A 71,101-nucleotide genomic window follows, 5' to 3' on the forward strand; every position below is an offset into this window, starting at 1 on the left:
AGCAGAAATGTTGTAGATTTAAAACGTGAGAGGACACTCATTTTCCCAGAAACTAAGTCTATTAATAAATTTTGGAAGGACAAAGGGAAATTGCCTTATTCTCATGAAGGCAAAGTTCTGTGCAGGCAGAACAAATCCCAGCTAGTGTAAGATGAAAACCACTGTATGCCAGAGACCAAAATCTCCATAGCTGATGCCTAATGTGGCGCGCATTCTTGGGAAATAGCGATCATCATTCTTGCTGTTTGCAGATTAAAAACCAAATGTAGACTTTGTCTCAATAAACATACAAGAAAATAATTCAACGGCTCAGCTTCAGTCACACAGTTCATGAAATCCTGCTAAAATGATGTAGCCGCCACCACAGGCTGGGTGTTAGTTGCACCAGGCAGTGCTATATTGTTTTTTGTAGCCGGTGTTAATTAAGGATCTCGTTTTCAGGCGCCGAGCTCCGCAGCGAATTTCCCGCGGCCGGGCAGAGGCAGCGGGTGCTGCTGTTTCCATGGGCAATGGAAATGCCCGAGGGCAGCGCTGGCGCCCGCTCCGCCGCCTTTCAGGGGAAGGGGCGGCCGGGGCCCGGCCAGGAGGCTGCAGAGCCGATCCTGCTGTTTTCTGCAGCGGGTCCTGCCCTGCTGCGCTCCCAGCGCCCAGCGGGGCCTGGGAGCCTCGGGAAGGGACCGAGGCCCGGGACAGCGGAGCCCCTGCAGCCTCCGCCCGCGCGGGGGCGCTGCCGCCGCTGCCGCCTCCGCCCCCTCTCTCCTCCCTCTCCATGTCCTCTGCCCTCCGCCTCTGCCCTCCGCTTCCGGCGTTGCCATGGGTGCGCAGCTTCCGCTTCCGCCTTCCTTGGGACGGGTTCTCCGGTGGAGGCGGCGATGGCGGCGGCCTCGTCCTCTTCCTCCTCCTCTTCCTCTTCTTCTTCCTCCTCCTCCTCCTCTTCCTCCTGCTCCTCCTCGGCGGCCGCCGCGGGTTGCCGGGAGGGCCCGGCGGTGGCGGCAGGGCCCGGCTGGAGCGACTCCCAGTTCCGCCGCTACTCGTTCGAGACGCGGCCCATCCCGCGGCTCAGCCACAGCGACCCCCGCGCCGAGGAGCTCATCGAGAACGAGGTGAGGGGGTCCCGGGCGCAGTCACCGCCTCATCCCGGCCCTGTCCGCCCTGGGCACCGCGCGGGCTCTGCTGTAGCCGCTGTCCCATTCCTCTCTGCTGTGGTGGACATTTTTCTTCGGTGCTACAGCGTTGAGTTGTGAAATTGGCAGCAAACGTTTGTTTTAAGCCCTTTGTTGTCGGGGTGGAAGTTGTGGGAACGTTGTGTAAACCCCTGGGCACATATTGATTGTTTTCTAAGTGCCAGCGACCACAGATGTAAAAGTTCCTTTACAGTGGTGGCTCTCGTACTGGTTTTGTACCAGCTCAGTCTCCTTTTGGTAGGTTCGGTAGTTGGGTTTTTTAAGGAAAGTCTGCAAGAAGTTGTGTATGCACAGCTTGGGAACACAGTGCTGCCTTGGTTAGGTTGCTTACTGTTAGATGAGATAGGTGATGTACTTTGTCTTCCTTTTGTAGAGGTTCTTTTTTTGCTGTAGAAGAGATGGTCCGTTTTTGGATGGTGGTTATCTGCAGTCCTCTGAGAAAAGAGATGAGTTCTGTTTCTGGATTCAGAGGGGTCTTTTTGCTGGCACATACCCTTCACAGCTGAGGCTGGAAGTGACCAGCCAGAATCTACCTTGTCTCCTGGCTACGTGTCAGGACCAAGAAGGCCCAGAAGTGTTGCCAGCTAGTGTTTGTCTAACCTTGCTGATGGAGACCGGCTAAGTAGATAGTGCAATCTGTTGTCCCATTGCTACCAGGAGCTTACTGTAGCCCCAGGCCACCATTTTCTTAGAATTTCCTATCATGTCTTGCTTGGTTTTCTCCCCAGAACAAATATACGATTACTTCAAATGCCTTTTCCAATTCCCCATTTTGAAAGGGAGTTTTTGTGGGTGCAATAATGAATGTGTTGGTTCTTAAGTTCAAGAGGTCTTTGAATCAATAAACTTCCTGTTTCTCTCCAGGAGCCAGTGGTGCTGACAGATACAAATCTGGTTTATCCTGCTCTGAAATGGGACCTGGACTACCTCCAGGAAAACATTGGCAACGGGGACTTCTCAGTGTATAGTGCCAGCACACACAAGTTTTTGTACTATGATGAGAAAAAAATGGCCAATTTTAAGAACTTCAAACCCAAGTCAAGTAGGGAAGAAATGAAGTTTGCCGAGTTTGTGGACAGACTCAAAGAAATACAACAAAAAGGGAGTGCTGAGAGGTAAGTGATAAGTGGATTGTGGAGGTTTCTCTGTTTCTTCAGACCTAAGTAGGAGCTAAGTTTCTCTTCAGTGGGTGTTGATGATTAAAGTGTCATGAACTTTTTGGAATTTTTATTTGTTTCTTCTTAATGACCCTGCTTTTCCTGCAGGGCTTCTAGTTGACAGCAGCCTTGTTACCTTATTAGAAAAGTCAAACCAAACAAACTGTTCACACTGGCTGTAGGAATTTATTTATTTTTCCCCCCTCTGTGTGAGGCAGGGTTTGTATAGAGAAAGAATTAAGCTTCGCTTTTTTTTGGCAGACTGTGGTATTGGTAGAGAAGCTTGTTGTCTGATGTAAAGGTATAGGCTATGGCATTCAGGCTTTCCCACAGAATCCCAAGGCAGCTGGAGCTAACCCTCTTTGGGAATATAGACCAGGTGGTGCACGTGCTGTGTACTGGGGATGATGGCCTGTGCCACTAACAGAGCTGTGGGTCACTGAGAGGAGCTTCAATTGGACATGGAATAGAACTGTCAGCAGCTTAACCCTTAGTGTTTTCAGTCACAGCCCTCTAAAAGGAATTACAGATGTTTAATTGTGTCTTAATTGGAAGCAACACTGCCCACTTGTCATCTGTGCCTTTCTCTTCTTTCTCAGCTTTGGGTGTGCTTTTTCCAAGAGAGAAGTCAGTCCTTGCTCTTGGAAATGCATTTTTTTCCAGCATTGCAGACAGCAGTCTGTAATACTGTGATTGTTGGTACAGAGGTTAGATTCCTCTGATCCTCTATGTCTAAATGTAAACATGGCTTTAAGTAACTTGATACTGAAATGTGCAGGCTCTCCTGAGCCCTCTTTTTCCCTCATGTAGTTCTGCTAGAAGAGGTAACTGATATTGCAGGTGAATTAGAGGGGTGGCATTCATCTAGGGATTTATTTGATATTTGATAATGGCCAGTCTGTTTAGAGTTTCCTCCTCCTGCCCTGCGAGAGGGTTGTTCTTCCTTAAAATTGTCTTTTTCCCTTGTCATTGTTCAAGTTGAACCAAGATCTGTTCTCTTGTGTACTGGGAAACCTTACAGCAAAGTGTGTGGACTTTTTGAAACTGTTTTCTTCCACAGGTATCGAGCTGTGTAGTGATAGAACAGAATCTCTAGGAAGTACTTCTCTGTTTTGAAATCTTTCTGAAGAGGCAGAGTATGTCTGTGCTCATGACAAAGTTTAATACTTGATTTCTGCTTTCTCTCTTGGACAATTCAGGCTATATCTACAGCAAACACTGAATGACACAGTTGGAAGGAAGATTGTAGTGGATTTCCTTGGCTTCAACTGGAACTGGATTAACAAGCAGCAAGGGAAACGTGGCTGGGGTCAACTGACTTCTAACTTGCTTCTTATTGGCATGGAAGGTAAATAGCTTCCTCAGACTGAAGGAGAAAGGGAGAAGATTGCATCAGCAGTTCTGTATTTCAGTTCCAGAACGTCTTTCAAATGGATTTTCCCCTAGATCTGTGTGTTCCTTTAGAGGAGGTAGTGTAAAGCTTTGCTGGGAGGAGACTGTTGTCACACCTTGACTTGGGAAACAAGGAAAAGAACAGTCTGTATTTTGCCAGGGATGTACTGTGAATGCCTGAATGTAATGTGCTCATGGAAATGCTCTGTGTGATGCTGGTGGGACTGTGTTTCTAGTAACTGCTAATGATATCCTGGGATCTGTTTTCTGTTTGCATGCTTCAGGCACTGTAGATTTAAACAGCTCGAAGCCTGCAGATTCAAAGTGCAGAAAGGTTTGCAACTTGAACAGTGTTAGACTTCTGGGCTTTTCTGAGTATGTCCAATGTCTGCCCAGGAGGAAATCTGATTATTTTGTGAAGCCTTTATTCTTATTTGAGCTAGTACACTGTGAGGAGGAATTTTCTTTTGACTAAGACCTGATTTTTTTTTCTTGAGAGCCTATAGGACAGTGGGAAACTTGAAGATGGGTAAATTCTAAAAGTATTTGGATAGAATAGAATTCCAAATTCATGTGGAGCCTGACTAAGAGGCAAGTGCCTTAGAAGACAGAGAAACCACTAGACTGTTGACAAGGAGAACATTCTTTTAGAAAGTAATCTCAATAACTGGGGAAGACATGTACACTGTCTGTGAAGTGGGAGAGCCAGTAATCAACATGGCCAGTATATCCAATTATAATTGTTCAGTTACACAACTTGGATGGTTTTTTCCTCTTTGCACCAAGTCCTACTCAACCTACAGTAGTTTGTCTTTGCCACTTGTTTTACTAGCTGAGAAAGCATAATATAAAATCAGTGGACCAACACTTCCTTACAGGCTATATAGTCACTAAAATCTTATTAACATGTTAGCACAAGAACCAAGGAATTGTCTTGAGCCAGCATGTGCTAGAAAAAAGAATCTCTTTAGAGCAGCATGTGATCGTATGATCTATTTAATGAAGTTATGGGGTTAACTGTTATCTTAATTCTTGCAGGCCAAGAGAGTGATATCTGAATTGGCAAACAGCCTGAAAAACACTTGTGAGGGGTACAAAACAACCCCCCTGCATTTAAAGATTTGATTAAATTTCAGATCTAGTGGCAACAGTCAAGCACTGTTAATCAGACTTGAGCGGGTGCTATTGGGAGCTCATTGACAGAGATTGTTTAGTTGTTTTCTTGAAAAACTTCTGGGACTTTTTTTCAAATCCAACCACTGAACTCCTTTTCTCTAGACTAATAATCTTTGACAGTCTGTTCCACAACTTGTCATTTAAGCAAAGTGTTTTATGAAAAAGCTTCCTATCAACATTCAGCATCTGCTGTTCATTGGAACAAGCTGGAATTCCTAACCTTGTAGAGCATAAGTTGCTGAGTATGGATTTAGAATGGAAATTAAGTGGAGTAGCAGCTCCTCAATAAAGGCTGATGATAGGGTGTTTGTAACATTCCTATTGTCATTTTCCTTGTTTAGTTTCTGAATATGTGGGAGTATATTTTCTGTCTTCAGCAAGGAATATAACTTGCATCTCTTTCATACCTGAGAGCGTCTTGATTTTCTCTTCTCTCTGTGTAGGGAATGTGACACCAGCTCATTATGACGAGCAACAGAACTTCTTTGCTCAGATTAAGGGTTACAAGAGGTGTATCCTGTTTCCTCCTGATCAGTTTGAATGCCTCTACCCTTATCCTGTGCACCATCCATGTGACAGACAGAGCCAGGTGAGAGTAGCAGATCTGTTCTCTGCTCCTTGCCAAAAATGGGCATTTGTAAAGATGCTAGGTGGGAGGAAGCTGCACTGGAGTTAAAGCTGCAAAACACTTGCTGAGCTTTTGCAAAACCTCTGCTCAGTTTTGTTAAGTGGGGAATGCATTGGTGGTTTTCTGTTTGTGTCTTGTTCTGACTTGCAAGTGCTAGGGCCATAAAAACCTCCTTACTGATAAACAGTGGGTCTGCAGTTCTACGTCCTCTGTTCTCTTTCACTGATCACTGGTCAAACACAGATTTGTTGACAGACAAATTGCAAGATTCCTACCTATATGGTACTTGGAGGGTACTGCAGGACCTCACAATAAAGTTAAGATACAACTGGAAATGTAAAAGTCATGTAAGGGGAGACCAGGATGATTTGACACTGAGAGCCAATAATGAGGATTGTCATTGCAGGAGATTCTTCTGAGTTTCTTATTGTTTTCTCCTATTAGGTGGACTTTGACAATCCTGACTATGAGAAGTTTCCAAACTTTCGGAATGTGGTTGGCTATGAGACGGTGGTGGGTCCTGGGGATGTGCTGTACATACCTATGTACTGGTAAGAAGGATGGCTGGACTGCACTGTGATAAAAAACAGAGGTTTAAAATGTTTTCTACTTAGTGTTGGGTTGGCTCTTAAGAGTATTTTGTTTTTACTTCTCCAGCAACTGTGATATTTTCTGTGATATCTTGGGCCAGCATGCTTCTAATTCCTATCTGTTGGATGGGAATAGTAATTCTCCCTGACACCACTTTAATTGTGCATGTACTTACTAACGTGTGAGAAAAGGATCTATATTTAAATAAGGAGAGCTTTCCAGAAGTTTTGAGGTCTTGATGCAGGAGGTATAGGGCCAGGCTTGTCTAGTGCTGTCTGAACTCATCATCCAAGGTATTTCACTATAAGCTACAGCAAAATAGTTTCTTTTCTTTTTTTTATGTGATTTCCATGCAGGTGGCACCACATTGAGTCTCTCCTGAATGGGGGGATTACCATCACTGTGAACTTCTGGTACAAGGTGAGTACAAGCACAGCTTGGTTCGCCCCATCTCAGATGATTTTTTCAGGTAGAGATGTATTGGCACACGTTGTCGATATGAGAACTTCATGGCACCAAGTCCTTTGCTTCTGGAAGCTACTTTTTCCTCTTCAGAGTTGTGTGTGTGAAGAACTGGGTGACTGGGTACAGTGGAATAAGCTGCCAATACAGGAAGCGTGCAAATGACCTCTTTTTGATATTTCAGGGTGCCCCAACCCCAAAGAGAATTGAGTATCCCTTAAAGGCTCATCAGAAAGTGGCAATAATGAGGAACATTGAGAAGATGCTGGGAGAAGCCTTAGGAAATCCACAAGAGGTATGGAAAGAACCATGTGGTCACTACTGTTGAAATCATTAAGGCATAATGCAAAACTTGAGATGACAGCTACTTGGCTCTCTAGGTGCCAGAGTGAGGGTGGGAAAGCAGGATTGCTCTTTGCTGATTCTTCCTGCAGTCTTCAGAAGGTCATTTGCTTACAAAACTGCAAGCTCTTAAAATTACAATTATGGAAAGGACCCCTACAAACAATGAAGTAGTTGTTCTTGTATGTGGGAAAAAAGTGTACTTTGACTTTGGGTACTTCAGGAAAGTGTTGTTCCCAAAAACTCCTTAGTCTTCTGTGCAGCAATGATACCCATTTACAAAAAAAATTGAAACTGTTTCACCTGTTGAATCCAAGTCTCTTAAATAACAGAAATTTCCTCTATTAAGTCCTGTGCTCTTTAACATGTCTCTTGCTTGTGTCTGAATTCTTTGCAGTCTTAACTATCTGGTATATAAAAAAAAATACACTGAGGTACTAAGTCTAAAAAGACAGAGGTACTAAGAGTATGCCTTTGAAGATCTGATCATCTGAAAGTGGAAATGCAGGTCAAGGATAGAAATGCTTTCATGGTCTGTAATCCTTACCACTGTGGAGAAACTCCTCTTTAGCCTTTCCCCTGAGATTTTTTTACTGCCATAGCATTCTGAACTTCCCTCCATGATTAGGCAGTCCTGAGATGTGGGAGTGGTCTTGACTGAAAAAAAAACCTGTAGCCCCCCCCTCTTAGTGACCCCAGGGACCAGAGAGGATTCAATGAGTGAGAATGTTCCTTCTCTCCCTGAAAAGAGCAACCCGTGATGACTATTGATTCTCTTTAATAGCATCTACTTAGAAATCACAAAGGTTAGGTGGGAAGTGAAAATGTTTCGGGCATGTTTCCACTCTGGTTGGAATGTTTTGGTGTCACCTGAAGTCAGGTGTTGACAGAGAACTGCAGTTTCGGTAGGGTATTTTAAGAATGTGTTCATGTGCGCCCCAGTGTTTTTCTAGAAAATACTTTGAAAGTGATTAGGTGTATCTTGGGCTCTGTGATGCAGAGGGAGCAGGCTCTGTGCTGCCATTTCTGTGTAAGTGTCCTGGCTAATGACTTGTTTTTGCTTTGAACAGGTGGGTCCCTTGTTGAATATGATGATTAAGGGCCGGTATGACTAATGCCTGGTGGCCATGGCTGATGTTGGAGCTGCTTTGTTCACAAGCAATGGAAGATACTGAGCGCTAGTATTGCACGCAGCACTTAACAGACTGATGGGTTTCCTGGCCTGTCCTGCCCCCACTACAATAAAGGGGCTACTGGAACTGCAAAACCATTAGTACCCTATTCATCCTCCACTCTCATCTAACTGAACCTCCCAAGAAAGAGCCTGCACTTACTGGAAGCTGGATTCATGCTCACTAACTTGTTTATTTTCTTCCCTCTGCCCTGTTTGCCACAAGGAGCATGGCTTCTGGCACTCGGATGTGTTACTTCAGGATTTTCAGGCATATGAAGAAGAGCTTGGAGGATAACCAGGAGCAATATTGTTTCCTCAGCCTCGTGAGGTTTGGACCTCTTGGCTGGGTTTGTGTGTTGGTGGCAGCAGTGGATATAAGGCGGGAAATGTTAGGTTTCACAGTCCTCTGTTGTTAGAGGACCTGTCCCTGCTCAACTCTGGCACCTTTTTGTATTAATGGAAATGAACATGTGAGATGGCATGTGTGTACTGAGCAACTGGACAAATGATTCAGTTCCTTCAACCTAAGACATCTATGCTTTGGATGTAGTACAGGGTAGAGATCAGAATGAATTTATCTAGTGTGTGAGCACCAAATCCTATGCTGTCCAAATAACATCTGTCTTGTATGAGTCTAGATAAATCTCCTTTCTGACAGCTTTTTCTGGGGAGTGAAGGCTTCTCTCCTGCTCTTTTGAAGCTGCAGTATGGTTCAAAGGGGATGTAGCATTATGAAGGGAGGTGCATAAATGCCAGGGCACTCTCCAAGTCATGAATGATTAAGCCACATTTTTAAATTAAATTTCCAAGGGATGCTGAGCTCAACTGTCACAACACAGTGTCAGATAGGTACAGAGCCTCACTTCTCCCCAGCAGGGTCCTGGCTCCTGAGACTAGCACAGGAAAGTGCCCTTTTTACTGAAACTGCAAGAACTCAAGTGTGTGTGGCTGCGCACAGGTGCGCACATTTGTGTGATTTTGTGTGGCTCCTGTCCATCAGTTAAATCCATGCCAGTGTGTGGTTCTCTTCCTTGTACAGTCATGTGAAAGAGTTCAGGGCGTTTTGTTTAAATGTGATTAAGTTTATCCTGATCCTTTTTGTGTTCCGGGACTTGACATGGCAGACTGGAAGTGACAAGACCAGAGCACAGGAACCAGATAAGCCTCTGTTTGAGTCCTCAGTAATCACTCTGAAAAGTAACTTTGCTTTCCTCCTTCTCTTCCATGCAGAAGCCTTAGGCTCATGTGGAAGCTGGCTTTTTATTCCCTGAGGTGTGCTGCACTGCTGTCCCTGGTTTGGGGAGCGGTGCAAAGATCTTGTACTTGTGATGTGGTTGTAATGGGTTCCAAAAGCTAGAGGTGGGAGAAGCTGTTTCATAGCCCATGTATCTCATCCCAGAAAGTGTAGAATTTGTTTTGTTGAGACTTCCCAGTGTTTCCCCTGTTGTGCTGGGCTTGTTCTGATGTGGGTTCTGATAAAAGTGTAACATGCTACTTGAGAAGTGCTCCATCTTTGGTATCAGGTCCCATCTTTTTCTGGGATAGTTCATGCACCACTTGCAGTGGGCTTGTCTTTCACAAAAGTGAAAGGCTTCTCAAACAGGAGGAAACAGGAGGTCCTGAGGCAAGTTTTCTGGCTGCTTTACTGGTCAGAATAAATGAAGTTTAATTGGCAGCTACAGGGTCCTTGTTGAAGAAATGTGTGTCACTGAGTAGTCTGACTGCCATGTTGCAGGCTCTCCAGAGCTGTGGTTAGATCCAGACGAAGGTCACTCAGCTGGATGCTTATCAATGCTCAGCCTTTGGACAACTGGGGAAGAAACTTCTGACTGGCCAAAAGCAAGGCCTTCCCAGGAATCTTGGGCACATGCCCTTTGTTGAAAGATGCTCAAATTAAATCCCATTCTGTGCTATTTATTCAGCACATGGTAGTCTTCAGTACTGCTTGTTAGACACCATCAACTCTTAAAGCTCAGGGTGGGAGTTCATATCCCATGTGGAGAGAGAATGGTACTTACAGAACTTTTAGGATCCTTTTTTTTCTTTTATTTGCCAAAGGTCTAACTTTTAAAGTGTCTGAACAGGTTTTGCTGCACTTGACTTTGTGAAAGCTCATTTACAATGCACTGATGGACTGACTCCCTCCCCCTTCCCTTTTCACCTTGTGCTTTCAATGCCCCTTGCCATGGTATTGGGAAGCTGTGTGTTCTCTGCTAGGGGTGTGTGTACAGGGGGTGGGGTGTGACAAACACATGGTACCTTCTGAAGTGTAGTTCTTAAATACAACCAATGTTGAACAACAGAATGGTGTGGCTTTTATTTTGTGAGTGGCTGTGTAGAAGGGCTCTATAAGGACGTGTGTCTAAATCTACCTTTCAGTCTGACAACTCCACTTGTGTTCTTCACTGGTGAAGGCTGTTGGTCTCCAGAACTGCCTTCAAAACAGCAATACCAATTGCATTATTATGAGTCTTCACAACTTTCACCATACTACTGCCAGAAGCCTGAAAGGAAAACTGGGAATAAGATAGTGTGCTTGTACCCTGTCAACAAGAAGTGTTGGTGGGCAGGGAAAAATTCCCTTCCCTGCTGACCTGAATGGTGTCACCATACTCTGACTGGATGATGGAGCAAACTACACAAGCAGGCCTGATGAACTCAATTAATTGTCCTGGAGATTTTGGGGGGAAGCTTGCTGTGTGTACCTGTGCTGTATGTTAGCAGCCTTGGGAGATGGAGTCCTCTCTACCTAGTAAACAGAAGTTATTTTACAGTAATATTAACTCCACAGCAATCTTGAAATGTAACCATTGGTGAAACACTGACTAATTCTGAACAAATGGCTAAGATGTAGTAAAATACGGAAGAGTCGAATAGTACGTGAAGGATGTTGGCATTGTGGGAGAGCGAGATGCCTCAGCCTGGGCCACTGCAAATGGCACTCTCCTCACACCCTTGGGGGACAGGGTGAATGTGAAGGGAGTAGGGAAGCCAAGTGCAGAAGTCTGACTCTGGGTGCTCACCCTTCCCTGCTCTGCCTGCTGGGATCATCATCTCTGAACACCCTTGCTTGTGCTCCACTGAACTTTGTGATCTACTATGTCTGATCCTTTCAGCCTCTTGGATAACGTACAAGGTGGCATCATAAAGCTCAGAAATGTTTTGGTTGTGCAAAGAGCAGAGGAAACTGAGATGAGAACCTTGTCATTTGAAAACTAGGTCAGAGGCCAAGATTTTTCACTTGTACTTATAGTCTTTTTCTTGTTTTATTTTATTAACTTAGGTTCCTTAATACCTTTCTTCTCCCTTTTTTTTCCTCCTCATTTCCCTGCTCCTTGAAAAGAGGGATTCTTATGAGGAGAAGTCTTAATCCTTGTAAACCATAGCTGCAGAATCTTTCCTGTGTAAGGAGAAGCACATGGATTTTTTAGCTGATCCACTTGTTCACCCCCTTGTTGACCAGGGTCATGCTCAGCTTAGGGATATTTGGAGTGATAAATCAGGTCCAAGGCGAAGCCAAGAGGTGAGGATCAGGCCTGGGCTGAGGAGGTATCAGACACAGCTGCAGTGCAGTCTGACTCAGCTGGGGGCAAGGGGTCACCCTTGGCATCAAAGCAGCTCTTGAGAGAGAGAGGGGCAGGCCTGGGCAGAGACTTCTTTTGTTTGCAACGGCTCTTATCAATGGCCAAGCTGACCTTGAACACAGCCAACTGTCCTTTAAAGCCCTAGAATGGGGATAGTGCTCTCAGGGTCTCAGCAATCTCCTGGCAGGCCTTTGTTAATGCATGGTCTCAGCCCTGGAAGCAGAGCAGCAATTGCAGCAGAGGTATTGCCTTTGCTCATGTGTTTCTACACTTAGAGAACTGCATTTCTGCCTCGTGTGTGTGAGAAGCTTCCTTGCACTCTTGCTTCTGGTCTTCATCTTCTGTTCCTGTTTCAGAACAGAAAGCAATCTCCCATCAATGTCCTCAGAAGCTCTGAAGCCACCATCTTCCCTGGGCACTTCTCTGCATTGCTGCTGCCTAGACTGAAAGGGAAAGATGCTCTTACTGTGACAAACACATGCAAAGTAAGTTCTAATTACTGCCTCGAAAAGTCAAATATTTGTTGCAAGCAGAGGACTAATTGTGGGGGGAGGGAGCGGAAGTCGAGGCTCTTGGAGTGAAAGTGGAACAGATGCCCGGACGCCTTGGGGAAACGCAGCTTTCCTCTACAAATCAGAGCTTTAAATTACAAGGCTTTTACCAACGAGAACAGTTGTGGGAAGTCGTCTGCTCTCATTTGCGTAATGGCTTCTGTCACTGGTGATTAGACACAGGATGAAGGAAAAGAAATTTGACAATTAGGAATGAGCGATCATTAATCAGAATCTTTGTTAGAAGGAGGGAAGGGGGGGAGAATATCCCACAAACAATGGAGGCAGCCACTAGAGCCACTGTGAAGTCCACAAGATGCATAACTAAGTGCTCCTGTTGCTCCACAGAGCCATCTCTGCCTAGGTACAGAGCAGCAAAGAGGGTTTTGTGAGGCTTGGAAAGCTTGGGGAGGAAGGCAGTGAGGCAGAATCCTTCCAGTCCTACTTAGTAAGGGAGAGAGCATATCTGGGAGACCAGTCCTTCCCCCACTGACACCTTGCACTTCCATCTCGGTGCCTGGCCACAAACTGACAGCAAAAACCACAGAAACAAGGTCTTAAATTTTCTGTCTCCTTTCTCCACATTTTGCATGCAGTTTGTGGTGTGGAAGAGAGCAGGCAGGGGCCTTGACTGGCATGCAGCAAGCTTAGGATAGGCACCATGAAAGCAGTTTCAGGCTCTTTTCCTGATAATGTCATTTTCTACAAGAGCGATGAAGAACCTGATGGACTGCATGACAGATAAAGAAAAGAAGGCAGTGGTGACTTCTCTGTGTCTGTCATTTGCTGTCTTGCCTCATCATCCACTCATGCACAATCCACTATATGCTTTTGTTTGGGTTTTGTTGGCTTTGATCAAATTATCATACATATGGAATCTATGTTACCTGGTTTTCCTACAGCTGTCATTCATGGTCTTGTCAGGTTAAACACTTTGGTGTAGTTTGCATGAAGAGGCATTGCCTCTGATTAAATCAGCAGTTCTAACCTGGGAGGAGGCATGACAGACCATTTGTAGGCATACAGTGTTGGTTGGTTCATCTGAACACTTAAGCTTACTGGATCCATTGATTTCAGTGGCAGTTCCTGTCTTTGCAAGGCTGGGTCATTTACTTGAGGTGAAGGTCTCCATCAGGGCAATTATTCTTTCTGCGACTGGAAATCAAAGCAGATACAAAGGTAAAACAGTGGGAGCTCACACCTGTGGCCCACTGGGCCCAGGACACTGCATTCCAGCAGGGAGGGACTGATAACAGACTGAGTGAGCCGAGCTACAACCCACAAAGAGGACTTTCCGAATTTGTCATCTCTTCCGAGCAGCAAGAGGTTTTGTTGTTTAGTATTGTTCATTTTTGTGCTGGTGAATGCTTTGCCTGCTAAATAAACAGTTTTTTTCCACTTTTCTCCAAGGAACTATTTTCCCAGACCAGTTAGGGGAGGGGCTTGCTCGAATCTGCTTCCTAGAGGAACCCCTTTAGAGGTTTTCTCCCAAATTTGCCCTAAACCAGAACAAAAGGGGAGAGCTGAAGCCATGTTGTCTCATTCCCTGCTGGCTCTGAGCTCAGACAAATGAGAGCAGCTTAGATTTTCAACCTCTTCCCACGGCTAGTGTTCACCACAGGAACTCAAATGAAAGAGAGAACAGTAGATCTCAGGACAGGATCAAGCAATGATCTAACAGGGTTTTTCATCCAGAGCTTATCATGACAGCAGTTAGGAGAATCACTGGTCACATTGCTTAGGATAGGAAGATATGTCAGGTAGTGACTTTTATTCCCTCTTGAACACAAGAGGAAGGCTGCTCCTCATTTACAGCAACACTTTTAATGTGTGCTTACATTTGGAGTGCACCTTGTGCTCTTTGTAGAGGGGGAAGGTAGGTTGTGCTGTAGTAGGTAGCGGGGTCAGAATTCACTTACCAAACTTGCAGTAAACCCTGAGCAATCAGACTTTGACATGGCAGGGCATTGCCCTTTCTGTAAGAAATGTCACTCTACTGGATGGCAGGAGCACAAGTGTGACTTTTGTCCCAGTGTCAGCTGTGGGGTTTTTTTTTCCTGAATAGTCAGGATTTGCCATTGAATGCCTTGATGGGGAGGACCTTTGGATGTGACTTAATCTCTTGGGAAGCCAGGAAGGGAGGCTCTCCTGTGTGTAGGTAATCTGTGTTACCAGATCTGCTGCATGCTCTGTGCCCCTTGAGCTGCTTAAGCAGTACTGGCCTCATGCAGTGAGCTGTGTGAGGGCTCGAGCTGAGCTGAAAGCAGCTGAAGGGGTGAGGTCAAATAGTTTGCTTCTATAAAAGGACATTCTCCATGTCCACAGAGAGGGTGCATGGGCTGATAATAGCATCCAAGGGGATAGTTTCTGTAGAAGAGATTAGTAGCACCGGCAATGGGCTGATTCTGCTGCAAGTTCCCTTGCCAGGACCTCTGATATTCTGAAGCTGCTCCCAACCATCTGTGTTTTATTGGGTTAAAATCCTTCTGGCAGCAAAGAATTACTGGTGCTGGTGGGTATTTGGGTCAAATGCCAGTCAATACAGGCTGTGGAGCTGGAGGCAAGGCCTTGCTTGGTATTTGAGGTAATAAGCTTCTGGTCTGTCAGCTCATGGGAACTGCAGAGGTTTGTAGAAATGAGGTGTCACAGGACCATGTTACTTGGGCTGTCAGGTCTGACACTGCTCTGGTGGAGCAGGCCTTAGTGCTCTTTGAGCTTGTGTTTGGGAGTGGTGCACACCTGAGGAAGAAATCTCCAAGTGGAATTGGGGGCTGTGAAGGACCCATTCATCTGCCACCAGTTCACTCCAAGCACAGCCTGGGGCCTCTTGCTTCCAATTCCTCCCCAGCACAGAAGCAATCCTGTGTCTCCTGCTTTTGCTATTTGTTTATAGCTCTCCCCATCCCATCTGTCTTTCTCTTCTCCTTCCTCCTGTTCCTTTTCCCTCCCTCCTCCCCCTCATTCTCTGTAAGCGATTAATCATTTTGACAGGCTCAGCGATGGCCTTTATTTCCTTGAGGCAGCCAAGAAATGTCTGTGAGCACCTTCTCTGCCACCCCTCGTGTTCCCTTGCCAATCAGATCAGCCACTTCGCTTGGAGTGACTCCATCAGGAACATGGAGAGGGGAGCAGGGGGGAAACTCCAGCAGGGTCAGCTGGGAAATGGGCAGTGGGGCAGCATCCAGTTGGGGTGCCATGTGGGCCCCCATAAGCTGTGATGAATATGTCATTTCACTATAGTTTGAATATGTCATACTTTGCTCCCTCTCTCTCCTGAGGCTCCCCTTCAAATCTTGGTTTCAGTGCAAAGGCAGTTGAGAAGAAATTGGGCTTCTCAGGAACATATCAGCCTCCAACAGAGTGGCTGGAGGGAAAAGCTGTCAGAAGAGAAAGAAAAGCAGGCTGAGATCATCAAGAGAAAAAGAATGAGGATGATTTTGCAGATGGATGTGGAAGTCTTCCTGGGAAACTCCCTTTTGTCATGTGCAGGAAGGAAGTTGCTTCTGAGTCTCTGTCATGGTTCACCTGGACTTGTCATGTTGTCATAAAGATGTCTTCTATTCACCTGCAGCCTGAGAACCTCTTGGGCCACAGTACCTGCTCTTGCAAATGCCCTGTCACCTAAATAGGATGAAAATGGGGTACATCAGATGTGTGATAGTCCCAAAAGGATTTTATCATCTGCTGTTATCAAGCTTTACAGTACCCACTGTCCCATCAGCATGGAACTGAGGAATGCTATACATATAGAATTCTCTTCCCTCTCATGGATGAAAGCTGATATCCTCCACAGTGTGAATGAGAAGTAAGAATAACCATTCTCCTTAGGGGCTCTGGGGATCTCTAGGGCCCCTTTGTGCAGGGCACTGGATTGTAACTAACGTTTACAGAAGAGGTTGTGAAGGAGAGAAAGAAGATGTAGGTGATGTGCTAGAGGTCAGATGGAATGTGATGTAAAGATCTAGGACAAGGTGGTCAAGTATCATAAGGTGGGAGACTGAATACAGAGACTCAAGGGATCCGCTCTGGCTTCGTGCATTAAACCAGTAAATAAGCCTTGAGTTGAGCTTAGAAGAGAGTTAATAGTCTTATCCCAGATAAAAGGCTCTAGCATGAGACTGTTCCAACTCTATTAGACCAAGGAGCATGGTGGATAGAATGAGCTGTGCTTTCAAGTCGCCACATCTTGCAGTGGGAGGGAGGCAACAACACAGGGCCAAACCCCAAAGCTCAATGCAGCTTCTCCTTCGTGAGATGCAGCCAGGCAGGTGATAGCTCCCAACTGAGTCTAGGAAGCTCAGACCCTCTTACTATTTGCCATGTGAGCTTGAGTTCTTGCCCTACATGAAAGGCATGAGTGTTCTAGCAGCAGGCTGAATGGGCTCAGTGAAGCAGCCAAGGAAAAAAACACAATCTCGCTCCTACACCTCTTGGTGTTTGTTTCCTCCTCAAAAAAGTTGCCTTTTAGGTACAGACCTAAAAACTGATACAACCTGAGTCCCAAGGGAGGGCAATGAACTCATCTGGAATAAACACCTGTGCCCCTTGAGGGCTGACTGCATCAGATGTCTGGAAGGTAGGAAGTCTCCAACAAAAGAGGAGTTAACAGGCATTTTCCAGCAGGCAGTCTGTGCTCCCTCTGACAGACATGCTGCCCCATGTCTTGGGAGTGGCCTCTGCCAGGGTCACTGCTGGGTTTCTCTCAACCAGCATTTCTCTCAAGTAAATATTGATTTTGTGCTGGTGGTGCTAATCAGTGTTGTTGAAAGAGAGGCTGTAAATGCTTGGCAGAACAGTGGTGGTCCTTCTTGGCAGCTAGACTCGCTCATTTGCCTTGTTTCTGCACACTTGTGCTCATGGGTCCAGGGTGAGGAACGCTGGCTTTGGACTGCCTGACTAGTGACCACTAACAGCTTTAGTGCCTCTTCTCCTGTGTAGGGTGGTTATGTTTGCTCCCATGAGTTCAGTCAAGGATGTTCATTAGCAGCAGACATGCAAACTGCCCTGTCCCTGGACAGTTTGCATCCAGTAAGAGGTAGTAACATTTCTTTCTTGGGCATAACACAAGAAACAGTCTGAAGGCAGAACATAGATCGGAAGGCAGAGGCTATCCCAGATAACCCAGGATGTAAGGGAAGTATCAGGTGATTCTATTTCTCTATGTAAAATCTTTGGTGGATGTTGTAGGCTATGTTCTTTGGTCTCCAGAGTCATGAAGAGCTTCCTCACCAAACTAGCCTTATGTCTGTCAGCAGAGCTGGTCAGCAGTGCCAGCTCAGGCGGATGGTGATGGAATGAGAGCTGTTGATCATGACAGATGTTTGCCACTTCCCCACAGTGAGTGTCCACACCAGGCAGTGGAAAGGGTGGGACATTGCAGGGCAAGGACTGTAGAAGCAAAAGCACTATTGCCACACCAGCACAGTATTGAGGCTTGGCTCACTGCTGCAGCTGAGCCAGCATTCTCTGCTCTGTGCTGTGCTGAACTGGTGAAAGGAACAAGCTCACATGGGGATGCCAATGTTGCTGTGTAGATCATGTTGCCTCTCCTCTCCTGGAAGACTGACCTGGTTGACAATGTGACTTGCCTAGTTGCAAATGGGAAGGTTTAGCCATCAGGAGTTGAAATCCCCCACAATAAGACAAGCTGGACTATGTCCAGTTAGTTGAAGACTAAATGAGAACTTGCCTTCACTTTTCGGGGTTCAGTATCTAATTTCAGAACTTGTCTGTGCTGCATGTCGTGCTGTTGCTGTCCCAATGGATTTTTTTCAGGTTCAGGTGCTAATCAACCTTGTAGCAGCCTGGGTCATCCTCTGTCTCCTGGAAAATCTGAGATATCCTTGGGTATTGGCAAGCATGTCCATGTTGTGTAGCTGTTCCAGACTTACAAGCAGCACCTGGTGCTTAATGGGAAAGCTGGAGCATGACATTAACTTTGCACATTCTGTTAGGTGACTGAGGTGCTTGTGCCCTTGGAGACTTCAAAATTGGAGACCGGGTCAGTTGGTTTTAAGAATCTCACATTTTGCAGTGTCCATCCAGTGGAGACATTTGTGTCTGAGCTCTGTCTGTCTGGGCTGCTCTGAACATTATGGATGTGTTGCTGCTGTCTTTGCGGAGTGGATGAAAGTGTTTGTGGTAAAATGTAATCAAGTGGAAAATTGCAGTGCATATAAACACATATGGCACTCAATGACTGGGCATTAGGCACAGTGACTGCAGGCAAAAAAAAAATTATCTGTAAACGTTTCGCAGCAAGTTTCAAAATCTTAAAGAACAATAAGATATTAGCAATTTAATGGGGTGATTCAGCGAGGCAGCGATCCTTGGGTTGGGAGAACAAGGATGCATGCAGCTGCAGTGACGGGAGTGCCTGGGATTACTCAGCCAAGCTCAACAAGCCCTGTCTCCCAGCACAAAACAGCTGCCAAAGGTTTCCTCCACATGGCAATGTGGCTGTGCTTGGAGAGGAGAGAGCCAGGAGGTGGCTCATGAACCTTACCATTGCCACCTTCCAGCCCCCTCCAAGAGCCTGCTGTTTACAGCAGCATTTGGAAGAGGTTGTGTGTGGTCAATGAGGCAGAACTGATGGGCGAGGTGGATCAGGCCTGGCTCAGGTTGGGAGCTGTGAAGGCACTGCAGGTCAGTGGCTGCCTTGGCCTCCCAGAAAGGGAGAGCTGGGTCTTGTTCATCTCCTGTGCCTTCAGGCTCCATCTGCTTTTGCTGCCCAGGATAGCACCTTTCCAGCTACTGCAGAAAACACAGCAGCCCAAATCCTTCCTCAGGGCAACTATTTTGCACCTTGCCAAGGAGCTCTGTCATCTGCTGGAACTGCACTTGGATCTTGCACATCTTAAACCATGGGAATCACTGCCTGAGCAAGGTGTCTGTCTCCAAACCCGTTGCTTTGATCCTACCACTTACAGGGAACATGCCAGCCTGTGAAAATTATTTTTTCCTGAGTGAAAGGAGTACCAGAAAGGTGTTTTTCTTTTCTTGCCGTATGCTGACTCCCCTTTTTCTCACAGGAAAAAAGCTACCTGTGAGTAGGGGGAGGAAAGAACTTTGCCAGTGTCACCTGGCTGTACCTTTCCCAAAGGACATAGGAAAGTAGCTTGAATACTAGAAGGAATATAGTTTTGATGGCTCTAACTGACTGCCTTGAGATCCTGGATCTGGGAGACAAAATTGCACAGCAGTTAATGGGAGAACAGCTTCTGAAAGAGTAAAGAGGGCACCAACTAGGAAAACGAAGGCTATTGGCAGTTTGGCCCAGCAAAGCCTGGCTGATTCCAATGCTCTCTGGGGAGAAATCTTCTCAAACTAACCTGTGAGTAAGATCTGCCCAAGTGAAATAAAAATAAACAAAATCAGTGTTTCTTGACCATAAGTGGCTGCTTTCCAGGAATTCAAGGAACACAGTGGGGCCCAAAGCTGTTGCAAGTAGAGCAGTAGGTTCTCTTCAGGTTTCTGCACAGGTTCTTAAATTTTCAGACAGGTTCATATACCACCCTGAGAACATGCCTTTTCTTGTATTCAATCCTGGAAATGGAGACCCAAGTACCTGGATCATTAACAAAGTGTAACTTTGGTGAGATTACAGGCAGGCATGTGATGGTGTCCTCAGCTTCATCTAACAGACTGCCTAGGGCTGGATTTTGGTAAGACAACATGCCTGCCTCACTCGCATATTCAACTCTGTATAAAATTGGTGAAAATAATGGTGGGAGAACCTTTTAATGAATTTTTATTAAATAAAGTTTATTTTCAGTAAATGTTTTTATCTATTTAAAAAATTCTTGCTTTTAATCTAATCTCTTTAAATGTGGTATATTAGAAAGAAAGCTTGTATTTCTTGCCTTGTGTCACCTGCTGGTTTAGGCAGTTGTGGTGTTTACATCTATAAGCATTCTTGTTCTTTCTGATATATAAGTACTATAGGGAGGTTGTACAACTAGGAAATCAAGCTGATGAGGCATGTCTAGCACTACTGAGTACAGATACATTTACCTACAGAATTCCTCTGTCTTTATAACAATCAGATGAAGCCAGCCCTCCAAAGATTGTCCAGGAAACTCACAAAGCTCTCTGCTGTGGTCAGTTTTGAATGTGAAATTTTTCTCAAGACTTGTCTCTTTTCAAAGGCTCTGCATTTGCATGAACTAGCTCCCTGCCTGTTCTACTCTCTGCTTTATTACCTATGGGCTGTACCTTGTTGCTACCTTCCTATTTTCTCTGGGTGTTTCCATGCTCCTGCAGCACTAAACCCAGTGGATTTGAGTCTCCCTCCCTCCCTCAGATGAAAGGTTACTAATCCCTGTCCTTTGCCAGCTTGATGTCATCAGTCTGCACAGATCTGGAGGCAGAGGTCTCCTAGACCATCTACCTGTGGTGTCCAGAGCAACAAAGTCTTTACCTACCTACCTACATCAGCTTTCTGCTGAGAACAGCAGCTCTTACCTCCTGCAGCTGAGAGAGAGGATCACATCTGCTGGCTTTTGGGTGCAGATCTAACACCCAATTTCCACAGGGAATGGCAGGACTAAAGAACAGTAAGGCTTTCCCTTTCTGGGTACACTGGTATCATAAGACCCTGCTACTCTCTGCCCTCTTCTCTGTCCACCCATAAATCCTCTTGTGAACCTTGCATGCATGGTGCTAGATAAAAACTCATCCTCAGGATCTGTGGACTACTCAAAGCTCCCCACTCTGGTTAGTGTCTGCTTCAGATGGATTTCAGATGCATTAGAGGTAATTTCACTCATCCTGTCCTGGGGTCAGATCAGGCATGAAGCCTCTGGATGAAGGAAACAGAGCTGTGATCCAGGGTTGAGCAGATTCCAGTGCAGATGGAAGTAAACGTGTGATGGCTGGATTTTCTTGGAAGTATTTATTATGGTGTGTTTGTCTGAGGCATGCCTTGGCCTAGATAGGGGTCTCTGGCATCAGAGGAGGCTTCTAGGTGAGCTCTCAGTCATGGAACTGCCCTTCAGCATGAGCAAATGAACTACAGGCTGAGGCAGGACGCTGCACCTGTGAGCTGATGTGCACCAGTTTCCCCAGGGAATTGCTGGGAAAATGTTGGCTTAGTTGGGAGAGCCTTTGCTGAGCTGCTTACAAGGGAAGGTTCTTCTGAGGAATACTAAGAGAGGGAGGGCTTTATGGTTTCCTGTGGGCAGCTGGTATCTGCCCTCACCCTGAAGGTCCTACCTGCACTGGCAGCTGCTTCTGTGCCCAAGGATTACAGTACTGTTGCTGTCACCCTGGTGAAGGTCCTTTGAAGAATGACACATGGATCTGCCTTCTGTCTTATGACCCCAGGAGGGGAGAAAGTCCATGAGACTTTTGTGTCTCATGGCAGTTGTGTGAGAGACTTTCTAATTAGCTGCTGAACCAGAAGACTGCTCTCTTTGAGTAGGTACAGTCACCTCCACTGTTCCTGTGACTCAAACACCTCTCTGAGACAGGCAACTGATGGTGGTGCCCTTAACGCAGGTCAAGAACAGAAAAATACTCCTCAGCAAACTTTACTTGCTTGCTGTAGCAGGTGGTTTGATGCACAACAGGCAAACTAGAGATGGTAGGGTTGATAGAGTGCATGTGCTGGCTATTGATATGACAGATTATGAAACCACCTGAGTCACTTGTCCCACTGTCCCCACCCACATGGAGGCTATGGTACTTGAGGCAGGTCTGCCTGTCACACCTGAAAGAGCTGTGCAGCTCAAGCACAGCCAGGGAGAGATTTTTAAGTCAAAAAGCAGCTGTTCAGTCACTTGGTGTAAGCTGGTAGATAACTGAGGGAATTCTCCTTGTTTCTTTTGTCTAAACCCCTCCTTCCCAAAGGGGCTCCTGTCAGGGTTTGAAGGCACTGGGACAGAAAATGTACTGTTGCTCTGAAGAATTTGCTGCAGAGGTGAAAGGCTCCCATCACTTCATATAAAACCCATCACTGAAAATAGGAATTTTTGACTGAAATTTGTCTGCATTTACTGTAGGTCCTTTTTTTTTTCTGTCAGCATCTGAAACTTGTATGGAAAGGGTTACACTCCCCTGGCCCCCAATACTCAAGCTGCCTTTGACCTCTGAGTGCTGCTCCAGCTGCTGTGCTGATTTTTGGTTTATTTGGGCTGCAGATGCCCTTGCTGATCAGCAGCTGCACCTTGCTGGTTGGCCTGGCCTGTCCTGCAGGAGAATTTGCCATCAGGCCAGCTGCTGCCTTTTCCATACCTGCAGTCTCTGATGCTGTGATGACAACCTGCTTTCCCAAAGTGACTCTCCAGGTCTGCAAGGGAGGACTGCTCCTCAGGAGCAGCTGTGATGAGCTCTCTCTTGGTGCAGCGGCCAAGGCATTGCTGTCACCTCTGGCAGTTGCTGTACAGCTCTCAGACTCCCTTGCTCCTTCCCTACAGGACAGAGCTGGTGCTGATGCCTGCTGATGCTGGGATTGCCTCCTGCATCCAAGAGACTGGATGGTGGTTGCTGGTATATTAGATGTTGCCTGTGAAAGGTTCTGTCAAATACTGGTCTTGCATCCAAGGCACAGCCAGACAAACACTGCCCAGCCATTTCCAGGCACTGTTCAAAGTGTATCTACCTGATGCTGGATGTGTCTGCAAGTGCCCATTCACACTGAGACTACAAAAAAGCAGCGGTGGGTAAGCAAATTCCCATGTTATGGCCCTGCACGAGGGGTACAGTGAAAGGGGGTGGCTGTGGTGGAAAATGAAAGACCTGGGATCTGACAGTGGCAGTGTTTTTCAAGTGCTTTAAGGCAGACAAATAATCGGCTGGTGAATATATTGAGAGCCATCCTGTGCGCCAGGAAGAGGAGAGCTCAGACCCAAAGGGGCCGGGTTTTGAAGTGTCTGTACTGTGATCTAATTCGGGGACAATGGTATTGAGGAAGGCGTCTGAGGTAAGTGCAGGGGGAGAGCAATGAAAAGGCCCGGCTAAAAGCAAGGCAGACAGACAAAACCAGCCCCTTCCCTTGTAGGAAAGAAAAGACGGCGAGGGCAGGGATGGGAACGGGCAGCTCTAGGGGCACGTGGCAGTGACCCGCGGTGGGACAGTGACCCGTGGGCACAGCCGGAGCTGCCGGCCGGGCCGGGCGGGCAGTGCCGCTGGAGCCGCCGTGCGCTGCCCGGCGCGGCCACGGCGTGGAGCCCGCGCTCCGCGCGGCGCTGCCGGGGCTGCCGCGGGCACCGCGCCAGCGGCAGCGGGGATGCTCCCGGCCTGCGGAGGGGCTGCAGGGGCTGCACCTGAGCCGTCAGCAGGGTCAGAAACCTAATTCTGAGCTGAGAGACCTTAGGAGCATTTTTCCCATGGAAATATTCACCTCTGGCACAGAGCCCTCGTGTCAGATACACCAGGCATGAATCTGAATACAGTTTCAGCCTCAGTTTGGAACCTATCTGATAGACCTGGGTTGGACTTGCCTCTTCTCGACCATACCTAGAGTTTCTGGGGATGTACGTGAGACCAGGCACCTACACTGAACACTGGCATTAGGAAGGATGCTGTCTGCTGTGCTAGATGCTGTACAAGTACAAGCATATGGTGCAAGTCATATTTTCATTGTGCCACATATGTTGTCATATACCAACACAAAACAAACCTGCTGAGGTCTGTGTGTACTCTAGTCACACTGCCAGGAGATCTTGCATATATGAACTCTAATTTTGGTATATGTGAACTCTAATTTTGGTTACTCCCATTTTCCTTATTCCACCCCCCCTGCCCCACTATCTTAAAACAAAAGACAAATTCCCCCCAGTTTAATCCGATTCTCTAGCAGATAAATCAAATCCAGACCTGTTTTCCATGGCTTGCATTGCTTTTTTTTTCGCCCCACTGGCTACTTTTCTATCTTTCTCTGCACTGGAAATAACACTGGGGTGTACCTCACCTCAGCTTAGAAGAAGCTTCCAGTACGTCTCTGTACTCACAGCTATGGAACAGCCCAGCAGCCTGTGGGTACCCTGGCCTCAGCTGTGATGTCTGTCTGTCCACAGGAAAGGTGGAGGGACAGATGACACACGATGCCCCTTCCGAAGACGTGTTGCTCTGACTACTGTGATCACTGTTGCCGGTGCAGGGGGTTCTTGTTGTGCACCCTGTTTTACACCACCAGCAGGATTGGGACCGGGTCCTGAGGGCCCCTCTCAGTGCTCCCCGTCCCACCTCCCTCGGTCCAGACCCAAAAAACGGGGAGCTGCCTGCCTTTTTCGCCTTGCTCTTCCTCCTGCCAGGGAAGGGAACAACCTGTGCCTTGGCTCTCTGCAGGGAAGGTGCGGGGGGGAGCCGCGGGCCGGTGCGGGTGCGGGGCTGCAATGAGCGCTCTGGACCCACGAGGGCAGCAGAACACTGCGGGAGAAGCGGGCTCAGCCCGAGGTGTCCCCCGGCTGGTGACAAAAGGGACCCGACTCGGGGCTCTTCACAGGCAGGGGGGTCCGGGACTGCTGCCTGGGACGCTCAGAAGATGCTGCGGAACAGGTTAGGCACACTGCCTGTCTGGGGAAGAAAGGATCCACCTCCTGGGACCAGGGCTCCCCCCAGGGTCTGAGACTTCGGGTCATGGGAATGGGGCTGTGCCCCAGGCAGATGCCAAGGGGATGGATCTAGAAAAGCACAGCATTACACGGCTGTGTCCTCACCCTGGTGCCAGTTGGAGCACTTCTGGGTCTGCCCTATGCTTGACCATCACCTCCTGTGCAGAGGAGGTCTGTCCCAGGAAACACATTGGAAGGAAATCTGTTTTGGTGGTTTTCTCTGCATCTGCATGCCAGAGCTCTCACAATGCTCACCAAGGATCATCTGTATTTCTCAGGGCTCAGAGAAGCCTGAATGCTGTTTTCAGTGCAACTACAGAGAGAGCATTCTGACTCTGGCCAGGTAGTGTGGTCAGGGGCTGAACTCACACCTTCCTCCTCTCTCGGCAGAGGAAAAACCCCTCAGGTGGAAACAAGGGAGTTCTGCTGAATTCTGCAGTGAGCCACACAGCTCTGGGTCCCCAATGCTCCTGAGACCTGGGGATGCCAGTAGCTCAGGTGAGCTCTGACCTAGGCTACAAATGCAAAGCCCTGAATAAAGCAAAGCAATGCTGTGAAGAGCTCATAGCTTTCCCCCTGCTAGTTATGTACCTACCACTGCAGCCAAGCCATACAGTGGCTGCAGTGTGTGACTCAGAGACCCAGAGAGCACAGCCAGACACTGCCACTCCAGACCTCTGCTCACCAGGTCTGTGCTTCTAGCCCTCCTCTGGAGCCCCCTCCCATTCCTTTCTTTCCAATCCTCTTGTACTGTATTCTTGGCAAGGGTGCTGGCTCTCAGCCCCTGCACCTCATGTGCCCTATTGATAGCTGGTAATTTATGTAAATCTCCTAATATATGGATTCTGGGATCAGGACGGAGGGTTTGTGTGTGAGATGAGATTAATATGTTTGCAGATTCTCTCTGCAAAGAGAATGAGAGAGGCAGGCAGGGCTGGGACGCTCGCCCTAGGTCTCTATTAGTACCTCTGCAAGCACTCACCGTGCCCAGGCTCTGCCTCCATGTGCAGGAGCAGTGCAGGGGACTCTCCCTGCTCTGGCCACCCTGGTCACCCACAGCCATCCTTGTGAGCCAGCTGCCCAGGACTGCCCATTTCTGGGAGTCCACAATGTGCCTGGTAGTGGTTTCTGTCTCTGTGTGCTCCACCAAAGTTTCAGCATCTCCGGAAGGTGGCCAGGCTGAGCTGTGACAGGGACTGCTGCTGCTGCAGGATTTTGTGGCCCCCTGAAAGTGCTGGAAAACTGTGGCTCAGCTTTATTCTCACTGTGAGAGTTCAGGGCAAGGGAGGCTGCCTGTAGCCACTGGCCTCAGTGTGCAGCTGGGGCTCAGCCCCTCCTGCTCCAGGTCAAAGTTGGGGATAGCAGGGCATGGGCTGGGGGGGACCAGTGTGACAGAGGGGCAGCAGGGTACAGGGCCCCGGGCAGGGGGAAAATGGTGATGCCAGTTTTGATGGCCACACACTGGGCTGACATGCTGTGCCCAGCTGAAGGATTTGGCAGCGGGCTGCCATGTGCCCCTGTGCTGTCTCTCCTGAGGACTGCAGTCTCCCAGGTGAGAAGTGCTACCTGTACACCCAGCCCTGTTCAGGGTGTGTGCCTTATCCATACACATCTCCCAGCCTGGCAGCAGCACCCGGCTGCCTGGGCTTGGCCTGGATGGGAAGGCAGAGCCCACCAAAGCATGGTAGAGGCCAAGAGAAGTTGGGGAGCTGGGGAGTAGGTGGCAGGGAAGGAATCCACCCTCTGATTCAGATGTTCCTGAGGAGTTCCCGTTCTATACCTGACATTTAGAAACCAGGAATCCTGCTGATGGATAGGATTTGATGTGGTGGAGTATATTTCACACTGTGTCATTTATCCTGGTGCTGCCTCATGTGAAATGTCAGCCGTCCAGGAGGCTTTTCTGATCGCTCTTTGAAGTACTGGTTTCTGATAAACTCAGGAGAAAGGTGCTTTTACCAACCCAGGTCAGGAACCAGGAGGGGGAACAACTTTTCTCCTCTCTGTGCAGGTCCCTTGGTAGGACCTGCCAGCTCAGCCTGACTTACGGAGGGTCACAGGGGGGGTCCTGCTGCCCCTCCTGCCCCTGGTGTATCCCTTGTCGTTTTTGGGCCATACAAACCCCTTTCTTCTGCCCCAAATCTCTCTGACAGCACCCTGCCTCATGTTCCCTCTCCCCGCCTGTGTCTGGATTTGCTCCCAATACTCTTTTTAGCCTTTGGAGGAATATTTTCAAGTCTCCTGGGGTTGCTGCTGTTGACAATGGAAATCTATTGTGTTTTATGTGCCTGGAAAATGAATTTCCATGTCAGAAGAGGAGAGCAATTACCACAAGCAAGAGAGATCAAATTGGGTCTTTAAAAAGAAAATAAAGTTCAGATCTTATCTGATTAATGAGATTTCTTCCAAACCTTAACAAATCTTAATTACAGTGACTCTGCTGGAAGGGATGAGGTAAAGCTAGGATTGGGGGCTATCTAAACAGAACCGCTCTCTTCCGAGCTACAGTACATCCCTGCATGAAAGCAGCAGGGACGGCCATTGAGTGTGGAAAGCTGCTCAGCTGGAAATCAGCAAGGGAGGATTCTCCATGGAGCCTGAGCAGCTCCTTCCCCAAAGGCTCATGGTGCTGGGGGAGAACCCCACCAGCCCCAACCAGCAGCGAGCCCTCTGCTTTGCTCTGCCCCAGATCCTGGCATCCTTTTTGCTCCAGATCCCTCTGCTTCTACAAAATTTTCACCAGTTTTTTTTCATTTTCTGTAATAAGAAAAAATACTCAATTCATGAGGATTTTTATTCTCCCTTCCCCAAATTTTTAAAAAGAAGCCTCCTGCTTAAAAATAAGCTGAGGGGTGCTAAGTTGTTTATTCAGTTTAAGCTCACAAAACATTTTTTGATGATATGACCAGATTGCCAGCATAACACAGAGCAGAGATTGTCCCCCTGCTACCCCTTTACTGCATTCAATAACTTTCTTCCCGAAAGAATACGAGTCTTGAGCAGCCGAAGATGTTGAGAAAGAGAAACTCCAGTGCTTCCCGTAACAGCTGCACTGATGGTTAATCACCCTGACTTCCTTGGACAAAGTGAAACAAAATTTAAAAAGGTCCAGTACTTTATTTTTAATTGGACTTGTCTGGCTTCAGCATTTATCCATTGGCTCTTGTTACAGATTCCTCTGGCAGATTAAAGAGTTTTTTAGTATCTGGTATTTCTTCCCTAGGAAGAAATTTATATACAGGAAGCAAGTCACCTCTTGATCCTTTTAATAAACTCAATAAATGGTTCCCCTTGGTGTAGTGCATTTTCCCCCCAGTTTTGGGTAATGTTTGGGGTTCTTCTATCCTGTTACCAAAATACTAGCCGAGACAGAAAGAAGGGGACATAGGAATGAATCCAAACCACTAGAAAATCAGACAGCCAAACCTTCCCTTCTCTTTGTCTCAATGTGTATGAACACATTGTTTCCCCTCACATTATCTTTGGAACAAATTTGGGAAAATATCACTCATCTAAAAGGTATTTTCTCAATCTCTATAATTCTAGACTAATTATTAATAGCCATAACCAGAGCTAGAACTGGCCGTCAGCATCTGAGTGAGGGGTAAAATGACAACAAATCAGTGTATTTAGGCAGGTGTAGGTATCAGGTACTGGTGGGATTTAGGGAGGGCTGGTGGAGTGGCCGAGCCTCCCCTGTGTGCGGCACAGGGCAGAGCCGGCCGTGCTGGGGAGCGAACGCCCCGCCGGGAGTTTGTTCCCTGCTCGGCTCGGGGAAGGAGGCAGCCCGAGGATCTGGGGCTCTGCAAGAGAGCCCGACACAGCAGCATCTGAGCAGGAGGAGGAAAATCAGACAGCTACCAAGGATGCACATATATCCTCTAAAAACTTTCTGCTCTTGGACTTCTAGGATCTTTACCTAGTGCGTTTCCAGCTTAAACTGCGAGGCACAAATATTACTTGTTTTCCTATTCACCAGGATTTCACCCTCTCTTCTCAGTCCAGCAAAGTTTCAAAATGTGTGAATAATTTGAATTATTTTTGCCTCATTTCCACTGCCTGATAAGATTCTCATCTGCCTGTCTTGTTTGCCTGATTTATGAAGGTTTGGGTTTTCTAGACATTGCTTCTTGTGTTACTGAGGGAGAGATTTTTTTTCTTATAATAAATTTTGGGTTTACTGTCAGCTTTCTCCTCAAGGCCCTGATTTGGTGGACTCCCTCTGCAGTTACTCCACTTCAGGCTTAAATCTTCTCAGAAGAAATGATCTTGGGCACAGAATTTAAAATAAATATTTTCATAAATCGAGAGTCAAATCTTCAGCACATATCCAGTTTTGCTTTGCTCCTAGCTGTGATTACATTTGCAACTTTTAATTTCTTTCAGGACCATGAGTGGGAGAGGAACAACCACAAATACATTTAGAGAAAACTGTTTTTCTCCTTCTGTTTCTTTACACTTTACCACAAAAGCTGGTTTTAGCATTTAAAGAAAGGACACTTTTCCCCTAGTATAGACAATTTTAACTGCTCAAAAATCACAGAGAAAGCCCTCAAACCAGGAAGATTTTAAAAACAACATAGTTGGGATTCTTGTACTGGCTTTCTGTGTTAAGGGGATGCATGCATGCATCACATTTTCAAGCCATTCTCTGCATTTTCCAAGGTTAGAAAGTTACTTTTTAATTCAAGTCTGAATTCCTGATCTGAACACATACTCCTTTTCTTCCTGTGCCTCCTTCTTCCCCAAACCCTGCACATTATTTTTAGCCCAAGGATCTAATTTCTGCCTGTGATACTGCTCTCCCAAGGCAGTGCCACTGGGTTAGGAGCAGTAAAGTGGACACTGAAGCCCACCAAGCCAGAGTGAATCTACAAGCCTGGCTTGACTGTGCTGACTCTACAAAAATCATGGGCTTGATCCCCATTCACCTTTCACAGTTGCAAAACTGGCTTAAAAATCACCATGTTAAAAAAAAAAAAAGGGAATTAGCAAGTGGCTTCTTTTCTGATGCCATTGTGTTGTGGAACAGCAGGCCAGCTTTCAAGCTTTTTGCTGCACCCACAACAAATAGTTATTTCTTAAGAAAAAGGATTAAAAAAGTCTGCTCAGAGCTTTGCATATAATCCTATGACTCCAGGACCCAAGGCTTTGAGTAATATCAAAATCGAAATAAATTCTCCCTGTGAGAATCATAAGAATCTGCCAAATTAGTTCACAGGGGTAAACAAACAGCCAAATATTAGTATTCTACACTAAGAGCTAAATCCTATAAGTGGGGCCAGGGTTGCACATGGATTATCCTTTTATAGTTCAGGCATGGATTTACCAAGGGGATTATAGGCCTTCCCCTCCCCACCCTCCCTTCCTGTCCTCCATCCCTGGTGCTGCCCAGTGCTGCACACTCCCACTGCACTGCAGAGTTCCTCCCACTGCCCCGACACCCTTCCCTGGGCACAGGGATGCATCTGCCCCCTTGCTCTTCCACCCCAGCACCTGGGGGCAGTCACCCCCCTTCTCAAGATAACAAAGGCAGGACAGGGAGTGATGCAGAAGTCAGTTAGTTCCAGGTCTTGAATGGGTGCAGAATTCCTAGGGGATGGGGGATTAGTCCCCAGATGTCCCAACCTCCTTTCTTCCTGCGACTACTTTGCCTTGCCTGATGCTGTTTCCTGAACAAGGATAATAACAATTCAAACTGACACTCTGCTTCAGTTTTCCTTCTCTACTGGTCTGATAGTGCAGTCCTGATGGCTTGTCACTCTTAATATCCTGCACACTTCCACTGAGTCCCTCGGAGCGTCGGAAGGCTTTGATTGCGCCCAGGGTAGCCTGCATGATGCTGAGGTGCCACATACTTACAGATTTGATGAACTTATTCCTTCCTTGACTCTTTTTCCCTACTGTATGCACCTATATATCTGCATGTGCATGCACAATCACACACATAGATTTTATTATCAAGGCAGACATGGGTATTTTTAACTGGAATTTTGCTGCTCCTTTTAGGCAGAAACAATTTTGCAACATCATTTGTTGGCTCTGATATTTTTATTTGTGCATTTTATAGATTATTACTATTATATAAAAGTGCCCAGTGCTTTACGAGACACAAAATACAGATAATCTCTGTCATGAAGAGTGCACAATCTAAACAAAACAGACAACATAGACAGGGCTCCCTGAGAGGCAGAGAGGAGTGAAGATTAGTCCTGTTTTGGTTTTATAAATATACTGCTAACATTATTGGACAAGAAGTAGGCATGTTTTCTTCTTCTTCCCCTTCCATCATCTCATTTATTAATGCTTCCCTCTCATTCACACAATAGAATTATGATGCAACATGAAATAAAGCCTGGTTTAGGCTCCTGGCCCCAATTCAACAACCCTGAATCCCATCCTTGCTCCCTGGCGCTCACGTGCTTAAGATTTCTCTGGATTGGTGCCTTAGATCATGCAGTCTATTGACAGCTGCCCTTTTGCTTACAAATGAAACCGACCCTAGATCAATAAGGAAAAAGCGTTATTCTCTTCACCTGTTTAATGCCACGGCTGTGGGTTGCTGTAAGATTTGTAAACAAGCTGATGTCTACGGGGAAAGCTGTAAGACAAAGAACACCTTCCCTACCAAAGGGAGCGGGTGTTCCGTGTTTACATACAAATCACCTTCTGGGGCTTCTTTCAGTGGGCTCCAGAAATTTGCCAGGTGGGCTGACAAGCAGGGGCTGTTTATTGTCTGGTGTGTGTCTGCCTGATGCACAGACCCAGCACTATAAAAGGGCACTCGCAGCTTGACCAGTTTGACCAGTTTTCATCAAGGCACATTTTGGAAAGAATCTGCATTTGAGTAAGGGGCATTTCTGAAATACTTTTATGATTCTCTCTTTTTTTTTTTTTTTTTTTTTTTTTGCCTCCTTCCTCCACACCCATACTATACTTACCTCTCCTCCTAATAATTTAAAGGATTTGAGGATTGTAGGAGCAATAGAATTGTATGACTCAGAGGAAATAATGTGTGCAGTCCTGGTCCTGGACAAAGGCAGTGGAAGAGGGGTTAAAGTCAGTGCCCAGCCACATCAGGTACAGGTCCCTGGAGTAGAAGAACTGTCTGGCTGCAGGGGGCTCACCTGGCACTTGGCTGACAGATTTACTTGCATTGTGACCCAGGTCCAAGACACTGGATGTCCTCTATGGCTCAGATTCCTGTATGGAAGATAGAGAAGCATTATGAAGTTAGGGAAATTCACATGCACAAAAGAGAATCGAACGTCAGTTGAGATGCTCTGCATGTGTCTCATCTCAGCACACTTAGTTACTCAAACTTCACCTTTCTGGGATAGTGTCTGTAGGCACCTCCCCCCTAGACCTCAGTCACAGAGGTTTGGAGAGCTGGGGAAGGTGCTAGGAGAGACCCCCTGGGTGTCCCTAAGTAAGAGGAGGACACTTCAGGAAGGTATACTGGAAAATGCAGAGATGAAGCCATGATGTTCCTGCCTGAACTCACTGAGTGAGACACAGCGAGGCTGGGAGGTTGAATGTTGGCCACAACTGTGGCTGTGCACTGGCCTTGGACCAGTCACTTACCCCTCTGCTCCCTCTTTCCTTTTTGCTGCTCACGCAGTATTTCAGCATTCTGGGCAGGCAAGTCCTTTCCTTTGGCCATCCACAGTGCTTGACTGCTACTGAAACAACGGCCCACATCTATGGCCCATGGTCCCCTCCCTCCTCCTCCAAGCAGAGCTCAGTGGGTCACATTGCTGGCATGCCATGGCCATGATTCAAACCCTACAGATGACCCACATTTGCTTCTGCACCCAAGTTGCCTCCTGCATCAGACCAGCCACTTCAGCGGGGGGCTTTGGCTACTGCCCCAGCGAGTGAGATCTCAGACCCTGTTGGTCTGATACTGGAATTGGGGCCTTCTCCCTGGGGGTATCTCCACTGTCATGGCTAACCCGGCTGACTGTTGTTTTTGCCCATGCACAGTTTCATTCCCAGCACATTCTTCTTCTGAAACTGATACATCAGTTTTAATTAGTTGGGTTTTCTTTTTTCTGTCTAGAGGAGCCTCCTGCCTTCAAAGACCAACTTTCAAACATTAACTCTTCTAAATGTTTCCCCCCACATGTGAACCCCTCCCTATCCTGCCTTGTAAATTATGTCCAGTCCTGTCCTTTTAGCAGGCAGGTACTTAATGTGATAAATTCAGCTTAGTGTCTCCTTAAGTGTATGTATGTGTGTGTTTATCTGTGCGTGTGTGTGTGCATCTGTGTAAAGAAGGAACAAAACAAAATTGTATCAAGGCATAAATTACTCCTCTAACATCATAAATTGCCAAGGTAAAGCTCATTTTTTTGACTTTTCTTTCAACTAAATGAGATTATTAATGTAAGAGGGGGAAAAAAAAGGGGGAGACCTTCCTCCTCCCTGGAGCCCTTAGCCTTGATGTTTGGCTATGAAATGCCCAGGTTGCTGTGGGGTGAAGATCTCAGTTCTGGAGTGGGGGGAAACAGTGAAGGAGACAGAGATCTGGGAGGGTGGGGGTCATGAGGATGGGCGAGTGCTTTCATTTTGCCAGGGCTGGTGGGAGGGCCTGTAATGCGGGCTGTGACCCTATTTAATAAAATGCCTAGGAAAGCAAGGGGCCAGAAGGGGGGGTGAGAGGGAGACGGAGTGGCTGGGGCTGGCAGGAGACTGTCATGAGATGAAAGTGTCCCTTCGTCCATCCCTTTCCTCCCTCTCTGCTGTCAGCACTTTTTAATGTCAAACAGTGTGAGTGGTCGATGGGGCTAGCTTCTGTCTCCTCATATGTACTTTTTTTTCACTTTCCCCAGAACTTTGGCCAGATGAATTCACTGCTTGGGAGCAACTAGAGAGCGGTGCGGGTGGCCCTGCAGGCGTCCTTTTCACAAGGACCTTGAGCTGAACTTTTTTCAAGTCTTTCTCTGAGGCAAAAGCTTGTCAGGGAATGTCTCCTTTCTGCCCTGCCACTCTCAAGTCCTAGACCACCCTGGGTGTAAAGCTGATCTTACAAAGCTTCCCTTGAGAGCAGTGTGGGCATCACACAGTGAATACTGTCCACATGATAATCCAGTTCCTGCACACTGCACTGAAATTTAGGGAACTTGTGTGTCTCTTTGGTCCCTGCCACCAGTCTGTTGAGAGACACTAGGTCATGCATCATGCAATACCTCAGTTTCCCTGCCTTTAAAATGGCAGTCATCATCACTACTTCATTTGTCATCAACTTGGAGGTGTATGAAAAATGCATGGTGAGAAACTTGCTTTTTTGAGGTGTGGTAATCTGTAGGTGAGCTGGTACCACACAGCCCAAAAATGCCCTGTAACAAGGTGACTGGCCTTGCTGGGACTATGGCCACAGGGCTAGGTCATAAGCAATGCCACAGTCACTGCACATGTGACATCAAGATCTTAACATCTCTGCTGTGCCTGTGGCCCTTGCTTGGCAAGCTGAGCAACTGGGGGAGTAGGTTCAATTTTGATTGCCCAGCGTATTTCAGAATGGCCCAGGGGTGCCAGCCCTTGTGGGTGAAGAAAATTCATCTTTGCAGTGAAGCTGAGCCACAAGACCCCCCAAGAAAAGTGATTTCTGTAGCTTTGCTGATGGGAGCTACCTGATTAAAGTACGACAAACTGATTGCCTATGTTCATGAGCCTGAGCTGTGCTTTGTTCTGCAGCTGCAGGTGAGGGTACTTTTTGACACTGATGAAATGAAACTATCACCTTTTTTAAGTTTAAGCTCAGGTAACCCAGCAGAGGCAATTGCATTGTCTGTCATTTGTCCCCATCTCTCCATAATGTTTAACCTACCTGTCAATGTCAGCCATACTCGACACACGGACAGAGACCACAACACTATTCTATGCCTACAAAATGTGTTTAAGTTAGTGATGGGGTAAAGAAGCAAGGTTCACACTGGTGCCAGCACCAGGACTACTCCATCTTCTCTGCTGGCCAACCATCCCTCCATGCCCAGTGACCAAACAGCACATGGCTGTGACAGCACACAAGCTGAGAGTCCTCCTGGGGCAATGAGAGGCACGGGAGGAGAATCTGTCCTCTGCAGTTATTGTAGTGGTGATGGCAGGAGGACAAAGGAATCAGGACACAAAGCTAACAGAAAACATGTTTCACTAGTCTTGTCAATCCTAAGATTTGCTTTGAATTCTCTTTTTTATATCTATGGAAAATGCTCTACCTCTTCTCTGGCCTAGCCATTGGGTTGATTGATTGGGACAACCTAAAGCTGCAAGTCATTTTCTACCTGGAAGGGTGCAAATGGGAAGGAGGGGAAGGGTTTGAGATGGGCACCTCTTCTGGGGTAGTCAGAAGTCCAGGTGAGCGTGGGTGGAAGCTCTGACACCTTTGCCATGCCGCGGTGGTGTGGGGCAGGGGGATGGTGCCCATGTCTGGTGCGTGCTGTGCGAGGGGCGGGGGAGCTGGGCTGCTCTGCAGCCTGTGGGCACTGCTGTGCTGCTCACAGCAGTGTGTGTTTGGTGAGGAGCTTTGGCTGTCTTAAGCACCTTTCGAATACATTGGGCACAGCTCATTGAATCCTCTAACAATCCAGCTCCTGTCTCCTCTCCCCCTTCTTCCCAAGAGCCAGTGTCTTTTTTCAAGAAACAGCAGCAATGCCTGTGCCCCACACTCCTGTGGGCTCTGTCCCTGTTCCCTCCCATCCACAGACTGTCTCCCCTTGCTGCCCCAAGACACAGGGCCCCTCTGAAAAGAGGATTTTGTTTCTGGCATATGGCTCCTTGCTGGTGAGGATTTTCCAGAATTCAGCACTTCCCAGGCCCTACTCCTGCATGGAGAGAGCTAGTTAATGAGCCATTAACCAGAGGAAGGGAACTCTCTGGTGGCTGGCAGCAACAATAGCAACAAAATAACCCAAAAACAACAAAGCATACCCAAGAAAAATGCACCAAATATGAGGAGGAGTTTCAGGGGAAAGAGAAGGAAAAAACAAAAGCAAATCCAGAGAGATGTGATTGTAATACCTTGGTTACAAACAAAATCCTTGGTAAAGTAATTGCCTTCTCTGGTGAAGAGAAGGGTTTAGACTGATTCATGCAGTCCCAACAGCTATTCTTCCCCTTGCCCTCTACAGCTCTGTCCCAAAATTCTCAGTTTGGACTGGGTGCACAGCAGGAGGACAGTGAGGAATGGTGCCTTGGGACCCAGCATGTCTGCCCAAGGTAGTGGCCCTGCTCTAGGAAAGGTAGGAGGCAGTGTCAGGAGATGAGGGATGGAGTGGATACAGGCTCTGGAATGTGGGTAGTCAGGGAGAGTCCTCTTTGGAGAATGCAAAGATGTGTTAAAGCTTGGGGAGTGAGAAGCTGGGGGGCAGGGGTGCTGAGGGTGTGCAGATGGAGGCTATGCAGGGGTTTGAGAATGAAGCAATGCAGGAGCAGACTTGGTACATGCAATAGCCACAATGTCCCAGAGCTAGCTCATGCCAATGGCTGGTAAACCTTCAATGGCCTACCCGGGGAGTTGAGCTCTGCACCCAGTAAAGCCCTCTGGGCAGGGAATGAGCACCCACCTGGGAATTAGACCCGTGTTGCTAAACTGAGGCACTTGTCTCACTAGCACAGGCTGGGGAGAAGCTCTTTTGCAGTAGGACTGCAGAGTGCTCTGCCCAGGAGATCCCCGGGTGCCTGGAACCTCCGGCACCACTGCAACACAAACAGTGAAAGGTATTCTTTCCAGAACTGCATCCACATTTTCACTGTTCTCATTGCAAACTTGCTTGCTGTGCTCTCCAGCTAAATACTTTGCACCTGGAAACATGCACTTGAATGCCATTTTCATGGTGCTTGCTGGTTGGAAATCAATATTAATTTACTTGTGCGTGTAAATACAGAAATGTATTTATAAGTTTCAGATCAGTTGCAAACACATGCAAATTCTGTACATAAATTCTCACTCATTTATGTAATCTTTTCAGTAATATCATTAAAGAGAGCACATCTACTGCCTGACTAGAGTTACATTTGCAATGTGCTGAGATCAGCTGTGACTATTCACATACCACACTCCCTTGCCCATGCAGCTCCCAGCAGTGGGTGATGCTCTGGCTCCAGGTATCTTCTGCTGCTTTCCTGTGATGTGTTATTACTTTTCTCAAGGGCTTGGGTTTTGGTTTTGGGTTTTTGTGTGTGTCTGTGTCTTTTTAGCGCAAGCAGGTCTGAGTTATTCTGAGGTTTGTGGCATAGGGAGGGAATTGTGGTTTCTTTTGGACTAAACACCTGCTGCAGTGATTGCAAATGCACTGGACTTGATTGCATAGCTGGTCTCCTCAAGTCCTGTGTCTGTCCAGCTACAGATCACAAGAAGAGTAGGAATTATTTACAATTCTACAAAAAAGAAACATGGTCAAGCAAGACATCATTAAAATACACTTTTAACAAGACATGGTGTGTGTATTTCTCAGAGTTGTCATTTGAGAACTGCCCACTAAATTACTGCTCAGAGAAGTAACTCTGAGTGAAAGGAAAAATCGTCTGGTTAAACATATTGTATGTCAGTGCTGAGAAAATCATTAACATATATATGCTGTAGAGAAGAGAATGCACCAGCTAAAGTCTATCAATAAAGATATACCACATTTTTATGATACTGGAATTAAAGAGACCTGATAGAAAAATATCACACTCATTTTATTAAAAAATATGATCTTTTCAAAGCTGTTTCCTTTCCAGGATAAATGAAACTCAGCCATATCAATATTACTGATTTTAAATCGTCATTTTTAAGCTCAATGCTTTATTATTTATAATTGCTTAATAATTCCAGAAGATGTGAATTGGTCGAACCCCTGATTTCTTGTTAAGACATTTTGACTATTAAAAATACTACAAAAGCAATCCTGAAAAAAAGGCATTGCATTTTAAAGGCACAACAATATATTCCATAACATTGCCATTTTTTACATCAAGCTATTTCTGAAGAAGGCTTTCAGTTCAATGAATAGTCCTGCATTAAATTATAAAATAAAGCACACAGGAGCTAAGACTCTTCCTTGTATGTACCTAAGGTGGAGGAAAGTGTGTACTGTGTTGAATTATTTGATAGGTAATATACAGTTATAGCAGCTGACAGAGTTTTACTCCAGGGCAGAATTAAGGCTAAATATTCACTTTTGCAATTTTTATTTCCTGTTGCATAGGAGTCTGCATTGCATGAACATAAATCTTTGCGTTTGTTTCCTACACTATTTTAAAAAAGGAAAAATGAAACAAAGATGAACAGGAGCAAATAAAACTCAAGAGAAAGCATATGCTGATGGTAGCTGATGGCAACAAAAAGGAGCTACTTCAGTCAGTCTATATTAGATCTAGATACTCAAGCATGTACCTGTGGTAAAAACTTCAGGGTGATTACTTAGCCCAAGGAGAGGTTCCAACACTCCCTGCTTACAGAAAGCTGGAGTTCTCTCTGCTTGCTGTGGTAGGTCCAAGATTGAGCTCACTATAATGTATCTCTATATAGGGCATATTGGTATTAAAATAACTGTCTTGCAGGTATGTTTTATTGTGCAGTGGATACACAAGATCTTTGTTGCATACATGCTGGCTCAGTTTTTCTGAGCTGAGGACATGAATCATCCTCCAAACTGCCATCAGAGTTGATGAGAACTGGGTGGCTATTTGACTTAGATGTCTCAGTCGATGGAAGTAGATCACACTGGAAAACGTTGGGGAAGCACACACACATCGCAGGAGGGTGTTTGGTGCTGGCCTGTGGCTTTGCTGTGGAGCCAGAGGGAAGGCAGGCCTGGGCAGGATGGTGGAGAGGTGTGGGCAGTGTTTCCTCTCCCACACGTCGCGCTGGGGCTGCGGGGGATGTGTGTTGGATGCACTCCACACGCACGCGCTTGTTGGTGGGCAGTCTGATGGCACACGGTCGCTGGGGCCGGTGCGACTCAGTGACTCCGCACGGGGCTGGGTATTAATTGCACGCTTGAGAGCCGTGTGTGTGTGTGTGTGTGCGCGCAGCCGTGGGCCTGGGGAACACCCCGAGCTTGTCACGCACTCCGTGTGCTCGTGCAGCCGCCGCAGGAGGTGCAGAGCCGTGACCCTCTACCCATGGCCTCGAGGTCTCACTGGCCCTGCCAGGCAGCCCCTGGTGCCAGGGTGTGCGCAGCAGGGTGGGTTTGCTGCCCTCTGTGTGGGCTTTATAGACTCTGCGTGTACCATCCTGAGCACAGTGCCGAGACTACAGCCAGCTGCTGAACTCTGGTGGTAACAAACAGCCCCATTAATGCAGTGTCACAGATTTCATTAGGGCGTCAGTCCCGACCAACATGGCCATAAATCAGGGAGATGGTACAAGGGCTTGCAGGCCCTGGTTTCAAGGGCCACATAGCCAGAGACTCATAACGCTCAAGAGGAAATGATCATGAATATTATTTAAAAAAATCAGAAATGTATATTAGAAAATCTCTGAGCTTATCAGATGGAGTGAGGTTGGGTAATAGCTGTTATTTATACTGCTTGTGCAGAGTGATAAAGTGGTGCTTTATGACCTGTGGTTTATCACTTAGAATAAGAGTCATGTGACTCCATTAAGGATCCTTCTGTAGAAATGAAAAAGGGTAAATTAATGTGGTTTTTTTATTGTTAAATATTTGCACTCTCCTAAACCCAGTTTTTATTTTCTCTACTTAAGAAGTAGCGTATAAGCACAAATAAGTTTAAGTTTTGATTGATGAAGAGGTGGGGTGAAAACTCCCTTTATGTCAAAGGCTCTCTGGAGTGAGCCAGCCTCCCACCCACTAATGTCTATCAGCGGGGTTGGGTTCAGCGAGGAGGGAAAGCCAACACAGTCAGCACTGTTACACCCTAAAAGTCGCTCCCCTTGGCCTCTGCGACCCATCATCTTCTGCAGAAACACACTGTAGTCCTGCTGCTGCCTCAGCCTCACTGCTGCTCTGGGAAGGGAAAAGGGGATCTGTGGAGACCAAGGGTGGGAGCAGCCCTGGGCAACCTGAGCAAAGAGATGAGATGAGACACTCTCAGGGTCTACCTGAGCAAAGAGGAATTGAACTCCTCAATGATGTTTTAAGCACTAGAAACTGTCCTTACAGACCTACATATGAGCCCTGCCATGGCAATGAGTTCCATGGAAGCCATGGATAATCTGCAGGACAATGCTGTCACTGGAACCTGAATGGGGGAGCAAAATCACAGCAGTGCTATTAAGAGGTCATACAATTGCTGTGGGGATATGCCCCCAAGCCCTGTGAGCTGCAGCTGCTGGAGAGGCAGTGAGCACACAGTGCTGGTGGGCAATGGCCACGATCACCAGGGCATAGGAAAGGAAAAGAAGATGGAGGAGACTAGTAAACTCTAAGGAGTTGCTGGAATGCCACAGGAGTCTCTCCCAGACCTTACTGGTTTAGTCTGAGATGCTCAGAGATGGGGTTTCAGGAGAGAACCAAGACTAAGCTGCTCAGAAAAAAACCATGAGAGCAGGCAGATGCAGACAAGGGTTTTGCTAAGGGACAGTGATGGACACACTCCTCTGTCACCTCTGGTGACTCCTGTATTCACAGTTCTGCACCACCTACACTGTGCCTCAGGGCACTTGAAAGGTCTCTCAGCTTCCCAGGGGACTCCCTTTAGCGGTGATGAGTGTTGGTCAGCAGAGCAGTGGAAGTGTTGGGTTATTAACACCTTTACAGCCCCAGCTATACAAGTTGATCAGAGCACACTATGTAGCTAATTATGGGACTCTGCAGTAAAAAAGATTCCATAGTGAGGCAGAACTACCATATTTGGTTTTATGTGTATCTGACTCAGTTTTCCTGCTTGTAAAATGGGGTTTACCACATTCATCTTCATCAGAACATATGGAAAAAATTACTTAAAAATTACCTGTGGAGATAAAAAGGACTGCAACTTTGCTAAAACTTTTGATAAAATTTTCTTGAATATTTGTTCTCAGAATCTGGATCTTTTTCTGTTTTGAAGAATAAAAGTATTGTTGACTTATCAGAACTGGAGAAAAGAAGTTTCAGTAAGCTAAAAAAACACCTGTGAGAAAACTGTCATCATATTTTTGCCATCTTTTCTCCCTTTGATTTTGAAAGAATAGTTTGGATTCTTGGCTCTTGTTTTAAAATCCAAGTCTGCAAGAGTGCTTGCAGGGAGGGAGCTGCCTGGAAGTGAGAGAGAGTGATGGTCTGGGAAAGAAAGCAACAGACAAACCTGAAGGAGAAGAGGAAGATTATCACATTATTTTGTTGGGTTTTTTTTTCCAATCTGTTGCTTATGTTTCATCTAATAATAAAGCCTTCTGAAGCTGAAGTCAAGTCTGTACCCTTAAGGGCAGTTGCTGTGAGTCTTTCCCAGGCTGAGTTACAACTTGGGGTCCTGTTGTGCTGAGAGCAGAGTGTCACAGCCATAAAACAGCTCAGATTGGAAGAGACTCTCAGAGGCGTCTGGACTCACCTCCACCTAAAGCAGGGTCAACTCAAAAAGGCAGGCAGAAGGGGCTTTGAGGGCACACAAAATCAGTGGCATAACACGCAGGAGGCTGAGGCCTCTGCCTCCTCCTGGCCAGCTTTCCAGAGGACTCTGCATTCAGACTGTACCCTGGATCAGATGTGTCCTAGAGGTGGTTCAGTCCATTTTGTTGCGTGTTCTGCTCAGTGATGGAGGTGGCTTTTCTCTCCAGGTGCAGAAAGCATGAGTAGTGGCTTTCAAGTGACCTTGTGTGTAAGCAGAATTCAGCCTAATGTCTAGCTCTCAGAGCATATTGCCTGTGTGTTCCTCACAGTCATTTCCCATCATGGCTATGTGCTAATTGTCTCTAGGGGAAGTGAGAAGAAGACTTATTAATCTGTGCACTCAGGAAAGGTTGTAAATCACTGTGTGTTTCCAGCGATAAAATTGGCGAAATAAATTAAAACAAGCACTAATGACCCAAAGAGAGCTCTGATGTAGTGGGAGTGGGCTGGGGCATATAGCTGTGTTTGGGTATAGGGTACACCTCTGTCATATACTTTGTTCTGCCAGAACTCTTGCATATCTCCAGCCACAGTCCCTTGACCCCAGCCAGTCCATTATCAGTACTGCGTATTGTTCTCTCCTCTCTGCTGCAGTGATGGCCTCAGATTTTTAGCTCACCTGTTCTATCCCCTTTGCTTTTTAGTCCAGCAGAGCTTAGAGTTAATATATCCTGGTTCTCTGCCACTTCTCAACAAACACAGTGAACTTTTCTTTAATGCAGATATGCTGAGCAGCTTCAAAGCCAACAGAGGCATATTTCCATTAACAACTGTACAACTTTCCTTTTAGATATTAGTGTAAAAAGTCCATTTGGAAAGACTTCATGCAGTAAATAAAAAAGCAGGTTTGCAAACAGCCTTTCTGGTGATGAACAACCAGGGTGGAGAAGCCACCTCATAGTCCTGTTTTCCAGCAGCCTCTTTCATTTGGGAGGCCTGCAAAATCCTTCAGTGCCTATTCATCAAATGCCACTGAACTGTCTGATCTTTCTCTCTAGAGGAGATGTTAGTACCAGACAGTTCTATGTTTTCTATGCAGCAACTGTCCCTACAAGAAATCTTCTGAGAATATCCTCCAACATTTTCTGGGATGATTAAATACTACCTGTTTTGCCTCACCATACAGCTTCAGTCTTTGGATATTAACCAGGAATGACTCATTTTATACCCACCAATGTAAGAGCTACTTCTCAAACCAGGAGCAGTCTGCTACTGCTCAGGATTGCTCACCTGCTTGTGGATGTACCTTGCTACCTTCCTTGGAGACCATAAAAGATCATAAGGAAGAAGAATTTTCTTGGTATGATCTTCACAGTGGACTCATTGAATCATTGTATCCCTCAGCCCCTGTAAGCTCACCAACCTTTTGCTTTTTCCCCAGAAGATGCAGGTCTCTGGATTTTCCCTAACAAGCAAAAAACTGAAGGAGTGCTCCTGCTGCAGTTGGCCACCTCTGCTGGGATGTGCACAAAGGTCAACAGCAGAACTGTGGTACAGTGAGGAACATGCAGCACTGCCATGTGAAGTCATGGTTGTGAGCAGAGGCTCCTGCTCCACAGTGCACTCTTTATATTCCAGAGTCCTCTGTTCCCAGGACCAGTTCAGACAAACCCCTTCTCACTTCCTGGTGGACTTGGTCCTTCTAGACATCACAGGCAGAGAGGTAAGACACTGGAACCAAGGATGGCAGTGCCTGGGCAGAACCTTGTCTGCCTGGACAGAACCACAAATTTCTCCAGGAGCTGAGTCCAGCAGCATAACTAGACTTCGATTAAAACTGCTTTCAAGGAGCTCCCTAAACCAATGTGTGCCTCTGCCACACAGGAGCTGAGAGCACCAGCTGTCCACTAGCCTGAAGCTGTACTTGGGCAGCACCTCCAAATTAACAGTATTTATCTTGCATCAGTTTCCTGAGTTCTGTGGTGCAAGCTCTGGTTTGTATTTGTATCTTATAAATGTAAGAAATGCTAGGAAAAATGTTTTCAGAGTGGTTAAAAAAATAAATTATGTCTTTCTTTCAGTTACACTTTCTGTGACAAGCATATAAATGGATGGCACCAACCCAGCCAAGCTCAGAAGTCTGAAAGGCTTTTATTCCATGTGGTATCACCACTGCACCAGTCCATGTTAGACACCAGCTCAGTCTCTTGGACCTTACTAGAGCTACTTTCTGTGTTTCCCTACTGCAGGTTGGCTCACGATTTGTTCTTGAAAACACAAAACTTTTTGTAAACAATTTTCCTCTTTGAGGTTTTTCCATATCCTTAACTCAAAATATTTTCTCTTTTCATTAAATGTATTTATTTTTCTAATTTTTGATTTTTGCCTACTTAACATTCTTGCCCCTTTTCCTGATTCCAATAAAAACCAGTAGTGCTAAAGGATGGTAAAAGAGAAATGGGAGAGATAATCTCCTAAAAAAAAAAAAAAAAGATCCATTCAGAAAGCCAGGAAACAAAATCAACAAGGAGAGCTTTGAATGTTCTGTTTTGCTCGGAAAATTGTCGATTCCTTTTGCCTCAAGTGCTGGACCTGATTCTTCTCCGACAGAGTGCAGCCAAGAATTACAAAGCGAGTCAACAGACAGTGGAACTGAGTTCATCTGAAAAGTAGCCAGAAAAAACCCTTGGTCTGTGTTCGAGGTGTCCATTTTTAGAAGGAAATTTGCTTAGGTAGAGGAATACCAGCATATTCAGGGTGAGTGGCTCTGTGTGTGTGTGTATGTGTTTTGGATCTTAGCACAAGGAAGGGATGTCTTGCCACCCCCAGGGGTCGGGAATAGTGCATGCATGGGGAGGACCTATTATATTATTTTTCTTCCACCTTAATGAACTCCTCTCATGTCCACCTCTGATCAGTGGAGTATGACAGAGGGTGATTGAAGGCCAGTCTCCCAGGAAATGAAGTTTGTTCACAGAGCCCAAGTATGCTGGCCCTACTCCTGCCTGCCTCTGATTTATAGGACCAAAAATTCCTTCCTCTGGTAACAATAACGCTCTTAAACTCCAGACCCCTCTCCCTCACAGAACCTCCAGACAGGGCAGCCTGAGCCCAGGAGAGACGGGAGGCACCCAGCAAATATATCCATCAACACAACTCAGGTTTCAAAGGAATATGAGACCCCACAGGGTTAGGCTCACAAAGGTGGAGAGCAGAGGAGTGTGGCCACAACCCTGAAGCACCTCCTCCTGGGAATGGGCAGCAACAGGAATGATTCTGCCATGGACAGGGGCAGGAGCCACATCGTGCCCAATAAGCCAGATGGCACAAGCCCAGGGGAGTGTTTCCAGGGGAAATTAAGGCCCTCTGGTTGATGCTTGATTCTAGGGCTGGGAACAAGTCTGTTCTCAGGTCTCCTAACATCAGAAGTTTCTTCCTGCAATGTCTCCTCTGGGTGGCTTGTGTGCTCTCCAAATGCTTCATCTCTCACGTTGTACTTGGTTTTGAGAGGTTTCCTACGAGCTCCCTGTGTTTTGTAACACTTAAAGACAGCAGCAATGGCTGGTGCTGCTGGTTCTGCAGCACCATGGCTCCTGTGTGGCCCTGCATGGCTCATGCTGAGAGAGGGCATCACAGGAAAGTGCCACACTGCACTTCAGGAGCATTAGAGTGTGATGCAGCCCCAAGGTGTGGCAAGTAACGGTGTCCAGGGGTGCAGGGCATGCTGGATGGGGCTGGAGGTTTGATCTGTGCTGTCTGGTGCGGCTGGTTGGTGTCACAGGCTGTCGCCATGCAGTGTCTGAGAGACAGAACCTTCCCCCAGCCAGGGAGCTGGTAGTTAAACAGTAGGAATGATCTGAGGGCATATTGTTTCCTTTGTTCTGTTTAGTAACATAGACAGGGAGATACAGCGGGGCCATCAGGGCAGCCTCTAAACTGGCAAGACCCGTGCATACACAAACACACACTCTTTTTGGAGCTATGGGTCACATATTCGTGCTTAACATTAGAGCCAGAGTTTTGGTCAAGGAGAGATAAAAAGAGCTCTTTTGCAACAGGACAGTTGTGGTTGCCAAACTGCAAGGCAAGTCCTGGAAAGAAACAAGTTCATTCTGTAACTTTTTTTTTTATCATTTACTTATTAACAGCTCTCTCTGGCTCTCACCTGAAGTTGCTGACCTGTTCCTCCTAGACAGAGCAATTAACAGGGAGACAATGATCTGCAGAGGGCAAGGAGCAGCCTGTGCTGGGGAGGGGGCAGAGGTGGGGAAGGGCTGTGGGAGGCCGAGGGTCACAGAGGATAGAGCTATTTATGGCCTTAAGAGGGAGGATCAGTAAAGAGCCATCTAGCTTGACTTGACTTCCTCTTGACCTATCACTTCTGGGAGATACTGATGGAGCTCCCTGCCCCCATGGGCTTCAAGTGTCCCCAGTGCTTAAGTACTGGGATAGACTGGTGAAGGTGGTCGTGGGCAGAGGAAAATGTGGTGGACCATATATCAGCTCCATTAAACTTGTGGTGTTTTAAGTGTGAAGGAAGAGATCTTGCCCGTGTATTGTAGTCTTCTCCAATAATAGCCCCTGTAACTGCTTCTGGAAAGAGAGACAGGAAAGCTTTTTGCTCTGTCCATTGGCAAAGCACAGTTTCCCCTCCCAGTTTTAGCTGTGGTTATTTGGACAGAAGGTCTGTGGGACAGTAACTCTGTGTTCATGCTGGTAGGTAGCACAGAGGGCTCTGATCCCTATCTCACAGTCTGTGCTAAACACAGTGCAAGTAATTGCTTGACAAAGAGAGAGCAAGTCTGCCTCACACTTGTATCTGACTTCCATATCTGGGCCAGCCCCTTGATGTCCTGCTGTGAACACTGTTTTGGAACATACCCCTTGAAAATTATGAGTCTTTGCATTTTTGTGTCCTTCAGACCACCTTTCCTTCTTTGATGGAATGTGCCAAGACTGGCCACAGCTTCAGAGGGGATTCCCTGGTGACACCTTGTCAAGAAATTAGCTTTGTGTTGTCGCTGAGTGACATGATAAAAGAAGAACCCTTCCTCTAAATAACTGTCTCCAGAGAAGAGGCTTAAAAGCATATTATGTTAGATAACCATGTTAAATTGCATCTAAAAAAAGAAGTTGATAATTCCTAATATATTTTTGATGAAACATGAGCTTTTTTAAAATGAAGAACATTTTTATGGAGCAATCCTATGAGATGCCAAATGTTTTGGCCCTGATCTAGCTAGATATTTAACCGTGCACTTAATTTCTTAAGCTGCTTGTGTGCTTAAATATTTTGCTGGATTGAGTCCAAAGCTCTCAGCATTCTGTGTGGTGTCAAAGGACCAGGTCTGCGTTTGCAGCAGCACTGCTGAACTCAGCCTATAATGAAGTAAATCTTCACAGAGAATGCACTTTCAGTTAGTGTACTATCCAACAAAAAAGTTAAATTTCCTTGGGATTTCTCTCTTAGGTGTGTGTTTTCTGATGGTGTTCTAGTAGACAGGTGTGCGAGTCAGAGTATTTGTGGAACAGGGCACTTTTAAGTAAAATTTAGTGGGATCTAATGGAAAATTGTTTTGTTCTAAAAATTCGAGGATTGTCATCCAAGACCTGACTTTAAAAGGAACTGAAGACTAATGGGGAAAGAAATGGAGTGTGTAACCACTCCATCCAGTCAAAGCTGACCAAGATAGTTGGAATCATTCACAGAAATTATTTAAAAAATAATTTCAAACAACAGATGGGGAGGAATTATCACCTGATGGCAGTCAACCGGTGAGCAGAGACCAAGTTCTTGAGTAAAGTAGCTCTCTGCAGATGGCTGAGTTCAATAAGAAAGAATAAAAAATGAAACTGACATAACAAAAAAGTGAACAAGTGGGTTTCATTGGTCTTACTGAAGGGAGTACAAAGAACAAGAAGAAAACAGCCCTAGGTGGGAAAAGGTGAGTCTGATTTCTAATCTTGTGTGTTGTAATTATGGTGTTAAATGTGCAAGTGTAAAGTGAATAGATGAGATGGCATAAGTAGAAAGAATTTGTTGAAGAGAGCTGAGCAGAAAAAGGCTCTGTCAAAGCCAAAAAGGATGCATGCCAATGTTGTTTCTCTTGGCATAGGTCAAAAAGCAGACTGTGTGACAAGAGAGAAATTTGAGAAGACTGAGATAATGCCCAATTAGATCATGCAGTTCACCTCCCTGAGGCCTGTGACAGACTGGTAAGGAATTTTTTTTTTCCTGAGGAGGGAAAAAAATTGTCAGAAATTTGCATGTTTTTTTAATTATTTCTCCCAAAAACTTAACTCAAACCAAAACCTCACTGAAAACTGTCCCTTTCAGCTTAATATGTTCACTTCCCTTTACAGTCTCATAGGAAAAAAACAACAGATACCTACTGTGAAAAAATGCTTAGTAAGTCCATGCTGCAATTTCCTGCAGCAACAAAATTTTAGGAAGACCTAATCATGCCTTTTGTTACCACTGAAATCCTTCTCAGTCACCTGTAATCCTGAGCCCCATTGCATCAGACCATCATAGATATTTTGTTCCTTAGAGTGCATAGCCAGAGCAGAGTCTGACTCACCAGTTCCTGGGTTAGCCCAAGCTGGGATGAGCCATTCACCCCACAAAGCTTAGCTGCTTCATTCTTGTGGCTCCTTTTCATACATATTATGTCTTCCAGGAACTCTTGCATCTCTGGGGGGAGGCTGTCCACCTCCACAGCAGCTTTCACGTGAATTGTGAGCCTGCCTCCCTTTTGAGAAGACTTTGTGGAATTAACATTCTCTTGAACCCAGAAATCATGATGCTTAGGTTACCTCTAACTGAAAGCCTGACTGGCTGTGCTAAATTTGGCAAGTGATTTCTGTATGTTGGCAGTTGGAGGGATGGGAGCATTTTCTGAACATGTGCCGAATTTAACGTGGTGAGGCTGTACTCCAAACTGGTATCAGGACCAAGAATAAAACTGTGATTCCCCAAGCTCTGTGTTGTACCACAATATCTGTTCAGGCTCTTCTGGCACCCTTAAAGCCCTTTTCCTCAGTGCAATTTTCTTAGGGCTTTAAATAGTGAAGATTCCTAGTGATTTTCATTGACAAAGAGTTTCTCCCTTAATTTTAATCTGCTTCATTTTTATTTCCTTATCTTTAGAGAGGAGTCCTTGCTGTTATTTTTTCATACTACCTAACTCTGGTTTTGTTACTATCTTCCACCCAAACTTACTAGGCTTGTCTCCATCTTTAGCAATGTTTTTAACACTCCTGGGATGTAGGACTGAAATTCTGCACTGTGGTGTGCTGGTGGGGATGTAAATTCAGTTTACCAGAGAGTAACAATAATTTATTTGTATTATAGAGTAACTATAATTTATTTTGAAAAACATGACTATGAAGTATTTTCTTAGCATTACCAGATTTCCTTTTTGCCATGTGCAATAGGTTAAGTTGGAGACACCTGCTGCAGGGAATGCCTGGCTGATACATACATGGATCTTCTCTCAGAAGAGGAGTGGTCCTACTCCTCATTATGCTCTGTGGATGGGCTAATGAGTACTGGTACCAGTAGCAGTATCTACAGTATGACTGGTGGATTTGAACCTGAGCTGGTCAGATGGCATGTGCAGCTGGAGGGAGAACCGGGGTTTGTGACAGCTTCCAACAGAAGGAAGCAGGAGGGGTGCAAAATCACAGCAGCATTACGTGTTTGTTAGGAGGTGGTTGCAGTTGACTGGCCTCTGACTCATCCCTCCAGCTAAGTGTTGAGGAGAACTCCCAGGTCTGGGAATGGCCACCCTCTGGGACAGAGATCTGGGCTCCTCCTGCATGTGTGGTACCGGAGGGGTGGATGGCAGAGGGGGCTGCTCTGACATTTCCTCTCCCGTTGAGGAGGGAACCTTGTCCTTGCGAGGCCGTTGACAGCCAGCTCAGCCCTGTGTGACCAACAACCACCGCTCCTGCATCCTTTCCCCTCAGGTGCTGCCTTCATTAGCTGAGGCCTCGGTTTTATGGGAACCCTCCCACCCAGCTTCCTCCTGCCTTAATGACAGGCCCATTAAAGAGAAGCCAATAAAGCCACAGCGCAAGAACAGTGTGAGGGGACGGCTGCCTGCCCATCCTCTTCATGGGTGAGCCAGGTCTGAGGGCAGGAGGAGGCAGAGATACTCCAGCCTTGCGCAGAGGTGACCCCTGGGAGCGGGCAGAGGCCGCAGCCTGCAGGACAGCTTTCATGCTCCGCCTTGGGGCTCTCTTGCGTAAACTTTTCCCAGTGTGGGGTTGAGGGGTTTTTTGTGGGTTTTTTTTTTTCATCTCTGAGGAGGGAGGAACAAGGCCTTTTAATGAGGGAAGGATTAACAGGCCATAAGACTCTGCCCTGAAAGAGCCAGTCTGTCTGTGGGGCCGCTCAGCAGGACGCAGGGTAATTGGATTGGATCCCGAAGAGCACCTTGAATCGGTTCTGAGGCGGCCACAGCGGGTTGCTCCAAAGGGGGCCGGGGGCCAGGGAGGAGGGGAGCGTGTGGCTCTTTAGAGTAGCCAGAGCCAAGATGGGGGATCAGCCGGCTCATTAAGGGATTAGAGTGTTTGTTCTTCTCAAGACTTTTGTTGCTAAAACACTTTGCACAGCATTTTCTGGAGCCTGGGGAGCTTAAAGAGCTTGTCAGAGCCCTGCTCCTGTCTCCACACAGGAGCAGAGACGCTCTTTCCTCTGGCCTTCCTGCCAATGCTTACAGCAGCTATTGCTGGTGACAGCTCCTCTCTTCCAGCCCTTCCCATCTCTGGTCATAGTGCTTCTGTCTCCGTGGGGTTGGAGGTAAAGGGGGAGGATGACAAAGAGGATGAAGCAAAAGATGCACCTCAGGAGTGAGTCCTCTGACAGTGAGGGACACTCTAACTTACACTTTTTCCTTGGTATTTGTAGCACAGACAATGAAAGACTTTGCATGTTCTGTGGTTCTTTGCAACCTTTTACCTCCCCATGGGCTATGTTCTTGGTTTCCAGAACTTGTGGTAGCAAATTTGCGACACCAACTAATTTGTGTATCTGGCCTTCATATGAATGCTATGGCTAGAAATTATTACATAGATGAATTTCCCTAACAGCATCATCTGAAATGGGCTGGCTGGTGAGATGCAGTGCCAGAAGAGGCTGGGAAGGGAAGGAATAGTGCAGTGAGACCTTCCTTGAGAGCACAACTGGCCAGGAAGCTTGGTTCTCCTCTGGACAGGGGACAGAAACTAAATTTCTGAAGTCCAAATAAAGAAGCACTCAGCAGTGGAAGGCTATTAGAAAATGTCAATGGGGTATGTGGATAAAGCACAGTTGTCATCAGTTCATCCATCCTCATGGCCTACACAGAGACTTATCCAACTCTCCCTTACCTGAGCTGCCCTGAGGCACATAGCTCTGGGCATGAATAAACCCTGTCCTGGCTGGCCAGAGGTGGGAATTATTCAGGTTTTTACCTTTGGAGTGAATTTGGCCTTCACCTTCAGAGAAACATGGGGGCTGGGCAAAGTGGGGTTTAATCTGCTGCGTGGAGCAGCAAATGGAAAGGACTTCAGCAGGACCTCTTCAGCTCCCAGTCTAAATTGCACTCCCACCTCCCGTCTCTGCTAAGTATGAATTTCAATTGGGGAAGGAGGGAGGGGGGAAGAAGGAGACAGACAGGCAGGCAGGGGAGGGGTAGGGGGGAAGAGAGTTACAGGGAAAATAAATGAGACTCCCCTATAATTAATTGTTTGAAGGGAGTGCCCCACTCGGCTGTGAATTCTGAAATGATTATTGGATTTGCAGGCAGACGGGGAACAGAACGGGTCGGGTGCACGATTAATATCTTATTGATAGCGGATTAAGAGAGCGAGATCAAATCTTTAACTGAGTGGAGATGCAGTTTATCAATTTGTCACAAAAAATGTAGCAATCAGAAGTGGAGAACATCAGGGGCGATTTACGGATCAATTCACGTCAGTGCCTCACAGTGTGGCTCCAAAAGGAGACCAGCTTCCCCCCAGGTTCCCAGAGAGCTGGCTTGGTGCTGGCCATGCTGAGAAGGGTGGGCCCAGAGACAGACGGGCCCCCCAGGTGCAGAGGCACCACCAGGAGAGCAGCAGGCAGGTGAAGCCATGCTCCATGGATGCTGCACATTACTGCTCTGGTGTGGGGTGCAAGCACAGCAGTGGTGCCCAGGGAGCACAGGCTTCCTGAGATGGTTTCAGCGGGACATGTGAGGGCTCAGCCCTTAGTATGGCAGTAGATGGGCTTGCAACCAGCCAGGGCTCACTATGCTTCGGGGCAACATGAGGAACCTGCTAAAAAAACTTTTCAAACTACTTGAGGTGCAGCTGAATGGTACTGGCACCAGTGTTAGCTCACGAGCTGTTGGGCCATATAATGCAAAGCGGTGGGTGCTGCCTGCATTGCCGGCTGCGAGCTTCCCTCTCCTGCTAGAGACCTCATGTGTTGCTAACATTGGGATGTTGGTACTTCTGAATTCTGTTCACAGCTCTGCTGTTTGGATTCTGCTGATGAGAGCTTTCCTCTGAGCAGCCTGGCATTGAAGAGCATTCTGTGTTTTAGTAGTCCAGTTTGTTGACCAAGTCCTCAGCTTTGATCTGCCAGTATTAATGGTTCGTGCATGGAAGTTATCTGCAGCTACTGAAAGCATTTCCATAGCTGGGAAAAAGGCAGGAACTCCAACAAAAATACCCACCTTGGAAAAGTCCTTTTCTGCACTGTGAGGTAGTTCTGTGATGTGAAACCCCTTTTGCCAGCTCTGATGCGTGTATTGGTTACTTGGGGCCTTCTCTAAAACCTGATCTCTTAGTTGAAAATCTACAATTCTCAAATTGAAAATAAAAATCACTTCTAGTTCCTGTGGCCTTAAGCTTTTCAAAAGAACTCCTAAAGGCTAAGAGCAGAAACCAAAAGAAGAAGAGCCTAGAGTCAGATGGCTGGTAATATTTGTTTTTATTAAATCAAACTTTTGATTTGCAGCCCTCTATCATAGATCTTTGTTGTGAATGTTTGCTTTTAGCAAACAGGGAAAACAAACCTAAGGCAAATGTTTAATGAGCACCTCTTTCCGAGCAGGCACTGTAAGCAGCTGTGATGTCTCTGCAGCAGAGCCTGGCACCAGACTTCAGTCACCAGTTGGACTCCAGCATTTTTTATTTTTTATTGCTAACGTTAAACTTCCTGCTATTCCAACAGATGGGGGATGGCCTGTAGAAGCCAGCAGCCTCCTTGGTGGGCTATGGAGTCGACAGGAGTCTCTGATAGCAATTTCCCTTCTCTTAGGGCCTTACAGAGCTGTTGAGTCCCTTGGGCCTTTGCAAAAGATGTTGTGCACCTGGGTGACGCGTGTGATTGTGGAACTGAAGGCAGCTTCTCCTGCCAGCACTGCTAGCTCTGGAGGCAATTACATTCTCGCTAGGGTTGTTGGGTTTCTCTATGAGGCCTCCTGGCTCTTTGCAGTTGTTCTCAGGGTCCTGGGGTGCAATGCAGGCCTCTGGGGCTTGGGGTGTGTATGTGGGGGTGCAGGTGAGAAAGCAGCCCCAGCTGAAAGCCCTTACCCTTGAAAGCTAGAAAGAGAAAGAAGAGGAGGGGAGAGGAGGGAGGAAAATAAAAGTTGGTTAATCATGGCCTTGGTTTACTGCCTGCTGTTTACTCCTCTATACTATACTGCTTTTGCCTTACCAGCATGTCAGAGCCTCTGAAAGGCTTTGACTACTGCCACCTTTTGGGGGGGGCTTGAAGATCCAGAGAGGGACACCACACTGCTGTGAGGGCTGTGAGCATCATGAGGGACGGTCTTGGAGCTGATGAATCCTTAAACTTGGTAGCACACCCAGCTAAATCATGTGATTTGGCTTGTTCTAGGTTGCCATCAGGACAAATGGCTGTATGACAGTCTGGTTTAACTGGTATGTGTTGGCTGAGTGAGACCAATGCACACTAGGCTGCAGATCCCACAAGTGATAGGAAAGAGAAAGTATCACACAGAAGTGTAGGTGTGCACTGAGATGCTCTCTGTCCCAACTGGTTCACAATGGAGACCATGGGAGGACAAAGCTGCTGGCCACCACCTTTGAGCTTGTTGGGGAGTCAAGTGGGACAGGGACGGGCAAGAATTAATGACAGAGCCATCTGCCTTGGTCTTCATGCATGACCTCCCTCTCCCCTGCCTTTTCCCTGATCCTACCACTGTCACTAAGGTCACATATTGCTGGTGGCCTTCTTCCCTCTTTTTGTAGAAACTGCTTTTGTACATGTGATAGAGTGGCCTCTGCTGAGGCTTGAGATGGATGTTGTTTAAATCCAGGGGAAAGAAGGCAGAGCTAGGGTGGACTCTTCCCTTTGCCAGCAGCAGCTTCCTGGTGTGTGCTGTTGTACTAGGTCTCCCATAGCCATGAGCTTCCCTGTGCTGTGTATCCCCAGGTGGAGCATATGTGGCATCACAGCCATGGATGCCTCACAGCGGAGCCTTGAGAAGTCTGTAGAAAGTAAAGCACGCGTGGCATGGTAGTAATGCATGTGTGGCATGGTAAAAAATCAAAAGTGAATTTGTAGCAAGAAAGCATTGGAAGAGAAGGAGACAATGCTGAACATGTGCTGAATGTGTGGTGGGTAGGGAAGGCAAGGAGGCAACAGACAGGGAGGGGGCCCTTGAGATGACACTTCACTGCTTTTTCTGTCCACTATTGTGAAAACATGTTGAAATCCATAGAATGCCTTTGTTTTGGAAAGAGCCCTGAAATAATTGTGATGTACTGCTGCCCTTAGATAAGTTCTGGGCCCCTTGTTCATTTCTCCGCACAGTCTTTCAGAGCATCACCTCCACTGCCCCCTCCATCTCCAGAGCCGGCACCTGCTCTGAGCGCCGCTCCAGGGGTGCCCACACACAGGGGCTGGCACCGGCACCCAGCCCCGGCCTCCCTCTGCCATGTCCCACCCTGCGGGGAGCACCGGGGCACGGTGACGCTCCTCGTGGCGGTCATATGAGCGGTGTAGCCTTTCCCAGCACCGGGCTCGGGGGGCTAATTAGCGCATTCAGGGGCGCTGCTGGAGTGGAAAGGCGCTCGTCTGGCGGCGGGGGCCGCGAGGTGCCCTGGGGGGCTGGCGCTCCCGCTCTCCTCCTCCAGGCCACCGGCCGGGCCTCCCCTGGGCCGTGCGGGGCTGGGTGCTGCAGCGGCCGGGGCCGCAGCGGCCGGGTTGAGGGGCGCTCCGGCCGGGGCGCTGCGCTGCCTCGGCGGGCAAGGGGCGCCGCGGGGCCCTCCGCGCTGCTTTCAGTGCCGGCCGGTTCTGCTCCACAGACCGTCCCTTTGTCCGCCCTCTGAATGGAGCCCTGCCTGCCCGCGGCCCCGCTTCTAATTAGGGCTTCCGCCGCCCGGCCCGGGCTGCTGCTCCCCCCGCCGCTTCTGAACCCATGGGCACAACTCGGCGCTCGCTCTCGCTCGGCCTGGCCGCCGGCCGGCGCGGGAGGAAGGCGAGGGGAAGCCAGCCGGGGCGCCGGCGGCCCGGCACGTCCGGCTGCCCGCTGCAGGAGCGGGCACGGGGCCGTTCTGCCGCTGCCGCCCCGGACCGAGCGGCCACAACCCCGCTGGCCGGGCTTCCTCCGGGGAACCCCCAGGCACCCCTCGGCCGCCAGGGCTCTGGGATGGGCAGATCTGGAGTTGGCCCATTAAACGTGGCTGAGACGTGGTTTTGTTTTTTGTGAAATCTGAATTATACTTCTCGTGTCAGAAGTTCTTGGGGGGACCTTGCTGGAAAACAGTTTCACATTTTTGGGGCAAATGCAAGGGAGCGCTGTGTTGTTAAGGTTTCTGTCTTTGCTTTGGACTGCATGGTGCTACAAGATGACAATCCAGGAGTTGATGGGCAGCCAGGATTTTCAGTTACAGCCTCCAGACTTTTCTAGACCTCTGGCATATTTGTACCCAAGGCAAAGATTTGCATCTCTATCTACCCAGAACACGTTTTTATGTCTCACAAAGATGCATCTTCAAGAGACTTGAATGTGTATGAATAGTCTCTTATGGGGAACAGTGATTTGCTGTTTATGCAGATAAAATCAGGGAAGGAAAACGGCTTCAGGCAAGATTTACAGATCTTTCTCTGACTGGATCACAGCTTCTTGGCTCTTCCTTGGGATATTTGATCCTGAAGGCTCCCTTTGGTTTTTGGTTGTCACTTTTGCCATTAAGGCTCTTACTTCCTTCAGGTGTGACCTTTCATTTGCTTGAAATGCAGTTGTCCCCTCACAAGCAGCAGCTCATGCCTCAGTAACAAGGGAGCCCTGTTGCTCCTTGTCCCTGTGCTGTCCCTGTGCCAGAGGCCACCAAGCCTCAGGGCTCTGGAGTGTGACGCCCCTCATGGGTCCATTGTCTGCATCCCCTGCCATGGGTGGGCAGAGAGGAGTTTGGATGGGATAGAGTCCTCACACCAATTGCTGCCCCATCTGCTGCTGGATGGGTTTCTGGGTGACCATGGAGAGTCTGCAGGATAGAAACCTCTCCAGACTGGGAGGGGTTTAGGGGATGGAGAGAAGTTCCTCTTGGTGTCACAGTTCTCCCTCTCCTCAATCAGCAGCTGTGGGTAGGTGTGAATCACAGCTCAGCCATGCACCATGAGCGCTGTCTCTGTGGCTCCAGCTGCAGGAGCCCCCCCAGCCACCTGCCCCCCAGCACGAGGCAGCCCAAGGGCACCACGGTGCCAGCAGCACTCGGTGAGAGCAGCACGGCTGCTCCCGGGCTGCCCGTACCTGCGCAGCCGAGCCCGGCTGTGGCCAGCCCTGCGCCAGCTGGGTTTGCGCCATGGCGGCAGGGCCCGGCAGGCGGGAGCTGAGCAGATGCTGAGGTGCGAGCCAGGGTGGGTGGTACAGTTTGGATGTTTCTACCTCATCTGATACAATCAGCATTGCTGTGCACATGTGAGGAAAGTTGTTCGATAGGAATGACCCATGATGCTGGGTTAATTCTGTTTACAAAAGAATAAATATTATAGCGGTGTCTTATAAAAGAGAATCAATAGCTTCCCTTTGCTGGGTGATCCCTTCATGTCTTCGAAAATCGATTCCCCCCCCGTTCCCCTCCTCCTTGCTGCACAGCTATCTGTTTTTCGGGGTGACGGGGGGGTCAGGCGATTATTGAAGTATATGTGAATTTACAATATTAACGACTCACGACGGTGTGTCCGCAGGTTCACGGTGAATTAATTATCTGTTTAAGAAGCCATGAAGAAATCAATCAATGAAAATTTCTCACTCTTTTGAGAGTGAGGGAGCTTGTCAGTTTTTTTTTTAACATGCACCACATTTAAAGGAGCAGTACATTTTTTTTTGCATCAGAGAAGGGTCAGGAGGGAGCTGGTTTGGGGCTGAGGGAGTCCTGTTCAGTTTTGTGCACTATTGACAGGAGCAGCAGACTCCTTTTCTGGTCTCTTCAAAGAGTAGAAGACACTAAGGATACATCCTGAGGTGCTTTTGTCCTAGAGTGAAGCCGGTAGTGGCCTTCTGTGGAGGGGAAGGCATGGTGTTGCGTAGTGTGTGCAAGCACTGTTTTCATGGGTCTGTCACACACATGACCTTTTTCCAGCTCAGCAGGTCAGCTCCCCCTCTCCTGGACATCCATTTGCCATTGCTGAGCTGGCAGAGACCAACACCTGGCTGGGCCTCAGCTGCTTCAGCCTGTGGGCAGTGGGACATGCTCCCATGAGACAGGGAACAGCAAAGAAAGAAGAGCAACTGAAAGCAGGTATCTCTCAAATCACCTCAAGGTGTGCTGGAAGAAGTTTGGCAGAGTGCTTTGGGTCTCAGCCTTCAGCATTGACTGCCATGTCTAAACTTGGGACAGGCACTGGCAAGTGTGCAGCTTTGAGGCATAGGCTTGGAACTCCTGGACACAGCCCCACTGGGCCTCTCTTTGGAGGCAAGGTCAGGCAGCTCTGGGCAGCAAATGGCCTGGGACTGCTTGTCTGTCCACCTGGTGCTGAAGCTACAGCCAAGGGAAGGACCCTTTTGTTCATATGGACCTGATAACTAGTACCACATCCCCAGGGGTCTTGGAATCATCCAAGGCATTCAGGAGGACATGGGGGGGTGGCAGTCTGTGTAGTTTATAGTGTCTGGCTGAGGTCTTTATGTCACCTTGATGACATTTTTCTGTTTGGATTGAGTTTGATGACATTTGAATACTGGATGTGAGTGGTTTTGCTGCATTTCAACTTTTGGCAGGCAAAACCACATAGACTTTGATGGTGGTTGAAAAGCTGGCAGGAGAAGATGGCTCTCACAACTGCTCAGAGGGTGAAGGGGTTTGTCTGCAATTCCTTATACCTGGCCTGACCCTCCTGAAACCTGTCCCATCTCACCTCTTGTGTCTGTGAAGGATGTAATTTATTGACACTTGTGCAATGACTGATATCCCAGTTACAAGGGGAGCAACTGAGGCAGGGTGAGACAAGAGGAAACTGAAAGGAGAAGGGTGCATGAGGGATGTAGAGCCTTTGACAGAAATAATTGGACAGTGCCCCTTTCTCTCATCCCTAATCTCCAAACAGGCAGCAAGGGAGGAATGTTGCAGAGAGAAAGCTACAATATGTGGGTAGCAGAGGACAGAGAGAAGCGTGTGGGGATGGCAGGCAGCTGAAGATCTTGATAAAAAGACTGGAAGAGGGGAGCGAGCAGGGACAACCTCTGAGTCTGCTTCTGCTCTCTAAGCCCAGGCAGTCGTGGCCCCTTCCCAGCCCCATAATCCTACTGGCCTGTGCCGAGAGGAGTCCTCGCCAGGCACACCCATTGCTGTAACCAGAACGGAGAGAAGAGCCCATATTGACACAGGAGCATCTGTGTCAGTAATTGTCATGCAGCCTGGCAAATTGCTTCAATGTGCCATCCCCTTCAGCCGCACAGCTCAGCGGTGGCAACAGGCCTGGGGGGCTGTGCTGTTGCCAGAGAGACAGGAAAATGCCTGGATGTGGTGGAAGGGGATCAGGACCCACAGAGACCACCAGGTCCCTGTGTCTTGACATAGTCTTGCCTGATGGCTGCTTGGTGGCTGCTCTGGCTGCAGTGCTCTTACTCAACTTCATCAGCCTCCATGGAATATTCTCAATTCCAACCACAGTGAAAGAGGGGGAAAAATTCCTGTCAGCCTTTATACCAACCAAAAAAGTATGAGAGAGGGTCATGCTCTCCCTCCCTCCCTCCCTCCCTCCCTCCCTCCCTCCCTCCCTCCCTCCCTCCCTCCCTCCCTCCCTCCCTCCCTCCCTCCCTCCCTCCCTCCCTCCCTCCCTCCCTCCCAGCTCTTACTTGGCTGCTGGGAGCAGGGGATCCTCACCTATTTACTCCAGATAAGCACTCAGCTTTTCTTCTGTCTATATATGCAGCTGCCTTCTGAGTCTAGACAAAGCCAAAACAGAAACAAAAGGTGAGCTGCATAAACCACAGCTTTCAAGATGATGTCATAAACTGGAGCTATTCAGTGCTCTCTCCAGGTTGACCAGAGGTGCCTGTTCTCATTCCCATCTGTTCTTTTTCAATAAGCTCTAGTTCTGTATTCCTGTGCTTTTTAATGGCAGTGTAGTTCCAGCAGAGAACATTGAATTTGCCTACATGGATCCAGGCATACAATTTTGACAGAAGACTGCTAGCCTAATCATGAAATTCTGAGATAAGCAAGGTCTAGAATTTGGTTAAGTGTAGGACACCATTTAAAAAATGCAGTTATTTGTAAAATGTCATGATTAAAGCCAGCCTCCTGATTGGTTGCTAGTGGATATATGCTTCTTCACCTAACAGATGTCCTGTCCCTCTTACACTCTAAGTTCTTCAGTGATTAGATAACCAGCCAGCAATGTAAAAAAACAAACCAAACAATAAACACCCCCAAGCCCAAGCATATTTCATACTAATGATTTTACCAGCACTCCTTTAATGGCTATTTTTACCTATCAGTTGGAAAATATCTCTGAGATGAAGAGTCCATAGTGTGTCTTTCAGAGGAGAAGGTACTACTGATCAGAGAGTTCCCAAGGCATGATATGATGTAGGACTGGAAGGTCTCCTGGGCTCTCCCAGTACAGTCTAGTTGGGGGTGCAGTTAGTGTTCTGACAGGGGTAGTGGGTACAGTGATCCATCATGGAGCCTGTGGGGAGTTAAGAAGCTGAGTGTTAATGCCTTGCTTCTTGCTGTGGGTCAGCATTGGTCCAGTGCTTTGATTTCCTGCAGGTGCGTCTCCAGCCCTGGCACAGTCAGCATGGGGATTTTGAGCGTCTGGGTCTCTCCACTGCTCACAGGTAGATGTAATGTCCCAGATGCCAAATGGACTGAAGTGAAGAGATACATGGATTTTGACTCAGTTGGCTACTGAGACCAACATACTTCATTTCTCTGCAGAACTCCCAAGGAACCATATAATAGCTTACTAATGGGGCAGTTGAGTCCCATGTCAAAGTGTCTGTATTAGAGGGATGAAATGACTTCATAAACACAGGAATTTCCATGTATTTTCCTGTATCTACACAAGCAAATCAACTGTGTAAGATAGTTGTGTTACACTCTTGGAGAGTGACTCATTCTGATGGTGCTGTGCTATGAAAAGCAAATGGATATCCCGTGCACAAAGGGTGTCATCCCTGTGAGAGGTATGTGTCAGATGAACCACTCTTTGCCCCAGGTTTACTAGGAAGGAAAGCTCCAGCCGCCCTTTTGCCACATTCCTAGCAGTTCAGAAATGCCATGGGAGCAATCAATGGAAAAGCCAAGCACCACAGCTGCAGCATTGATTGAAAAGACCTGAATCAAAGGCAGAACATGATGGTGCAAAGCAGGGCTTCTGTGTTTCATATTACTGGACAATATTATGCAAAAGGGGCAGAGAAGCCTTAGATCCTAATGCACTGCTAGAAAATCAAAAACAACTCTTCTCATAGAATATATCTATGGTCCTCACATTGCAACTACTGCCAGAGTACCTAACAGGATAGCTGGGGAATTCATGAACTTGTCCAGTGTGTATCTGATACAGGGCAAATGTTTATCTGAGGCTACTCTGGGCTTGTGTTACAAGATAAAGGTTTTTCTGCAAATGCTTCAGAGCCTAAAGACTTTTAAAATGGAATGTGTATTTCTGAGATCTGATTTCCACCCCTTCCTTTCCTGCTAGAGACAAACTTCCGTGTGTTTTTGACTCCTAGAGTCCAGATAATAGCTAGGAGGTTCCAGTCAAAGTTACATCCATCCTTAATCCGTTCAGATAAAAGCCCATATTGGGGCATATCTGCCCTGCAGAAGATCCCAACCAAAGGTCTAAAAGGAGAGAGGTTCAGCCTGTGCCAGTTTTCTGTGTCTCGATATATTCTTCCCAGGCTACACATGAACAAATAAGCCATGCCTCTTGAATCCAGCCAATTCCAACCTCTCCTGCATACTGCCATGCTTCAGAGCTCAGTTCTGAGTGTGCCTGCCAGCCCAGGCACACCCAGAGAGAGACAGTGCCTTCTGTCAGCTGCCGATGCTCAGTGGAGAGAGCTGGCCAAGGACACAGAGGAAAGGAGTAGAAGAGTGAGGGCTTGAGCCTGGATCCCAACCAAGCACACTCTGTTTATGACTGAAAGCTTGAACAACAACAACAAAAAGGTTGTTTTTTTACCAGGGAAAGCTGTGTCACTGCCGACTTGCTGTGGCCTTTCTGGCCTGTTGGAAGAGGATGTTCTGCCAGGCAGCCAGCCTGACTCCTTCAGTTCTGCATGAGGCAAGGAAGGAAAGTCCACTTCTGCCTCTGAGCTGGTACTCTGCAGCAAATGCAGTCTCAGCTATACTGGCTGATTCTTTCCTGGGAAATTTGGCAGACCCACACCTAAAGGAGGAGTTTCCAGAATAGAAATTTCAGCTGGTCACCTGGTGGTAAGAACTTGGCCTCTGCTAATGAACCAAGGCATCAGGGAGGGAGCTACATATCCAGTGCATTACTTACATGTGTTTTGATCTCAAATTGCTCCTGCATCGGCTGGCATTCCTACCAGCAAGGATCTGTATTTTCGTCTTTTCTATTCCTTTTTAATACTTAAATCCCAAAGGCTGGATTCCTCTCTTGACTATGCCAATCGGAGTGAAAATCACCTGCAAGAAAGATCTTTCAGAATCACACTTGAGTGATGAAGGTCAAAATTGTTAAGCCGGAGGAGTTTAATTTACAGTTTACGAGTTACTTAATGCGGCTTAAGGAAACCCACTGAAGCCCCAGGCTTCCTTCTTGATAATTTGCAAGTTGAATCCAATGTGTCTATCACCAAGTGTCACCTGTGTGCATGTCCCCATACCTCAATGTGGTAATATGACAGGAAATCTTAAAGGTATCTAGTGGCACAGACTTTACCACTACTCAGGTTCTCAGATGTCTTCTTTCTCAAGGCTATGATGTGATGGTGACAGCAGAGGTATCAGCCATTGTGTCTTGTGATGAGAATGGGCTGTGGTGCTGGAAAGGATGGGTTTTGGAGGTCTGCATGGAACATAAATGCCCCTGTATGTCTTTTGTATGTCTTTTGCCCTGCTACAGTGCCCAAGCCTCCTTCTCATCACTGCTGAGGAATCCCTCTGCAGCCCTGCAGCTTAGGGACATGTCTGAGTGGCTGCATGAGGGCCAAGCAGAGGGATAACAGGTTGTCCAGAATTCAGACCCGGCTGCTGTGGGCTGCAAGGAAGCCAGCACCTGCAGGGGTGGCCTGCTCTGCTTGTGAGATGCTGCACCTTTGTACGTGGCTGCAAGGACACCCACATGTCTTTGCAAAGAGACATTGCATCTTTGTATTAAACCAAATATTAAACCACTGATCACTGGGGAAAAATTGAACAGGTTTGGCTTCCTTAGGGTGGCTGCAGGAGTGACCTTAATGGGAGAGCTGCTGTGTCCATGACTAGGGGAAGGGTTGGTCATTTTCTCTACCCCCCCTACCACACCTCAAGTTTCCCATCATCTCGCCCCTTGACCCAGTAGTGCTTGGAAGAGAAGGCTTTGCAGCTTCCTGCTGTCCAGGTGTTCAGAGCTGGAGAATCAGGGGCTGGCAGTCCCACACTGTCACTCCCTATGGGTCTTTGGGAAACCTGTGTGAGTGTACAAGTGAGACACACGTGTCTGGGAAGGGGTGTTGTGTACACACTTCTCCATACATAGTGGCTTAGCTCAAGTGCCACCCTCCCTCTCCAAAGCATCCCTGACACTCTAGGTGAATATTTGAAAGACAGGATCGGGGCTTTGGTTCGAGTGCCTCTTTGTACAGTGCTAACTGGTTTCAGGGCTGTAATTATCTCTCCAAGAGAAGCTGTAAATTGGATTAAGGCACTGAGTTGCAGCTGAGTGCGCTCCCTCCATTGCCCCACCTGGTGGGCTGCTGAGCGATAACAAAAAATGCCGAGAAATCGGATTTGGATTCTGCTTCACACTCATGGCTTCCTTCTGGAAAAAATGAAATTTTTCCGGCAGAAAGGGCTGGCATGGGTTTGCTGGCAGTATCAGTCCTGGGTTCGTATCATCTGCTGGCACTCTTCCGGAAACGCGATCCCCTCCGTTATCAGAGAGAAATAAATAAATAAACAGCAGGAGATGTTTTGGCAAGGAAGGAGGAATTGCACCAAGAGGCGTGCACATGCACGCACACACACACACACACACACTCACCTCAGCACTGTGTCTTCACAGCCCGAGCTGTCTGTTGCAAGCAGAGGTGGCAGCACAAGCCCAAGATGTTTTCTACAATTTTTTTAATTCCTGGTCTCTGGGATGAAAGAAAAGCCCATTTTTAACAGCTTATGTTAAAGGCATAGATCACCTGGGCCTTGTATTGCTCATGGTGCAAAACATCACCTCCCCCTCATAGGATATTTCCCCGTGCCCTTGAATAAAGTGCTGTTCCTTCCCCATGAGTGCTTTCAGCCCAATATGGGAGGCACCAAAACTTACATGAGGGGCAGTAAAAGTTCCATGGCTGATTTCAGGATCTGTCCAGGACAGACTGACACGAGGCTCATCACACTTGATCCTTCCCTTTTGGCGTAAGAGACGCTTCCTATCTAGGTTCCTTTTCATACAGAGGTGTGTATTTCCCTTTGGAGACACAGGTGCTCTGTACTGCAGGTACCTATGGAGGGGTCAGTAGGAAACCCAGCAGGAATGAGCAGGAGCAATGAAGGTCCTTGAGCAAAACCCTCAGGTTACACTCTGAGGTTGTGGGGCCCATGCAAAGTAACATGGCAGACAAAGTTTATGATGGAAATTTCTGTCCATGGAAGGATCAGATTAACCCAGGTTTGGACACAGTCTAAAGCACTGCCTTCTCTACACAAGTAGAGACGCCAGGACCATCTTTTCAGGGGGGGGCAATCAGTGGTTTGACTATAATCAGATTTATTCTGTTTTTTACATCTATCAGTGGAGCTTATGCCTGCAGTCTTTTGCACACTGCTGTCTGCAGGGTTTCCTCTGGCTGCTGGGCAGCTCCAACCAACCAGCAGCTTCCCACCCTTCCTGGCCACAGGGGACACTGGGAAAGGTGTCCCTTGTGTCTGTGGTGGTATCACCTGTCTCTGATTGCTTCTCTGGCTGCCTCTGCCCATCAGCTGCTCCTTGCCAGCTGACAAGGAAGCACCACAGGCAGGGACTGCTATGGGCTGCCCCAGGCTGCATGGCTGCTGAGGGAGGAGGGGTGCCTCTGACAGGAGACACTTCTTGCACTCCAAATGACCTAAAGATGAGTGACAAGCCAAGGGAAGTGAGCACCCAGTCAGCTGGCATCTCCCATGAACCATGAGACCAGTAATCCACCATACGGCTCCACTGTATCAGCCAAACCATTCAAATGCTGTGGAGGTGTTCTCCAAACTGCCTCCCAATACAGCTTCCAACCCCTTGTGTCCCAGACATCCAGGTCTCAGCTGAGTCCCTGCAATTCCTCTTGTTCTGCAGTCTGAGGGCAGCCATTGGCCCATGTCCGTGTGGGCTGATGCACCCTGTGAAGGGCAGCCCCAGCCCCGAGGCAGAAGAATGCTCTGCCAAGCAAAGCTGCCCTGAACCTGTGCAGAGGAGGCCTTCTGCAGCCTTGCTCCTCATCACAGCTGGTTCTTGCCTTATGTTCCTTTTCTCTGGTCCTGATCGTGCACTATTATGCAGCACTACAGCAGCATGCCTAGAACAGCCTGTTGGTCTCTCTTCTTTCCCCTCAACCACCAAGAAACCTATTTTCTCCTCTGCTGAGTTCTTAGGAAGCCAAAGAAGTGTCCCAGGGCTCAGCACTTGGAACTGAGTTCAACTTGGATGTATGCCCTGAAAATAGAAAGGCCACATTCCTTATCAGGACCCAGATCTCCTGAGGATACATGTAGCCACATTTTCAGAATGTCCCAGCAACTGCCATATATCCTACAAATTCCCCCCAAATCACAATGGGGTAGCAAGCAATTTCCTACTGGAAATTCTGCCTTCCTTTGGGTGCCATCTAATGCAGATCTTTATGTTTCTGTCAGCTTAACTTATTATTTGGTATTCAATTTGGCAATAAAATTTTTATATACCAAGCACTGTGTATTACAGATACACAGATAGATACATGTTTATGTGTGTGTGTTCCTGTAAATTATAATAAGAATTTTGTTCTTTTGTTCATCAGGCTTAGCTCCATTTTTCATGACTATAAAGCTTTTGTAAATCCTAACATGGAGACAACAAATACATCTATTCTTATCACTGTTAAAACTTCTTCAGTGATAATGTTTTTGGGGTTTTTTTTTGCATTTAAATATTGAAAGACAGTAGAATGAGAGCTGCATGTTTAACTCCAATCTTCCAAAGGAGGACTGAACATTTGTAAATTATATTTTTATTTCATTAGTCATGGACTTTACCATTCCTGAACAGATAAGGTTTTAAGCATGTGCTAGGAGTTCAGGACATACTTAAGTGCAGAGTACTTAATAAGGAATTTTAATTGCTGAGTGCCTCTAGTAAGAAAGATGCTGAATTTTTTTCCCAGAAGTGGCTATAGTTCAGTGATGAGATTTAGGTGGTCCTTTCAAGCATTTTGCCAACCTCTTCTAAGGTCCCTGAGGTCATGAAGTTTGCATGGCTGTACTGATCATCCCTTCTTGACTGCTCTCCCTGGGAGACTGTTACATGTCCTCCATACAGTTTTGGAAATTATCTTTATTTTCTACCTAGAATCTTGTCTTTGCAAACATTTTCCCTCACTGTATGGATCTGTGTGTCTTTCATACCTTTTACTGTGTGTTTTATTACCCTTGCCATTTTAAAAGCAGGAACATGATTTATAGATGAAATTAATGAGCAAATCACTTGATGGTGAACTGATCCTGGATGTCACAGTGCTTTATACCTGATGCTGGTGCAAAAAGAACACACATATCTGGGCTGTTCCAGATACCCAGTCCTCCAAATGATAGGTTTATTTACTTCTGCCATTCTATCAGGTTGTTTTTGTCTCTCCATGACTTTCTTACTTCACATACAGGATGTAGGACGTGGCAGGTAGAATGCCTCAATTGTACCAGTGTCTAACAGGATGACTTTGGCAGAGCCTTTTAATCTCTCTTTCCTTGAGTCCAGCTGCTGTTTTTTTCACCTGGGTTGTTAAAGTGCAGCTTCCTTTTCATGCCCCAGACAGCTGTAAAGAGCCAAGTGAAAACCTCCCAGGATATCTGTTGGAGCAGTGCAGGTAGTCTCTGCACCCAAAAGCTTGTAAATTAAATAGCCAGGAGGGACAAGTGTGGAGACTGAATGAGCCAGCAGTCCAGCTTTTAAATGGAGAATTACACATTCCCCAGAGTAGTCACTGTTTTCCTGCAGTTTCAGCCTCCCTGGTTCTTTTTTCCCACACAGTAAATTTCTCACAAACACCTGTTCTTCTCTTTGCTAAATTTTAATGTCTTTTTTTTTTCTCAACAAAATTCAGGCTTATTCCTGATCTTAAAGCAACCAAACAGGAAAAGCTGAACTGGAAGGAAAATTAGTCCCATTGCTACTCTGAGGTGTGCACCATTCTCCCATTGCCTGTACTTGCCATTGCAGAGAGGCTGGGCTCAGGACTCATTTATCCCCATGGGGCTCTGCAGGGAGATGGAACTGTCCCTTAGTGAGAGATTTAACCATGGTTCCATGGTGCCCCACAACTGTGTTTGCTGGGAATTTCTAGAGAGAAGGAAAGGCTGACGCAAACGGGGCTGAAGGGATGAGGAAGAGAAGGGAAGGGAGAGAAACAGTGGATGGTCAGGAGTCCCATTTTGGCTTTATCTGTATAAGAAATTTTAACTGTGGCAGCAGGATAAGCACAGTACATTTCCCTGTAGCATTTACACTGGTACAAATAGGCTTTTTAACAGTTTAACTTTATTCTCTTGTAGGCATGAAATTAAGCTACACAGGTATTAGGTACACAGATAGCAGTACAACTGTGCTTACAGTCTGAAGGGTTTATATTGATTTAGCCACAGGGTTTTTTAAGCAGATTAAAGAAGTTAAAAGATGCTATTTAAACCATCACTAGTAACGTACATCAGTTCCTAGCTGCAATCCTCTGTTATCCATTTTCACATTTCCTGTACTGACATACATACAGACACATGAGTTTTTGCATCTCAAACATGCTAATTGTCCTCTTTATTTTCCCCATTTTGTTCTTTTAACAACAAGTGTATGTGCAGTGAATAGTGTGTGCAGTCTGAAGTTTAATTTTGTTCTTCCCTTCTTTATAATTTGAAGTTGCTTTTCTAGCTTCAGAGAACTGTAGGGATGATGGAAGGAAAATAAAGATTTGCTATTGCTCTGCTTTTTCAAACTCCCTCAATTTTAAACTAATTGCAGAATAACTAAAAGAAAAAAGAAAAGTTTAAAAGCAAGCAACCAATGAAAAAACACAACATTTTCTGCCACACAGTCAGCATCAAGTGTGAGTTGGAAAAAATTCTATTGCCTTCTCATCAGCCCCACTTTGGGAATTAAATAGTTTTTCAATATTTCTAATTCCAAATTTTTATATATACATGTATTTTTTTTAAGAAGGAAAATTAAGGATGAAAACAAGAAAAGAAGAACAAGTAGAGAAAAATACAGTTTGAGAACAAGAGGGGATAAGAAGGTAAGATCGTAGTAAATCTGGAACAAGGGAGAGGGAGTCGGGAGTAGGAAAGTGAAGTTTTGTGTAAAAATATAGTCAAGGTGGAAGGGAGAAGCCTTTGTAGCCCATTTCCACCTGCATCCCAAGCACAGTATATTAAAAAAATATTTTATCCAGCTCATGACAATGCATGCTTCTGTGCATTCATAAGGCAACAGATCAGGCTCGCTGCTGGCTTAAACCCTCTCCTTCAGCCAGTGGTTTAATTCTGACTGAGGCTGAAGCATCAAGTATACACCATTGGCTGCAGCCAGTGGAGTCCTCTCAGCCATATTGACTAGCAAACCCTAGACATGGCCATGAAAAATGATAAAAACCTTAAGTGCTGTTGAAATGATTGCCTCCCTGTAAAGTCTCACTACCATCCCCACTCACCTTCTTCCTCAGAGAATTAAAAAACAAACATGAAACCAAAACAATAGCATTTTGAGGGATTAGTAATTTACCAGAGAAAGCCCCACTTTTATGAAAGATCCCAATTTAAATAAACTTATTTGGTTTCCTCTGCAAATTTCATTAAATGCAGAACGGATGGAGCAGCCATGTAGAAAGGCTGAGGGCTGGATGTTCAAAGGCTGGATGTTCAAAAGTGGGAAGCAGACTTGACTAGAGCACAGGTATGTGGGGCTGGCAGATGGGTAGGTGTGTCACAGGTGTCTGGAGGGGCGGCTGAACGTGAAGGTGACAGGAATCTACTCTTGTGTGGCTGGGCTGACAGGCAGAAAGGATACTTTAGAAGTGCAGAAAACTTCTAGTACAACTCTCTTCTGTTATCACCTTTCAGATGGCCCTGGGTAAAATCACTCGTCTTTCATAAGTGGCAGTCAGTCTCAGTGGAAATCCTTCAGAGACTAAGAGATGCTCATATTCTGCAATAAGAGGGCTCAGCCAGACTCATCAGAGGGGATACAGACATGGACAGTGGCCAGGATACTCTGGGAGATCTTTGCAGTGGTGTAAGTTCCTGTCTTGGTCTGCTACCTCACACATTACCCTGGTGATCCTTATTAGAGCCAAGCTCCAAACAAGTTCTCCCAGTGTGCTGGAATGTTGTCACTCTTTGGAAACTTTGGACCTGCTATCGCCTTATTATTCTTATTGTTTCAATAAAGGTGGTTTTAAACACCATCTAAGGCAGTTGGTCAATGCTAGTAATTCAGACTGAGCAAGAGTCCAGAGACAGAAAATCTCTGAACTGCTTTTCTCAGATGGAGTCTGTAGACAAGCTCCCCAGCACCCGCATCAGTGTGAACGCGTCTCTGCAGAGAACCAGTGGGACGAATAGCAAACCATCTGCACCTTCAGTCACTAATGGCTGAAATGATGCTAGGAGAATTCAGCAAGTGTTTTAGTCTACAGAGATTGATAAACGTTTTCAATTTCAGTCTACTGACAAAGTGCAGGTTTAGCTTTATCTCTCAGTGGCATCTGGACTATGAGGAGAGCCATAAAAATGGGGCATTTGAATGATCTTGCAAGAACATCTTGCTGGTTCAGCAAAGCTCCAAGGATTTTTCTCAAGTGACACCATTCCCAGTTGGAGCATATTTACGTTATTGTGGAAAAGACTTCTGCTCCTGATAATTGCCATGGTTGACTCTGAGGCAAGGTTGCATGAAGCCTTTCAGATAATGCTGCAGTAAGTCTGTCATAAACACCAAAGACAGATTAGATCAAAACCTACTGGTGGTAGTCATGGCGCAGAACCCTCTGAATTTAGTGTAGCTATTCTCACTGGGGTTTTTTTGTCTGGTGAATCTGTCTGGCACCACTTGTCCTGGCTCTTTGGTAGCTAAATGGGTAACAGGAAACCTCTTATTGCCAGGGGCTTCTATTTGAGATGTCCATCTCCAGTGGTCATCTGTGGGGCATAAGAGAATGGGGTTTCCAGATAGGAGAGATGTTCATCCAAAACCTGCAGTTATGCCTGTTCACATGTACCCTGACTGGCTCTGTCAGCCTATGTGAAGACACTGACTTCCAGGCCCAGTCTGAACACATTTGGATTTGATTTCCTTCCCTTTTCTTTTCTCCATGGGTTCTACCGAACTCCCTCCCCAGTCCCGGATCCAAAAGCATAATGGCTTTATGTAGCTTGTAAAATTCTATTATCTCTGTATTCAAAACTCAACAACTGGGAAATGGCTGTAATAAGCGTGTTATTAAGCGTGTAAATACACTTTAACTTCAGACCTCCAAAGGAAGTCTCTTGCTGTCTTCCTCACTTTGCCCTCCATGTTTTCACCACGTGTTTGGATTTCATGGATATGCCTACTTTTCCCCTTCTTCCTGAGTGGTGTGCTGTCCCATTTGATTGTGTTGAGGACAGTGCTCCACTCTGCTGAGTCTGCCATGGAGTCTCCTGGAGAACCCAAGGTCTTTGAGGGAAGACAGATTCTTGGTGAGGATGGGGGTTTTGGGGAAGGAAGGAGGAGGGTGAGGGTAGGGAGGGGAGGAAAACATTAAAAAAAAGAAAGAAGCCAAGTGCATTCTTTCTGCAACACTCAGGAAAAAGAATGTTGCACAGGGGATTGGAAAGGCGAAATTTTTTCACATCCAAATGGATTGCAATTTCCCTCCATTTAGCACCTGAAGGTAATTAGCTCGAAGAGACTGTCGGCTGAGAAACACGTTCATGGAACATTAACTCTCATACATTCTCCAGTTGCAGGGAATTAATAGGAAAGATTAAAGTTTAAAGAGAGCAAAATGCCATTACCTCGCAAGCCACCTCTCTCAGCGGCAGTAACTAGCCCTCACTAACCTAAAAGCACCATTGGAGTCCCTGGCTCCTGCTTCAGGCATCGCCAGATGAGACGGGCCCCGCTCTGCCCCTTGCTGCCCGTCCGTGGGCTCGGGTGACCTGCCGTGGGCAGCCGTGGCATGGGGCTGGTGGCTCCGGCAGGGACGTGTTTGCCGGCTGCCGTATGAGTGTGCACGTGCCCGTCACCTTGGGGCCAGCACACGTGTGCAGGCGCCCCAGATGTGCACTCCATGGGTACTGCTGATGCCTCCTCAGTGATACATGAGCTATGGGCACCCCAGGAACGAAGCACCTGGCAGAGGTCCCAGTGTGCTCCCACCGGTGCCTCAGGTTGGCACGTGGGGCAGCAGGGAGGGATCTGCCGTGCACCCCTGGGCAGCCCTGCATTGTCTCCATCCTGCTCCTGTTCCCTGCTGGCACGCCAGCACCTGTGCAGGGATGCTGGCAGCCTCCTGGACTGATGTAAAGTCCAAACTGCAGCGCTGCAACACCAAAACACCTCACAGCTGAACTGGTTCTGTGAATGGTACCAACCCTCTCCTGATGAGGGATTGTGCCTACTCCTCAGATGCAAGACAAAAAAAGCATTAAAAGATGGGGGCACTATTTTGGGGTTTTGGGGGTAAAGTTTATATAAGCTTCTGCACTTTAAAGATTTCCACGTTGCTTTAGCATTTCAGGGAGAGAGCATGAGAGAGAGAGAGAGAGAGAGGGAGAGGGAGAGGGAGAGAGAGCGAGAGCGAGATGAAATTGAGACATGGAAGAATTTATTGCCCAGAAAATTCCATTCTGCTATCTGATTCGAAAAGTCCAGTCCCCCCAGCTTCGGAAAATCTATTTTCCACATTTTAATACCCTGCAGAACAGTCCTCATAACTCATCCGAGT

At 47.0% G+C, this 71,101-nt stretch overlaps 1 protein-coding gene across 1 annotated transcript; it reads left to right on the top strand.

Moving 5' to 3' along the window:
* The first annotated feature begins 835 nt into the window (after nt 1-835).
* HIF1AN (hypoxia inducible factor 1 subunit alpha inhibitor) lies at nt 836-10,411 on the top strand. Its single transcript, XM_036385840.2, has 8 exons — nt 836-1,103; nt 2,049-2,299; nt 3,541-3,689; nt 5,353-5,498; nt 5,982-6,088; nt 6,485-6,548; nt 6,775-6,885; nt 8,003-10,411. Exons 1-8 carry the CDS (start codon nt 873-875, stop codon nt 8,045-8,047), a joined length of 1,104 nt encoding a protein of 367 aa, XP_036241733.1. The 5' UTR covers nt 836-872; the 3' UTR covers nt 8,048-10,411.
* The last annotated feature ends 60,690 nt before the right edge of the window (nt 10,412-71,101 follow it).

Source organism: Molothrus ater, chromosome 8, assembly GCF_012460135.2.
Source record: "Molothrus ater isolate BHLD 08-10-18 breed brown headed cowbird chromosome 8, BPBGC_Mater_1.1, whole genome shotgun sequence".
Lineage (NCBI taxonomy): Eukaryota > Metazoa > Chordata > Aves > Passeriformes > Icteridae > Molothrus > Molothrus ater.

Excerpts from the sequence above, each read along its gene's own strand:
- HIF1AN (XM_036385840.2), top strand. The coding sequence starts at position 873 with ATGGCGGCGGCCTCGTCCTCTTCCTCCTCCTCTTCCTCTTCTTCTTCC. Across the intron at positions 1,104-2,048 it reads AGGAGCTCATCGAGAACGAG|GAGCCAGTGGTGCTGACAGA; the intron begins GTGAGGGGGTCC and ends GTTTCTCTCCAG. Across the intron at positions 6,886-8,002 it reads CCTTAGGAAATCCACAAGAG|GTGGGTCCCTTGTTGAATAT; the intron begins GTATGGAAAGAA and ends TGCTTTGAACAG.